At 40.3% G+C, this 72089-nt stretch overlaps 3 protein-coding genes across 3 annotated transcripts in view; all 3 read right to left on the bottom strand.

Moving 5' to 3' along the window:
• Nucleotides 1–6373, bottom strand: part of LOC139649681 (L-amino-acid oxidase-like) — an 11497-nt gene extending 5124 nt beyond the window's left edge. The window contains exons 1-6 of the mRNA XM_071526157.1: nt 6289–6373; nt 5608–5685; nt 4033–4220; nt 2373–2485; nt 1961–2162; nt 1810–1878 (exon numbers count right to left, since the gene is read on the bottom strand). Coding sequence (XP_071382258.1) covers nt 1810–1878; nt 1961–2162; nt 2373–2485; nt 4033–4220; nt 5608–5638 — 603 coding nt within the window. The 5' untranslated portion in view covers nt 5639–5685; nt 6289–6373. The remainder of the gene's footprint in view (nt 1–1809; nt 1879–1960; nt 2163–2372; nt 2486–4032; nt 4221–5607; nt 5686–6288) is intronic.
• A 15715-nt stretch (nt 6374–22088) lies between these two features.
• On the bottom strand, nt 22089–31404 carry LOC139649679 (L-amino-acid oxidase-like). Its single transcript, XM_071526155.1, has 7 exons — nt 31297–31404; nt 28011–28198; nt 26760–26872; nt 26303–26504; nt 26152–26220; nt 24440–24576; nt 22089–23646 (listed from the first exon to the last, which is right to left on the bottom strand). Exons 1-7 carry the CDS (start codon nt 31325–31327, stop codon nt 22827–22829), a joined length of 1560 nt encoding a protein of 519 aa, XP_071382256.1. The 5' UTR covers nt 31328–31404; the 3' UTR covers nt 22089–22826.
• A 7182-nt stretch (nt 31405–38586) lies between these two features.
• LOC139649680 (L-amino-acid oxidase-like) lies at nt 38587–58458 on the bottom strand. The gene is made up of 10 exons (XM_071526156.1): nt 58417–58458; nt 55644–55721; nt 47662–47761; nt 46975–47052; nt 44389–44576; nt 43171–43283; nt 42363–42564; nt 42212–42280; nt 40852–40988; nt 38587–40155 (listed from the first exon to the last, which is right to left on the bottom strand). The coding sequence occupies exons 4-10, from the start codon at nt 47003–47005 to the stop codon at nt 39390–39392; spliced, it is 1506 nt and encodes a 501-aa protein (XP_071382257.1). The 5' UTR covers nt 47006–47052; nt 47662–47761; nt 55644–55721; nt 58417–58458; the 3' UTR covers nt 38587–39389.
• Nucleotides 58459–72089: the final 13631 nt, after the last annotated feature.

Here is a 72089-nt window from a genome sequence, read left to right as displayed (position 1 = left end):
AAGAAACTGAAATTTACTGTCATGTATAGGCTACAAATTGTTTTTATGTTATAGTGTTTTGACTTTGACCAATGTGACAACTTGCCCCGCTCTCCCCTACTCAATCTGCCAGAGCCCCACTGTGCAGACGAAAGTGAAACTTAAAATTCCACAATTTACTCGACTGTGTTAGTAACGGTATACACAGAAACCTGATAACACGTCTTCTGCTGCACTACAGACTTTAACGGTAACATTATTACCTTGTGGAATTTAAGCCTAACATTAGTGAAATTATAATTTAACCGATAATTGTGTCGCAATGCTTTAATGCAGCGCGTTGAATTGAACGCGCCATGTGCCTGTATGGAATTGGTGCTTGTTCTTAGAACTGTTTTGCAAAACTCTCTGTGATTTCTGTAGGCAAATTGTATTATCTCATTCTCTCCTCCTCAGCCACACATGGTGCTCTCTCCTCCTGTATCCTGTGTTCTCTTCCTTGGTGCAGCTCAGAGAGGGGTGAGTGAGGGTGGCAGCGTTTAATGGTCAATAAACTTTCAAACTTAAAATAACCCAAGTTATCGGTTGCAATTTGAAGGGGAAAGTTTTATATCCAATCACAGTAAAAAATAAATAAATCAGACAATGCACCGGCAGGTAATGATGTTACTGCACTTGTGGTCTCGACTGGTCTTGAAATAAAATTCCGAGTCCTCTTTGTCCGAGACCGAGTCAAGACCGAGTAAAAATGCAGTCGAGTCCGAGACGAGACCGAGACCATCACAATGTGGTCTTAAGACCGGTCTCGAGACCAAGACCGATCTCGAGTACTACAACACTACCAGCACCTATAGCAAACAACTTCAGCGCCTGATATGTGGCATTGTTTGTGAGGACTCAAGAAGCAGCTCAGATTCCTAGAGGAAATGACCACCACAACCGTCCGACCAGAAATCATCCTCTGGTCTAAAGTCACAAAGCAGGTGGTTCTTATTAAACTGACAGTGCCATGGGAAGAGAGGATAGAGAAGGCACACAAGCAGAAGTTTACAAAATATCCGTCCCTCCTCCTCGAGAGCCAACTGAAGGGATGGAGAGCCTGGAATCTACCAGTAGAACTCGGTTGCATTGGATTTGCAGGGCAATCTCTCTGAAGAGCCTTGGAGTTGCTTGGTGTTTAAGGACTAGCTCAAAAGAGGTTGGTTTTGCCATCGAGCCCTTCCGAGGTGTCATGGGTCAATTGACAAAACAGCAGTGAAGGAGGGTGCCCAACAAAGAGCGATTGTTGCCATCTGGCTCAGAAGTGATGACCCCATCGTACTGGGGGAGTAAGTCTCATGCAGAACTGTCAGTTGCATAAATATTGAGGCTGACATAAAAAGAATCAGTGATAGAAATTAACTTATTTCCAATTCTAATGAACATGTTTCAAGAACGTTCTGAATCAAAGAGCAAAATTCAAGATTTCAAGATTCTTGAGCAAGTGAAAGTGCGTTAGAAAAGAGTTTCACCAATTTGTCAATTTTTTGTATAAGTTTGCGGAGAAGTCCTGTAACTGTTACTCCTGTTACTTGGGACTAAAATCACAGAATTATGGTGCTGATAATTACCTTAAAAATCGTAACTGAAAATTACCTGAGCTCCTCAAGAAAAATAAATCCCACCCGCACAGGGCTTACAACTGGTCTAAGCCTTAGTCTGATCTATATTTCTCTTGTTTGACCAGTAAGACTGCCAGTTGCAAATGCATTAATACCTAGTTTGAGCCAGAACAAATATCCACCCCCCTGTTAAGAAGAAGAAATATAGAGGTGTGTAGTATCTCTTTACCTGTACAGAGTAATGATCATACTTCTCCATCATGGCTTGGACGCCATTGTTTTCCACCTCCTCCCTCACCTGCAAAATGACAGTGCAAGCAGTACATTATTATGCCTTTATACACTGAAAATTTATTTATTTTCGTCTCTCCTCTACAAACCTTCTTCAGAGCTTGGAATAAGAGCTTCTCAGCTGTTTTCCCCTTCTCATTTCCCGGCAGGTTGTAATTCAGGATGTCTGGGTTCTCGATTACTGAGGAAGATTTGTGCCGCACCCCATTTACCAGGTAGTATGTGTTCTTGTCCTCCTCAATGAACATATTCAGCTTCACGCCCAGTTTGAGGATAAATGCCTGGAGAATTCTGGTGATTGACACATGGCCGTAAATATTAACACTGTTTGTAACACAGATTTGTTAAATACTCAGTTCTTCGAAGGTTTGAAGATCACTACATTTACTTAGTTTCATCACATTCTTAATAACATTTCTAAAGTTCACTTCAGTGTTTTCACAATAATAAATTGATTTATGGTGGCTCTCACTGATAAAAGAGAGTATCTAAAGTACTCACTTCTGGAAGCTTGGGATCCTCATAGGCCCCAGTTCTGCATACCAGCCTTTCTTTTCATCTCTATAGGTATGCACTCGTCCTCCAATACGACCACTTGCTTCTAGTATGGTTACCTTTCATATCACATCACATCACATCACATCACATCACATCACATCACATCACATCACATCAATGCAAATGCAATTCTACCTTGGTTTTTATTTATTCAACTACAATATATAGATTTGATCCTATTTGTTGTTTTATGTTTCATTGACTTAATCTAATAGTGTGAATCAGCAGTAGACTGTAATTCAGTGATTCTCTCCCACACACTGTCATCTTGGGTCAAGCCAAATGACCCACTGACATCACCTTTGATTGGCAGAGCTGACTATAGGCTCTCTGGACTCATATGGTCACAACTGGGCTTTAAGAATGAACAATTGAGGCTGCATCCATTTTTTTAAAAGGACCATAATATATTTTGACCATAAATATACAGTATGTGTGGGTAGGGTTGGGCCAGTTTCCGGTTTAACCAGTTTGATATGGTGTACAAGCTCACACTGCTTCAATTTTCTACACACCAGCTGCACCAGCATTTGTCATTATGAGCTGGTCTGGCAACTTAAAAACTAGCCTATGCCTACATCAGTTAACTGTGTCAATGCTAAATAAATATACTTGTATTTCATGAACAAGATGATATCATAAATAAAATATGTTTGTTATAAACAGAGATAATTTGTCGGCTTGTACCCTTTCACACATAAATCACTACTGCTTTTGCTGCTAAGCAATGCAGGACACGCATTAGCGCTTGTTTACACTGTTCTGCTGTTAAAGATGGCGCCAACTATAGAAGAAGTTTAATTTACTATTTTATCTTGTTTGTTTGAGACCTCGCTGTCAGTGGAAGTAAGTGGAAGTTCTACTTTCAGCTACGATCGTAGTTTCTTAATTATCTTTGCGATATAGCATAAGTGTCATAACAAAGTAGACTGTGTAATGCAAAGCTGGCTTTTTAAAATTCTCCTTTCACACAGCACAGAAAGTTGCTCTGAACTGGCTTCATGACGGTCGGAAGGCGTAATATTGGTGTCTGAAAAATGCTGCTCTGACCCGTTCACACAGAACTCAAAGCTGCCAATAAGCCAGCATCATGGCTTTTTTTCAACTGTGTGGAAGGGGCTTATCTGCTTTTAGATTTTTTGCACCATATATTTGGAATGAATTACAGTGTACTTTGCAGCTTGACACTCTGGTTCCAATGGGTCAATTTAGAAATCTAGTCAAAACCCTGATTGATTTTAGCTGTGACTGCTTTTAACTTGTTTTAATTGACTTATTATTGTATTATATTACTTTTATGATTTTATTATTTTTATTCTTATTCTTATTGTTATTGTTATTCTTATTGTTGTTGTTATTATTATGGTATTATTGTTAATTATCTGATTGATATTGTACTTTAAATTGTTTTATACATATACTTATGTACTCAGGTCTCTCTTGAAAATGAGATCTCGATCTCAAGGTGACTTACCTGATTAAATAAAGGTTTATATATATCTCTCACGGTCTGGGCTGTGCCAGAGATTGGTTTCTACTGCTTGCCAATAGAGGCCGCTAAAAATCATTAATGAATGCTCATTTAAGTGAGTGAAATACATACCTTGTGCCCGGCATCCCCTAGTAGCATTGCAGCAGTCAGCCCAGCCATCCCAGCACCAACTATGACAACATGCTGAGGTGTGTCTGTGCGAGGGAGGCCTGTCTCTGCAATCTTAACAAGCTCCTTGTAGTCCTTGTCTTGCAGCAGGTCTGCAAGGCTTTCACCATCATAAGCATTTCCACTGACACCTAAGAAAGGCAATAGAGACACAAATGTATACATAGGAATGGATGTGGATGACAACAATATAGAACAACAAAATGATTTTCTTTAGTTTCCATACTGTACAATTTTGGATAATACATAGGCTACACCACTGAGAGAGAGAGGGAGAGAGAGAGAGAGATGAAACGACAGAGGACTAATCTCTGGTGTGTTGTTCTGTTTTAGAATTCAGTATTTACTGATGTTAAATCATGATGCACTTCGGCGACAGAACTGGAAGTGATATTGTGGCAAGCTTCATGGAACTAATGCAGTCCTCTTGGCAAAATTGCATTTTGCCAGGGAATCAGCACAGTGGCGAGTGTATTAAATGGCAAAGACAGGAGGTGCTGTTTCCCTTTTTACATTTGGATAACCATCTACATTTTGCCGCCTTTACAGCATAATATTGTCTTTGATAATGAAACGTCAAACACCCTATTAGAGTGTGCAAAACCATATAAGGTAAATGACATATCAATTATAATTTTGACACCATTATTGCATAATCACATGAAACATATATATGCAGTTCAGGAAATACATTTTAATTTTCCAATTTGCATCATCATTTGAATAAAGCTAAAAATAAAGCGTGCAAATCTCTGTTTAAATTAAATGTCAATACTAGTATAGGAAATGTCAAATGCAAATGACATTATTGAATTTGAATTTGAATTTTGAGCCAAAAACTTCAAATGTAGCATTACATGGCCATTTTACATATTATATTTCCATTTGAATTATGCATGCGATACGCACATCAGCCTCCTAGTGGTGATTATAGGTAGGGCATGTGGGATTTTTTGTTGTGATATCTCACAGTGTGTCAACACAGGTGGCAATCAATAATTGCAGCAAATCTACTGATGTTGGTAGTCCAACATAGTAAAAATGAAAATGATCTGTTAAATTCACAGTAGCACAATGACTCCTACTGTAGAAAACCACGTAAAATAAACCACGTTTGTGTTCCGAGTTCAGAGTGAATGCTTCCGAGTTGAAGCAACAAGATTACATCCTGTTCATTTCTATTCATTGTAATTGCTCTAAAACATCCCTGATTTTATTTTCTTTACCAGTATTTCACTCTGGCCACAACAATATTGTCAGGAAGCTGTGATCTCTGACCATTGACCTCCTTACTGTTGGGTGCTGGCAATGTTGGTGATGTAGTAATTGAAGCTTATGCTTGAGCTTATGTTATCTCTTTTCTATTTACTGTTGGAATGCTTTATTTATTTCATGCGGCTGTACAATCAAATGCAGCCGAAACCTACATTTTCAAATGAAATCAAACAAGCCATATTTCAATGACTGTTAAAATAGTAACAAAATTGAAGAACAGTTTTCATTTTAGAGTGTACTTACCAAATTTAGAGAGTGTTGCAATTGGAATCATGTTTTCTCTTGGAAATGGTCGCCCTTTCAATGACTGATACTAATACTCTTAAAACAGAAGTAATGATATTAATATGAATGCAAAAAAGTAGAGATTGGCAGAAACTGACTTTACATGAAATAACTAATTAATAATAATACAAAATTAATGTATTGCACATGATACAGAAACAAATGTTGTGACAATGCCAGACATAGAATCAGAAAGACTACTATTTTAAGGAACTGATAACATGCAAAAACAGGTTTTAGCTAATAAATAATTTAGTATGTCATGGCCACATTTTTTCATTTAAGCCTTACAACAAATAAAAGTAAAAGCAACTGTACTAATAAAACTGAGTTTTATTCCAAAATAATATATCAATTGACACTGACAATTCTTATAAAATGAAAGCTGGAATAAAGTAAATGATATATTAAAGTTATGAGACCTTTGCTTCACAAAAGCAAAAAAGCAAACAGAATCATCTGTGGTTTTGAATTATTGACATGACACTTAAGTCCAATCTAATAAATCCAATTTTAAGATGCTTTGTTCAAGTTATACAGAATATTCTCAATTATAATTTGGAATACATACATTGGATATAATGCATAAAAAGGTTGAAGGTTGGCAGGAGGAAAGATAGTAAAGCCTTGAAATCTTACCCAAGTGTTGAGAGTGACCGGTAGAGATGACTAACCAGCTTGATACTGCATCTCTTCCTTCCCGGTGAGATTGCTTTATATAGGACACACAGATACTACACTGCAAAAAATGTTGACAAATAAGTAATTTAACAATTATTTTCATCTCATATATGAGATATCATATTTTTTAAATAACTGAACAAATCGCCTATGGAGTTGAGATAATTTCACTTGTTACAATGCAACTTGTTTCAGTTCAACATTAGTTTTATATTAGTGATGTGATCTGCTGTAATAGAAAAAATTGCCACTTGTTTCAAGAAAATTCTGTAATCTGATTTATTTATTTTTTTCCCAATATTTTTTCATCTGTTTTAACAAAAGGAATATGAAAGGACTTAATGTTAGATGAAATACTGGTTAACATGGACATTTCTTACAGTGTATGTTGTTACCCTGGCCTGATGCCAATAAAAAATAATGTTTGATGATTTAAATGGACTTGCAAACCAGGAATGTCACTTACGTTTGTTTCCTCATAGCCCAGCCAAGCTTGTACAAACATTGATATTTAACCTTAAATGATCCCATGGAGGTTGGCTGTGCACCTTGCTCTTTTACAGCAACATCCTGTTTCACAGTTCTCACACTGGGAGCTCTACTGGAGCATTTGGGGGTTAAGTGTCTTGCTCAAGGGCAAGCTCAGTGGTAGTTGTTGATGAATGCAAAGAGCATTTTTCTTTCAGTGACAGGCTTTTCAATATTGGACCCTAGCCCCCCACTGTAAAATAGAATAATATTCTGTTGTAGATTTGGATCAAGGAAATCACTCAGGGTTATCAATAAACTGAGTTCCAGATTCTTGTAGATGACTAGATTTATTCATGCACGAGAGAGAACAGAGATACAAGCTGGTGGCAGCTTCTTTGCTCTCTGAATAGAGAAGCAGAGAAAAAATATATAAGTATGATTTTCAGTACAGATACAAGGAGTGTGTAAGGGATGGCTGAAAGTGTGACAACTGGGGTATGTGTGAGTTTCACATGTCCTTGACTTCCTAATCGACAGGAACAGAACACAATGTGGGAGAAAAACCTTCAATTGGGCCAGATAGTCTTCAGGTCTTCTGCCACACTTTGAATTTCCCAGTAATTTAAATAATCAAACAGATTCAGTAGAGTTCAATATGAGATAGGTTTACTGCAAAATCAAACAGAGTACACGTAAACCGAGCTGATCCATCTTTTATGCCACTCTGTTGCAACGTCCCATTGTGGGCCTACTTAGAAGGTCCCACCTTCTGAACTTACCCTAACCTTCCCATCTTTGTCAATACACCATTGTTTTCCTTCCTTGGGGCCTTTCTATCATTTATCGAAAATAAGGATCTCTAGTCCCTCACAGTTCCTGCATTGGGCAAGCCGCCCTACTCCCTCACCTCGCTATCCTTACAGTTCCTGCATTGGGCAAGCCGCCCATTCTTTTCATGGGAGACACTCTTATTTTCTGCAGTGCTAGTATGCTGATAAAATAACGACTTTAATAAATTAATATATTGTTCATTCATTTGACAAGTGCAGGTGGGTGAATAAAAATTTCCTCCCTTTGGGACTTATTAGTCACACATCAAACCACTTCTTATCTACCTGTGATAGTGGAGTGAGTCACACCAATGAGCAACAAGACTCAAGCAACAAGTGGTTGGATGACCATGCAAGTCATGGCTCTCATCCAGAGTGAGGTCCACCGTCAGAGTTGCACAGCCTGGAAAACCTCTCCTCCCTGTTTGGCGGGGAGCGAGTAAAAGCCAAGGTGTGCCTAACTCCCTCGACTGAAGCCTGAGAGCAAACCTCTGGATGTAATGAGGGAAATCTTTCAAGCCCCAGAAATACATCTAGTGATCTTAAAACATCAAAAATAATTGCCAAATGCTGTTTTTGGTGCTAACACAAATGTCAAGCAAGCTAATACATAATGACGGGAGTAACAATTATCACTATGAATGATTCAATAACACTCATCATAGTGTAGAATAGGCTGTTTTTTTACCTTCTGACCTATGTTATGGCAAGCACAAAATAATTGCAGGATAGTTCAAAAGTTACATCAAATCAACACTTCACACATTATATAATGGATCCAGCTTCGGTGCAACATAATGGATTACATAGGTTACATGGTGTCATGATTACAATATATCAGTAACACCCAAGAGTGTCCAAGATGTCCATGAATATGCCAGTCTCTAATTTGTCTTCTGCCCTGTGGTATATGATTATACCCCCGTGCCATCTACTGGTCCTAAAAACACCAGGTTCTTGGGGTACACACAACCGTTGTTTTGTCAACAAGCCACGTTTCTGTAAATATTCACCAAGGGTGCTGTATGCGTGCTACTGGTAATGCTAAATAGTCATCCTTTTCCCATTTACCGAATTCATCGTTTAAGAGGATTGCTTCTGGCAGATCAGTCATACTCTAAGGGTCATTACTCTGTCTTTGTCTATTACTATTTCCATCTGCAACCGTCATAACTGCATGTTGTCCTGCTATGGTACTGTTACGCCCAGCCTAGGGGAAACACCGGGCATAGCATAAAAGTGACTCCCCTCCTTCCCAACTCCCAAGGATGACCAGTGCCACAGCAGGTGCAGTCCAGACAAAAGTGATTTATTTATCACGGCAGCAACAGCGTCAGGGGGAGCACAGCCAAAATAACAAACACAACAACCTAAAATTATAACTACTAACTTACCTAACCAGCAAAAGAAAACAAAGAAAAATACAAGCAGCTTATCTGCCTCCCTAACATAAACAGGAGAAAAGAAAACAAAGAAAAAGGCTTCCCACCCCTACAGCTACCAGGACTGCTCTTTTAGAAGTTATTTACATTATGTACAACAGAGAATCAATCTACAGCACTAGGTCAATACGGCGTTCACTTGGTTCACTACAGCACTGCACGGTCTGGTTGGGAGCCAGGAAGAAGAAGGAGTGAGCCGGCATCGGACAGATGCCCCTTTTAAAGTAGGCGCCGTTAGTCTCTCGTCCAATCACCAGCCGCCACCTGCAACTCAACAGACTGGGGAAAACACACAAACAGGGTGAACACCGCCACCCGCAGGCAGGGAGGGAGAACAGGAGAAATACAAATACACTCAAATAGAAATTATGACCCAGGGTCATAACACCCCCCCACCTAAGATCAAACATTTCTTCCCCCAAGAAATGTCATCCACGTACGCCTCACAGTTTTTGACGCCAGACAGAACCGTATTCATTAAGTAAGTGTAAGTGTAAGAGGCACCTGCCAGTAACCCTTCAGTAGGTCTAACTTTGTGACATACTTGGCTGACCCCACACGATCTATACAATCATCCATACGTGGCAGAGGAAACGAGTCTGGCTTGGTAACGGCATTCACTATAGTCAAAGTCATTACAAAACCGAGGAGTTTGGTCCGATTTTGGAACCAAAAGCGAGGGTGAGCTCAACGGGCTGGAACTTGGCACAGCAAAGCCATTTTCCAGGAGATACTCAACCTCCTTTTGCATTGCAGCTCTTTTTACCGGGTTGACGCGGTACGCGTGCTGCTTAATGGGCTTATGGTCACCAACATCTACATCGTGCTGCAAGACTGTAGTTTGGGTGGGCTTGTCACCAAATAACGGTGCGTGACAACGAATGAGATGACAAACATCACTTTTGGCCGGCTCTGACAAATACGACAAATGTTCCTCCAGGTTTTCCAGAATTTTGGAATTCTCCAATCGCGCACACGGAACTGAAATAGGCTGCCCACGCAACCCGTCCTCCTCGGGACTATACGACGGTGACACCATAGTCGCCACAGGAGAGACACATGGCACAGTGTTCACAGATGGCACGTCGGAGGTTTCACAAACAAAATATGGCTTCAACATATTGACGTGACACACACGGGACTTTTTCCTCCTATCCGGCGTACTAACTACATAGTCTGTGTCACTCAATTTGCGCTCAACCTGGTAAGGACCACAAAACTTTGCCTGGAGGCTGGACCCAACAATAGGTAACAGAACCAAAACACGGTCACCTGGTTGAAAATTGCAACTGAGAGTTTTCTTATCATACTGTTTTTTCATTTTAGACTGCGCAGCGGAGAGGGAACTCCGTGCCAGCTCATAAGCAGTGTGCAACCTCTCCCTGAATGAACTCACGTAGTCTAAAATGCCGTGCGCGGGGCTGGGTTTGTCTGCAAGCCACCTCTCCCGCAGCAAACGCAGCGGGCCGCACACAGTATGCCCAAAAACCAACTCAGCCGGACTAAACCCAAGAGACTCCTATATGGTTTTACGAATGGCAAACAGAAGCAGTGGCAGACCCTCATCCCACTCCCTGTTTGACCCAGCACAATACCTTCGGAGCATGGACTTTAGCGTCTGATGAAATCTCTCCAGTGTGCCCCGACTCTCCGGGTGGTACGCACTGGAGATCTGATGTTTAACAGACAACTCTGTCATCACCTGTGAAAAAACCTTGGACATAAAGTTAGACCCTTGGTCGGTTTGGATGCATTTGGGCAACCCGAAAGTGGAAAAGAACTTAACCAAGGCTTTCACCACTGCTTTAGCCCTCAACGTGCGCAACGGAACGGCCTCAGGAAAACGTGTGGCTGCGCACATGATGGTGAGCAAGTACTGATGACCAGTCTTGGTTTTTGGCAAGGGACCGACACAGTCTATTGACACAGACATGCTCAAAAGGTTCGCCAATTACCGGGATCGGATGTAACGGAGCTGGAGGAATAACCTGGTTTGGTTTTCCAGTGATTTGACAGACATGGCAAGACCGACAAAATTTGGCAACATCGGATTTTAACCCTGGCCAGAAAAAATATCGGAGCACCCGATGGTTCGTTTTCTTGATTCCCAAATGGCCGGACAGACTGTGATCGTGGGCTAAACTTAACACTTGGAGCCGGAACTCTTTTGGCACAACAACCTGGGAGACCACATCACATTCCATCCCAGCCACCGGGGACCATTTACGCAGCAGTACACCCTCATCAAACAGGTAAGACACCGGCTGTGAATCATTTTTCTGTTCTTGAGCTGCAGACAAACATGTAGCCAATGTACTATCTAATTGCTGAGCCTTGATGAGCTGATCCTTGTCTATTGCCAAACACAAGTCCATGTTATCAGACAACACATCCACAGTAACAGGCACACTTTTAGATTCAGAAGAGGGGCTGACCGAATCGAGTTCAAAAAAGAATCCGAAAGGTCCACTAAATCACCAAACTTACGAGCCTGGGCACGCTTCACGACGCGCGCCAGAAAAACGGGAGGCGAGTCGAGCGCAGCGGGAACAACAACACACATCAGCAGTGGGGGTTTCAGTGACCTCGGGAGTAGGAAACACTTTTTCACCAGCCAAATCATTCCTGAGGATGAAATCTACCCATGCAACAGGCAGCTGATCACGCACACCAACTCGCACTGTGCCAGACACCAAGGAGGAGGAGAAATTAACTGTGTGAAGCGGCACGCGTAACACACACAATTTAATTCCCCACACCAATAGGTCTGAACCACAGTATGACTGGTCGGAAAAAGGCAGAACACCACGTCGAACCACAGAATACTTTGCACTGGTATCTTGCAGAACAGTAACTCATTATCTCATTATCAGTCAGAGAAACAAACCCCTGCGTAACGAAAGGCTTAAAGTCATCGTCAATTTCTTTTGTTGGCAACTTGCCTGTCAAAAGTTCAGGTTGGCTAGCGGCTGGCCCACACTGAATCAGACCAACAGCAGAGGGACCTTTACCCTTTGTCTGTTCTCTCTTCTGTAACACAGGACAGACTGAAATGAGGTGGCCAGGTTCATGACAATAAAAACACGCACGGGTTTCACCCCCGGCAGAAAAATTGCCCCGAGAAACTCTTGGTGAACGCGTTCTTTTATTCTCACGTACTGGAGATTTGCGACGCACAGGAGATGGAAAAACACTCTTGTGGGTTAAAGCAAACTTATCAGCCAGGACAGCAGCTTCGGCGAGAGACACAACTTTTTGTTCGTTCAAATACACAACAATGCGCTCTGGCAAACACTTTTTAAACTCCTCCAGAAGCACCAGCTCTCGCAGCTGCGCAAAGTTCTCAGCTTTACTGGCGTGACACCACTTATCAAAAAGCACTCCCTGTTCACGCGCAAACTCAACATAAGTCTGATTGACATTCTTTTCACACTTTCTGAATTTTTGTCTTTATGCTGCAGGCACCAATTCATAGGCACGTAAGACAGTAGCCTTAACAATCTCATAATCCAAGCTCTGTTCAACTGTGAGGGTGGCACACACCTCCTGAACTTTCCCTACCAATTTACACTGAAGCAGTAATGACCAAACCTCCTTTGGCCAGCTCAAAGTGGCTGCAATGCGCTCAAATGCGTTGAAATACGAGTCCACTTCAGACTCCCTGAACGGTGGAACCGGTGCAATATGCCTGCTCACATCAAAGCCTCCATGGGGAGAGTGCGGGATTTTCTGTATGACAGGTGAATGGGGAGCAACACTAGGCTGACGTTCCAGCTCTAACGCCTTCACCCTAAGGTGCATAGCCTCCACCTCTAACTCCCGATTTCTCACCTCCATTTCCTTAATGCGGAGAGTCAGCCGGAGCTCCTCAACCGACATCCCCAACGTAATAGTAGGATCTGTGGGAGCGGTGGGAGTGACGGGCGGCACTAGATCTCGGAGCTCCACGTCACTTTTCCCTTCTCCCTCTGCAATGGATGAACCCTCAAGCAAACCCCCCTCCTTCAGCTTCTCAACCACGAGCTCTCTCAGCTCCTCTTTCCTTGCATTTACTGGCACTTGCACATTAAACAAATTCGCAATGAGCATCAAGTCCACTTTTATACATTTATTTACTTGCCCCAAACTAGGATTTCTTGCAAAACTGTCCAAATTGAAATCCATAGTGCCACTCAAAAAAATGTCAACCAGAATTATACAAGAAAAATAGGTCAAAATACCTACCGAACCTACCCGACGAAACATGAGGAAAAGAACGGACGAGCCCCCAATTTATGTTACGCCCGGCCTAGGGGAAACACCGGGCATAGCATAAAACTGACTCCCCTCCCCCAATTTATGTTACACCCGGCCTAGGGGAAACACCGGGCATAGCATAAGACTGACTCCCCTCCTTCCCCACTCCCAAGGATGACCAGTGCCACAGCAGGTGCAGTCCAAACAAAAGTGATTTATTTATCCCGGCAGCAACAGCGTCAGGGGGAGCACAGCCAAAATAATAAACACAACAACCTAAAATTATAACCACTAACTTACCTAACCAGCAAAAGAAAACAAAGAAAAATACAAGCAGCTTACCTGCCTCCCTAACATAAACAGGAGAAAAGAAAACAAAGAAAAAGGCTTCCCACCCCTGCAGCTACCAGGACTGCTCTTTTAGAAGTTATTTACATTATGTACAACAGAGAATCAATCTACAGCACTAGGTCAATACGGCGTTCACTTGGTTCACTACAGCACTGCACGGTCTGGTTGGGAGCCAGGAAGAAGAAGGAGTGAGCCGGCATCGGACAGACGGCCCTTTTAAAGTAGGCGCCATTAGTCTCTTGTCCAATCACCAGCCGCCACCTGCAACTCAACAGACTGGGGAAAACACGCAAACAGGGTGAACACCGCCACCCGCAGGCAGGGAGGGAGAACAGCAGAAATACAAATACACTAAAATACAAATTATGACCCAGGGTCATAACAGGTACCTATCATTCAGCTGACCATTTATCGGAGCAAAGGTTTTATACAACAAGTAGTAAACATCACCAGTAATAGCACAAATCCCAGGATTGTCCTTATCCTAATCAATGCGACTTTCCACGACAGAGAAAACAGCCAGTCCCACCATGATGTTTTTGTGTCTCCCTTTTCTGTCCGGATCCCAAGTAGACATATCCCATTTTGTTAACTATTTTCTTTAAATTCAGTCTTACGATGAATATCTTGTGGATATTTTACATTTAAAATTTAATGTTCTTCTCTCCAATTAGGATCTCTTTGACTTATCAGGTCTGGGCGAACAATGTAGGGGTCTGATCCCCCCACGGCTAACCAGCCTACACGAACCCTTTCCGTATGGGCAACAAATAGTTTTTGTTCTGTAATTATTACCTTTGGGCAGTAACTGAGCTCTGCGAGCCCTGGAAATGTATCTGGTCCTGCAACAGCCAAATATTTGGTTGTTTCCAAGACTGTGTCAAATATCACTTATAAGAATAATATTGGTGTTAGTTGTAACATAAAATTTTAGTTTGTATTAATTCATGGCAACATTTAATCTCTCCTAAGTCTGTCACAATCACTTCAAGGGACTTTAATCCTTTCTCAGTGTTGGCCAGCCCTAGTATCCCTTTAAATACCTAGGCTTTAAAATATCCAGGCACTCCCTAACCAGCGTTCTACTGAGGAATGGTATCATGCTTGGTACATGATGAATAGAATGGCCAGGTTCCGGAGATAAAAGGTTTCTAGTGCAAACAAGGACCAATTCAACTAGCCACTGTCTTATCTGTCTCAGGTCAGGTCAAAGGCATGAGAGATGTGCTGAACAGCAGTTTGTAAATTTCCACACAGAGATGAGCTTTCATAATAGGATAAAGAGAGTACAGTACAGATTAGAGGTCTTCACGGGTCCAAAATGATGGACCCGAACCCTAATGGACCCGGGAAATTCGTTCCGAGATCCGATTGGACCCGATAATTTTTAAAAATATATATTTACCGACCCGTTTTTGCCCGAGATATTACAGACCCGACCCAGTGCATGACCGAGAGGAGAGAGACCCGAGACCCGTCCGTTTTATGGACCCGACAAACCCGGTAATTAAAATTGCTGCTAAAAATTCCGTTCTACTGCTAAAAACATCTATCATGCCGGATACAACATATGGTAGCCTAATAAAAGGAGATCAAAATAACAGCCAAGTTTCCAACTTGCCAAGTTGTCCAGTAGATGACAGTGAGACTCCATAATGGAATCTAGCAGCTACTTGGCTACGTAGCTACAACAGGCTAAGTGACAAGGAAATTAAATTGCATGTTAAATGGATGATTAAAACAATAGTTTTTAGCTTATTTTTCACCTCAGTGAAGAAGGTATCCATCTTGCGCCTTTCCTCCGCTCCAACTCGCTGGTGCTGCTCAACGTTTTTTTCACCTTAGTTTCACTCTTGTAATCTGATCCTAGGTCAGCCTGATCATCACACAAGTTACACAGCGATTCCATGCGTTTCTCGTCTCGTCACGTGATCGGCGCTGATCACGGGTCTTCTCGGATCCACTCGGGTATTACACATAATGATAAACAGACCCGGGACCCGCGGTAATAGAATGGGACCCAACCCGGACCCGATTGACATAATAAAACGTGGACCCGAACCCGTACGGGTCCCAGGTCGGGTCTCGGATCCTAGGGTCCGGGTAGACCCGTGAAGACCTCTAGTACAGATATTAAAGACATAGAATAGTATACTAGTGAAATTTCCTCCACAATAGTGTTTAACACAAGTACAAACAAACCTGTCAAATGAAAAGTAGTGTTTAACCACAACATATCGTACTTCAAACCAATACTCCAACATAATGCATTTCACTGACATAATGCTAAACAGCTAGGACATGCAGGTCTGCTGGCTTGTACCACCATGTTGCAGATTTCTTACTCCTGGGGAGCTGTGTGGTATGGGGTGCCACGGGCGTGGCCTCGGTGTTGGTTGCATCTCAAACGTCCCTCGGAGGCTCTCAGTAGTTTTTTAAACCTCAGGGAGAGCTGGCTTTAGTCACACCCACACCGTCTGGTCCCGGAGCTTTCTTGCAGTGGCTGGCGTGGACCCACGTGGCTCTCTCTGCGACCTCTACTGCTCAGGCGGTGGTTAGGAGCATCTGGAACGGTCCGGTCCACCTAGGTGCCTTCCAGCCTTTTCTCTTGGAGTCTTTCACCACGATCCACTCTCTGGGGTTCAGGTTGTGCAGCTTTCCCTCAACCTCTCAGGGCAGGGCGTCTTTCACCTGTCTGTGGATGTCAGTCAACAGCTCTTACCAGAGCTTTAGCCACAGTAACAGCGTCTTGCTTTGATGTGGGGAAAGCTTCAACCCATTTAGAGAACATGTCAACTATCACTAGACAGTATTTCTTACCTTCACTCAGTGACAGTTGAATGAAATCCATTTGTAGGTGTTAAAATGGTTCTGATGGTGACACTGGGTGTCCTCTGCTGACCTCTCCCAGAGTTGTGTTTTGCACAATCTAAGCATCGTTTACAAAAATTTTTGAGCAATTTGAGAAACCAATGTCTAAGTGTCTGTTTACTTCTGTATTCCCCCTTTGACACATGATCCACTCCATGTGTCAATTTTGCATAGAAAGGAAACAGACATCCAGGTAAACACGGTTTACCATCAGGGCCATACCAAACCCCATCATCAACAGTTGAACCTTGCTTTTATTCCATAGAGTTTTCTCTGTTTGTGTTGCTCTGCTTTGCAGATCTCTCAGGTCTGCGTCTGGTTTCACTTCCTGTGAAATACTGGCAAGCTGTGGGGATAACATTGTAACATTCAACAGCAATTTATTTTTGGAGTAGTACCGCTTCCAGTAGACCAGCTACCAGGGTGTGGTGTTTGATACCAGTCCCTGTAGATGTTAGAAATTTCCTACGTCTCTAGATTGCACCAAAATGTACTACACCAAATGCATATCTACTATCTGTGTAGATATTGACTGTTTTGTCCTTAGCATATTTGCATGCTTCTGTGAGTGCCTTTAATTCTGCTTGATTTTTGTGTGTCAGCTGGTTTTGGAAAGCGGAACCATCCACAAAAGGCTCTAGCGCTGGGTTGGTTGGTCGAACTTCTTTCAGGTCAGGCCTAGGGGAGCAAACTTCGGCAGCCACGCAGTCATGTGGTTCTCCCTCATCTGGTGTGGGGAGAAGAGTTGCAGGATTTAGAACAGTGCATCTTTTTACAGTGTCGGCATGTCTAGTAAAACAGTGTGATATCTCAGCCATCTTGCTGCTGACAGATGAGCTGTCTTTTGTTAAACAATATGATTGAGACTGCATGTGGCACCAACAGTGTTAAATCCTGATAGCCTACTAGGTCCCTAGAGGCTAAGACTGCCTTTTCTGCTGCAGCTATTGCTCACCTGGGCAGACCCGCTGCCACTGAGTCCAATTTAGTAGAGAAGAATGCTACAGGCCTCATTTTCCCACCATGTTCCTGCAACAATACAGATGTCATATCGCCATTTTTCTCATCCACTGACTGAGTGAATGGTTTGTTCATATTTGGCAAGCCTAATGTTGGTGTGGATTGTAATGCCTTTTTCAACTCCATGAATGCCTTTTCAGCGTCGGCAGTCCAAGTCACCTTTTGATAAGCAGTCAGTCTTTTACCATGTACTATTGCTGACAGTGGGGCTTCAATTTCAACATAGTTTGGAATCCACTGTCTGCAATATGACGTCATTCCTAAAAAGGACATTACCTGTTTCTTTGTTAGTGGTTTTGGAATATTTTGGATGGCTGTTACTCCTTTGGGAGAGAGGGATTTGCCCTCTGCAGTGATCACATGTCCCAAGAAGGTCACTTCTCACTTAACCCATTGCAATTTGCTTAAACTAGCCTTGTGGCCGTTGTTAGCCAAATGTTGCAACAGTTTCTTTGTATGTAACTCACATGCACTCACAAGTTTTCCTTGAAAACAGCTGCAAATATGGCTGGCGATTCTGTGTAACCCTGAGCCAATCGGGTCCACGTATGTGTTTTACCTTTGAATTAAAATTTGAACCAGTACTGGGAGTCTTTGTGCACAGGAATACTGAAGCATGCATTTGCAAGGTCGACCACAGAAAACCATTTACCTACACTTTGTGGGAGATTTTGACTCACCTGAAGAACTGCATGAATGTATAATTAGTATGATACCCAGTATATGAGGATGTTAGTGTTCATAGTGAAACTTATATTGACTCATTGAAATGACTGTGTGCGTATCCCCAATTAGTAAAGCATATATATTGACTCATTGAAATGACTGTGTGCGTATCCCCAATTAAAACTTTTTTATCAGCGTCCAAGGATGTGTTGACACCATTAATTATGGAAAAAGGGGAAGTAGTGGACAGGTGAAAACAATGGTTTATTGAGATGAAGGAAAAGTTTAGGAGAAGGATGATAGGAGGTAACCTGCCGCTAAGACCCACAAAAGGTGGAGCATGTAAAAGAGTATAAAAATGATGCATTGAAGAAACCAAGTCAGTTGCACCATGGTCCAGCTCGGCTTACTTGTATCTGCTTTGATTTTTCAAGTAAACCTTTGTCATATTGAACTCTACTGCACTTGTTTGAATTATTTGATAAACGGTATTTGAAACGTGTGGCTGAGGACCTGAAGACACCTGGCCCACCTGAAGGTTTTTCACCCACAACTTGTAACAAAATAGTATGGGGGTTAGACAGTTTTAAGGAGCTCGAGCAACACTACTTTATTTACTGTCTGCAGGTCTTGAACAAATCATGTTATCTCCACTGGGGCCACTCCCTTCATTAGCCCTACAACATATTTGCTGCTCGCCCACAAAGTAGGTGGGACTTGTGTGACAGCTCAGGAGATTCTGCTGTTAACCCTATTTGTACCATAGTTTAACAATGCATGGGTGAATTATTCTCTGGTGCCAATTCAACACTTCTTTTTGCATAGAACGTTAGTGCCCATTGTTTTTTTTATAGGCCTTTAGTACTTTGTTGTAATACACTAGTGGTGTTTCAGATTCTTGCCAATACTCATTTTCTACACAGCATGTAACCCACAGGCCCAAATCCTCCCATCTCCATTTTTGTGTTTTTGCCATTGAGATGTGTGGTTTTCTGTCCATCTATACATAAACCTTTTTCTGACATCTGGTTTCAGCTGCACTCCTGCTGTACATTTTATCCTTACACCACCTTACTCTCAACATGTCACTTCCTCGACCTTCTTTGAACCATTTCTTTTCAAAGTCCTTATCTGGTCCTAAACGAACATGTGCTGTGTGTGTGTGTGTGTGTGTGTGTGTGTGTGTGTGTGTGTGTGTGTGTGCGCGCGCTCCTGTCCGGAATGAACTATCATTTCAGTAGCTGTCTTTGGTCAGCAGTCTGAGTGTTTCTCTCTCCCTCCTCTATCTGACACAGAGACACTGGTGTGTGTGCATTCTAGCAGGTGGCTATTTATAGCACTGGGTCTGTGTGATTCTGCTGCCATTCACATACAGCGGTGTGTGTGTGGATCAAATTTCACCATTTGTGAGGTTGACTGTTCCGCTTTATTCTGTGCCTGCCTCACCATGTTACTTGTTGGGCTGAGACTTGTGATGTGTGTCTTGGCATTTCCTTACTGCTGAACTAACTGCAACTCTGAGATAATTGTATCTAAGTCTGAATCTTCACATGTTTGAGTTTGTGTTTATTGGGTGTTCTTACAGTTACTTTGTACATCTTAGACCCCGCCTGTTTCCAGCCCCCCTGCACTCCTGCATCTTCTTCTGGTTGCTGAAGGTGGCGCGGGGGAGCCGAAATCCAGGTCTGGGTTGTACCTAGACTTAACACACTGCACATTTGCGTTAGAGGACTCACCCTGCCTATTCCTTCTGTCCCTACGTTGGGCTTCTTCTAACCACTCACTATATGCTTTCCAGTCTGCTTTAAAACCCCCTTTTTTTTCAACTTTTTCTTTTTTCCAACTTCCCCTTTAATGCCTGTAGTTGTCTCATACTAAAACGTCCCTTTGGAGGAAATCCACATTCTGTAATAAACTTATCAAAGTGGCCACAACTATTTTCTAATTTGTCATCATAAACAGCACATTTGGGGAGGTTTTATTCAGGAGGATTTGGTTGCCCGGAGCCTCTGCTTACCATTGATAAATTCAAAATGAATTTCTTTAAATAAATTACTATTAATTTAAATTTATACTTTTATATTTTATATTATTTATGCTTTTAAAAAATGAATAAATTCATGTCTTTAAATCGATTTGAAATTAATTATTTTCAGAACTAGCTCCACCTGGAGCTCTTGGGGGTTCAGTGCCTTGCTTAAGGGCATCTCAGCGGTTGTTGAGCATTACCCATTCAACAATCCCACCCAGATTATCCCAGTTGATCCGGGAAGTCAAACCTGCAGACAAGCCTGCTTCTCTAATCCTCTACGCTTCTGCCATCAAGTAAGAGTCGATATCTACACAATAAAGGGACAGTCATATATTCCAGTTCAGATGAATTTTAAATTTGTGAGTAAGAGTTCGGTGATCTAAATTATCTTCTTGAAAGAAAATAATATTTCTACTAAATACTTACATAACTTCCATTGCATCACATATAGGGCCATTTCGATTAGAAAACATGTCTTATCTTCTTCACTGGTGGAATGAATGGGAGGAACAGGAACAGAAACATACACAAGACAAATTTGAGGATGCAAATGATCAGCTGTTTCCTTCATTCCTGGAAAGTAACTGTATGTGTCTGACAGAAACCTCTCTGTCATTTTACTGTGATTGACATTGCATTTACATTTACATTGTAGACATTTAGCTACATTTTAAGCATTTAGCTGTCTCTTATCCAGAGTGACATAGAATGAGTGCAGCAGCAGAAGCTTAACACTCTGGACACTGCACTCTTTTTATACACAGAGAGAAATTTATAACATTACTTCTCCTGTCCTTGTGATGTGTGTATGATGTGTCTTGTTTCGGTCACTGGCTTTCTTTCTCATGACCCTCAACTGTGAAACGAACCATGTTTGTAAAGCACTTTTTGTTACATTGTTGTATGAAATGTGCTACATAAATAAAATTTGATTTGATTTTGAAGGGTCAGAACCACAGCACCCTAACAATAGATAATATATATTCCTGTGAGAAGGACATAATGTCATTGACCTGTGCCAGGCTGGAAGCAACTATGTTAAAATCTATATTCGCTATTGATTTGCATTATGGAAGTGTTTGTGTGAATTTCTGCCCCCTAAAAAATACAATATCTGTCTCCCATAGGTAGAAAGTGTTGCATTAATCTGGGACCAAACCAAACCATTGCTAATGCATTACAAAATGTCCCAAATAAATAAATAAAAATACCTTCACTGGGAATATCAGACACGGTTTAGAAAATGTTTTGGAAACATGTGTTTTTAGGCCCATAATAACAAAATGCAACTTTAAAGGATAAGTTTGGCGATGTTGGACCTATATATAATTTGTCTCTTAAATACCTGGAGTACTTGGACCCGCAGAGAATACTGGCTCCAGAGTCAGCTGTCAGTTGAAACAGCGAACTGCTAAATGAGTCCAATCACGGTTTTGTCAAAATATCTCCAAAAAAGCCATTTGTAGGCTCCACAGGAGAGTTAAGTGTAAACAGAAAAATTGTGAAATACATAAATTAAAATTAGCTCCTATTTCATGACACAATTCCACCACCAAATCACAGAACTATTTTTCTCTGCCACAGCACAGACTGCTGTGGGGTGAAAGGTCGTTATGGCGGAGTGATCTAGTTTTGGACGGTCAGTTCAGAAGATGATCCACTGAGTGGAAATGGTGCCGCTGCTTTCCGGCCTGTGAATATAGCCAAGGCACCAGGCACTCAACTTGAAGTGGAAAAATTTAAAATGCCTTTATTGCATTAACAAGTTCTATATACATAACATGATTGAAAAACTAACTCTGATGCTTTTTGGAGTTTTTGAATTTTCATGTCCTGTAAATGGTCAGTAAATGTTCTGTATATAGAACTTGCCAATGCAATAAAGGCATTTTATTTTTTTTCACTTCAAGTTGAGTGCCTTGGCTTCTCTCATCAGTGGCTCCAGTCCCATCGTCTTCAATTCTTATTTGAATGGCTTTCCAGATGCATGACTCTCTCCTCATGTGCACACACACATACATACATACATACAAACACTCCCGTAGTAATAAGTGCATTTCACTAGTCAGCAGTGAGACAATCTTTATTTTAGACTTTCCTCACAATGTGAATCATAGGACTGTGAAAAAAACAACCTTTATACACTGATTGTAAAAGAGACATTTACTCTTTTCATGAAGCACACTGATGACATGAATCCAGGTAAAAGCCATAATCCCTCATTGATTTCCCTTATTAAATCTATACCAATCACAAGGGAGGAGATACAGATGCAAAGAGAAAGAGACGAGTTAGAGAAAAGAACAGAATTAAGCCTTAGTGCTTATCATCAAAATCAAAATGAATACTCTGCTGTCTTAATTGTTAAAATGTAGAGACTCTCTATGTGTAGGAGATCCTGAAAAGAGCAAATATTTTATTACTGGTAGGTTTTGCAGATTATGTAAGAAGTTTCCAAAATGATCAAAAATAGAGCAAAAATAAACAATGATCACACAATCAGCAAATCAAACACCAAATGCCAAACTCTGATTCGGTATTCTTTCCATAACACCCTGTACTGTCTCCTGTTCTCTGCTACTCACACGCTTTCTTCTCATTCACTTCCTTCTCCAAATACTTCTTTATTTCTTCAACTTCGGTTGCACAGCCGTTGATGTTCTTGGCCGCCCTGATTGCAGATTTCATGGCGGTCTCAATCCAGGCGTGAGGCAAGGCTGTATGCTCCCCGGCAAAATGCACCTTGCCCTCATTTGCAAACAGTTCTTTGGCAAACTCTACATGCTGGTATGGTGTGAAGATAGCGAAAGCACCCAGGCTGTAAGGATCCATGCTCCACTTCTTCACCACAACTCCTGTGCAGAGAGACCTGATGTCCTCGCCGTGGATCTTCACCAAATCATTTAGAGCCATTTCTTTCAGCTCTTTGTCGCTCATCCCCAGGAAGAGGAGGGAGTCGTCAGACCAGGTGTAGGAGGCCAGGAGGACGCCGATCTCTTTGTTCTTGAAACTGTGGCTGGGGTAGTAGATGAAACGAGAGGGCCGGTCGGTGATGCTCCTTCCACCTCTGATGCCGTCATCCTCCCAGAACTTCTCGCTGAAGGTGAGGATGATTTTGGTGGAGCTGTCATAGTGGACCGACCTCAGGGCATATGTCTTCTTGAGGGACAGAGGAGGCTGGAAATCGATGAAGAGGGTGGCTTTGGCTGTGGCAGTCACCAGGACGAAGTCAGCCTTCAGAGTGGTCAAAGAGGACGAGCAATCATTATATGACACGGTAACGCCGTCAGTTGAGTGTTGGATGCGCTTGACTGGAGAGTTAAAGTGAATGGTAGCATCCAGGGCTTCATGAAAGGCCTTGGGGAGATTGTCAAACCCTCCTGTCACTTCATAGTAGCTGGTAAAAAACAAAACACATGATATATTGTCCAATTAGAGGTCTGCCTTAGCCATCTGAAATACTCACTCAAGTCACTTAATCTTGTATTGAATCTTGAAATCTTTTTTTTTTTCTTTAAAACAGTAAAAAAAAATGGGATAAGATCATTTTAATTTTTTGCTAGTGATATTTCACTTCAAGTTTGCTGCCGCAAGTAACAGTGTCTTGAAATAAGGGAAATCCCTTCCCCTATCAAGGTGCTAGTTATTGGTAAAGGTTTAGGATGATGGCAGCACATCAGAAGCGTTTTCACACCCATTATTTCCTATGGTTTACACTGCAGATTAATACACTGCTGTGCAAATTGCAGGTGCAAAGTGCAGGTGCAGTGTTGCATCCAGCTCGGTGACTGGCTGGACTTTTGTGCTCTGCTTTGTGATGAAATGCTTGCATGTCAAGTAGAAAGGATAAAGGAAGTAGCTAGACAAAAGGGAAAGAAAATGTGGGAAAAATGTACTTTAGCAGTATAGGAATTTCCCAACTTCCAACACAAATCTGTATAGTGCCCAGGGTAGAAAAGCTTTCTCCTGGAGGCATGTTTGTAACCAACCATTTTCTACATCTACAATTTTCTACATCAACTGCTTTCCCCACTTCTTGAAAACTCCACAAGAGTTGCGCTGTAAGAAGCGGCGAGTGCTGAGCAAACCATGTCCTACGTGAAAGATCCAATAGGCTTCTCCAATAAACCTAGAAATTTTATTATGACTACAAATCTGAAACTAGTTGTAGTTGTTGTCGTTGTATATACCTGGTGTCATCACTGATATATGCCTGCTCATATATCATGTCTGTCAGTGCTGTGTAAAACAGAGCGCTCTCGTCTAGGATGTCTCCAATCATCTTCAAAGCTCCTGGACTCAGGTCCCCCTCTTGCACTAGATAGTCCTGTTAAAAATCATCACATCACTTCAGATTAGAGGCTCACTTAGGCAAGGCAAGACATGGCAAGTTTATTTATATAGGACATTTCATACACGACGGCAATTCAAAGTGCTGTACATAAATAAAATAAAAATAAAGGCATAGATAAAAAGACAGTGCACGTTTTTATTTTCACACATCTTCACACTGCAAAAATGTCCATCTTGACAAGCCATTTAATGTACTATCTGTGTACTATCTTTACAGTGTGTGACTGGGAGATTTGGACAGGACTCAAGAAGCATCTTGACAAGTCATGTAATGTACTATCTACTAGTCTGCAGATGTGGGAATTCAGATCTGCAAAAATCAAGAGGGGTCAACCCTTAATGGTTTTCTCAACCAATTGGTAGATCACATGCTCACTTCCAATTACTCACTGAATGAAGAAGCATGCAACCTAACTGAACCTGATTTAGACAGCTCTACCACTCGGTTGAAATATGCTATACCCAAAAAAATCCACCAGAGGGCATGTGGTGCAACTGAGCACACCTCTTTAATCTAGCAAACCAGCACCTATAGCAAACAACTTCAGAAGTGCGCCTGATATCTGGCAGTGTTTGTGAGGACTCAAGAAGCAGCTCAGATTCCCAGAGGAAATGACCACCACAACCCTCCGACCAGAAATCATCCTCTTGTCTAAAGTCACAAAGCAGGTGGTTCTTATTAAACTGACAGTGCCATGGGGAGAGAGGATAGAGAAGGCACACAAGCAGAGGTTTACAAAATATCCGTCCCTCCTCCTCGAGAGCCAACTGAAGGGATGGAGAGCCTGGAATCTGCTAGTAGAACTTGGTTGCTTTGGATTTGCAGGGCAATCTCTCTGAAGAGCCTTGAGGTTGCTTGGTGTTTAAGGACTAGCTCAAAAGAGATTTTTGCCATCGAGCCCTTCCAAGGTGTTATGGATCAATTGACAAAACAGCAGTGAAGGAGGGTGCCCAACAAAGAGTGATTGTTGCCATCTGGCTCAGAAGTGATGACCCCATCATATTGTGAATATGTACAACTGAGTCTTATTTTTCTTAAAACAAGCCTCATGCAGAACTGTCAGTTGCATAAATATTGAGGCTGACATAAAAAGAATCAGTGATAGAAATTCACTTATTTCCAATTCTAATGAACTTGTTTCAAGAACATTCTGAATCAAAGAGCAAAATTCAAGATTTCAAGATTCTTGATTCTTGAGCAAGTGAAAGTGCGTTAGAAAAGAGTTTCACCCATTTGTCAATTGTTTGTAAAAGTTTGCTGAGAAGTCCTGTAACTGTTACTCCTGTTACTTGGGACTAAAATCACAGAATTATGCTGCTGATAATTACCTTAAAAATCGTAACTGAAAATTACCTGAGCTCCTCAAGAAAAATAAATCCCACCCGCACAGGGCTTACAACTGGTCTAAGCCTTAGTCTGATCTATATTTCTCTTGTTTGACCAGTAAGACTGCCAGTTGCAAATGCATTAATACCTAATTTGAGCCAGAACAAATAGCCACTCCCCTGTTAAAAAGAAGAAATATAGAGATGTGTAGTATGTCTTTACCTGTACAGAGTAATGATCATACTTCTCCATCATGGCTTGGACACCATTGTTTTCCACCTCCTCCCTCACCTGCAAAATGACAATGCAAGCAGTACATTATTATGACTTTGTACACTGAAAATGTATTTATTTTCATCTCTCCTCTACAAACCTTCTTCAGAGCTTGGAATAAGAGCTTCTCAGCTGTTTTCCCCATCTCATTTTCCGGCAGGTTGTAATTCAGGATGTCTGGGTCCTCAATTACTGAGGAAGATTTGTGCCGCATCCCATTTACCAGGTAGTATGTGTTCTTGTCCTCCTCAATGAACATATTCAGCTTCACGCCCAGTTTGAGGATAAATGCCTGGATAATTCTGGTGATTGACACATGGCCGTAAACATTAACACTGTTTATTACACAGATTTGTTAAATACTCAGTTCTTGGAAGGTTTGAAGATCACAATAATCTTATTACATTAATTCTAAATTACATTGAACAGTAGAGGTTACCAAACTACATTTACTTAGTTTCATCACATTCTTAATAACATTTCTAAAGTTCACTTCACAATAATAAATGGATTTATGGTGGCTCTCACTGATAAAAGAGAGTATCTAAAGTACTCACTTCTGGAAGCTTGGGATCCTCATAGGCCCCAGTTCTGCATACCAGCCATTCTTTTCATCTCTGTAGGTATGCACGCGTCCTCCAATACGACCACTTGCTTCTAGTATGGTTACCTTTCACATCACATCACATCACATCACATCACATCACATCACATCAATGCAAATGCAATTCTACCTTGATTTTTATTTATTCAACTACAATATACAGATTTGATCCTATTTGTGGTTTTACGTTTCATTTACTTAATCTAACGGTGTAAATCAGCAGTAGACTGTAATTCAGTGATTCTCTCCCACACACTGTCATCTTGGGTCAAGCCAACTGACCCACTGACATCACCTTTGATTGGCAGAGCTGACTACAGGCTCTCTGGACTCATATGGTCACGACTGGGCTTTAAGAATGAACAGCAGAGGCTGCATCCATTTTTTTTAATATGACCATAATATATTTTGACCATAAATATACAGTATGTGTGGGTAGGGTTGGGCCAGTTTCCAGTTTAACCAGTTTGATAAGGTGTACAAGCTCACACTGCTTTAATTTTCTACACACCAGCTGCACCAGCATTTGTCATTATGAGCTGGTCTGGCAACTTAAAAACTAGCCTATGCCTACATCAGTTAACTGTGTCAATGCTAAATAAATATACTTGTATTTAATGAACAAGATGACATAAATAAAATATGTTTGTTATACACAGAGATAATTTGTCGGCTTGTGCCCTTTCACACAGAAATCACTACTGCTTGTGCTGCTAAGCAACGCAGGACATGCACAGGCGCTTCTGCTGTTAAAGATGGCGCCAACTATAGAAGAAGTTTAATTTACTTTTTTATCTTCTTTGTTTGAGACCTCGCTAAGTCAGTGGAAGTTATACTTTCAGCTACGATCGTAGTTTCTTAATTATCTTCGCGATATAGCATAAGCGTCATAAGAAAGTAGACTGCGTAATGCAAAGCTGGCTTTTTAAAATTCTCCTTTCACACAGCAAAGAAAGTTGCTCTGAACTGGTTTCATGATGGTCAGAAGGCGGAATTTTGGTGTCAGAAAAATGCTGCTCTGACCCGTTCACACAGAACTCAAAGTTGCCAATAAGACGGCTTCATGGCTTTTTTTCAACTGTGTGGAAGGAGCTTATCTCTCGCGGTCTGGGCTGTGCCAGAGAGTGGTTGCTACTGGTTGCCAATAGAGGTCGCTAAAAATCATTAATGACTTAATGCTGCTTTAAGTGAGTGAAATACATACCTTGTGCCCGGCATCCCCTAGTAGCATTGCAGCAGTCAGCCCAGCCATCCCAGCACCAACTATAACAACATGCTGAGGTGTGTCTGTGCGAGGGAGGCCTGTCTCTGCAATCTTAACAAGCTCCTTGTAGTCCTTGTCTTGCAGCAGGTCTGCAAGGCTTTCCCCATCACAAGCATTTCCACTGACACCTAAGAAAGGCAATATTATACATAGGCATGGATGTGGATGACTCAGATAGGCATTTGAATTTACATTTTTGCATTAACATCTGCCTATATTTTTTCTTTTTAAAGCATTTAACTGTCACTTTTATACAGGGCGACTTATGAGGTCAACAGTACAATAAACGTGAATTCCCCCAAAATTAGAAACAACCAATAGTAAGGAGGTCAAGGGTCAAAGCAACAGTTCCCTGGCAGTAAATGCAACAAATACAGGGATTTATTCCAAAATATAAAAAAATATCAATGTAAAAATACACTTACTCTAAAGGCCTTTGCACACCAAGTCCATATTTTTCGTCCGAAACTGTCGCACATTTAAAAATAAATACGACCTCATGTTGTGTCAATCATGTTTACACACCAACTCCGAAACTTTCGTCCGTCATTAAAGTTTTCGGAACAGGTTCGATTTTCTGCGTTTTTTCGCATGCGTCAAAAGCCTTCAGAGAGTTGTTTGACCACTCAGAGCCACCATACTGTTGTTATTAGCCATTACGCACGACTGGATCTACTGGGATCTCAGGCACAGCCTCGAAACACTGATACTATCAGCTCTGGCAGAAAAGTGTGATAAACAGACTGATCACAGGACAACTATTGACCATGATCTTATGTTGCAGCGTTTTGAGGCTGTGCCCTGAATATCTGCGGATCCAGTCGAAAGGCTGATCACCTATGCGCACTTTTCCGATGGCACAATTTGGATAGCCAAGTCATGAAGTGTGTGTGTGCGTGTGTGTGTGTGCGTGTGTGTGTGTGTGTGTGTGTGTGTCCCTCCTTAGACATACTGCCAGCCGCTGTTCAAGATCAATTGGATCGCGGAAATTGGTGGTCTTCTTTTTAATGACGACTCCATTTTCTCTCGTATTGCGAATTTTCGCAACGAATGGAATAATAAAACGTATCGGATTCAGTGTGCAAGGTTTCTGTGCGTAACTATTTTTATCGGATGATGGATACGAAAAATATGGACTTGGTGTGCAAAGACCTTAATACTATTTTGTAGCTAAGCTAAGCACGTTGAGATAGCTGTTGACTTCAAGTATGTTCCATACTATGTTTTAGTGTTATAGTACTCGAGATCGGTCTTGGTCTCGAGACCGGTCTTAAGACCACATTGTGATGGTCTCGGTCTCGTCTCGGACTCGACTGCATTTTTACTCGGTCTTGCCTCGGTCTCAGACAAAGAGGACTCTGAATTTTATTTCAAGACCAGTCGAGACCACAAGTGCAGTAACATCATTACCTGCCGGTGCATTGTCTGATTTATTTATTTTTTACTGTGATTGGATATAAAACTTTCCCCTTCAAATTGCAACCGATAACTTGGCTTATTTTAAGTTTGAAAGTTTATTAACCATTAAACGCTGCCACCCTCACTCACCCCCCTCTGAGCTGCGCCAGGAAAGAGAACGCAGGATACAGGAGGAGAGAGCACCATGTGTGGCTGAGGAGGAGAGAATGATATAATACAATTTGCCTACAGAAATCACAGAGAGTTTTGCAAAACAGTTCTAAGAACAAACACCGATTCCATACAGGCACATGGCGCGTTCAGTTCAATGCGGTGCATTAAAGCATTCCGACACAGTTATCGGTTAAATTATAATTTCACTAATGTTAGGCTTAAATTCCACAAGGTAATAACGTTACCGTTAAAGTCTGTAGTGCAGCAGAAGACGTGTTATCAGGTTACTGTTTATACCGTTACTAACACAGGTGACTATAACCTGATAATAATTTTGAATGTTTTAGTGAAGCTATGTGCTCTGGGTGTTTTAACACTGTCTTGAGCCTTTCCAAAGGTCAGTGAAATCGAATTGCAATGTTTCAAAGGATTGCCTTCTGTCACTGAGTACTGTACATCCATTTGTATGTTACATAAATTCCTAAATAATGCTTTCTTTCTTTTTGAATTTTAGCAGAGAAATGGTGTAAATGTTGAGCCATCACTCTGATTACATGGTCTTGAAAATGGACTCGCATTGGTCTGGTCTCGGTCTTGACTCGGTCTCGCCCCCCTTCGGTCTTGGTCTTGACTCGGTCTCGCCCCCTCAAAGTCTTGGTCTTGACTCGGACTTGATACGCTCTGGTCTTGGTCTTGACTCGGTCTCGGTTTAGGTGGTCTCGACTACAACACTACTATGTTTTATTTTCAAGATGGCAGTAATTTTGTCAGAGAAAGTCTTATTTTTTCAAAATAAAATAAAATAAGGAGGTTACCTTATTTTCACTGTAATCCAATTCAGAATGAATTGTCAAGTAGGGGAGATTTGGTTTGCAGTTAGGATTTACAATAAAACCCCAATAAAACACACCATAAAAGTACAATAGAACACGTAACAACTTGCCACAACATACTGTATACCAGACATACAACATAATGGAAAGGCCACATAAAGAAAGTACTTTAATTTGGAAGTAAGAAGATCACATTTACAAAGGCATGTTTAGTTGAATGCTAATTTGCAGTATGATTCAATTTAAAAAAAAAAAAAAAAAGTGGAGGAGTAGGACAAGTCACTCCACATATTTCATCAGAGGCTGAAAACTAGTCTGTTATCACCTCCCCATTGAATTGTAAAGCCACAGTCACCTCATGTCATGTACTGTAAACACAAGCTGCCGACTGGAACAAAAAGTGTTCACATCAGCCTCCTAGTGGTGATTACAGGTAGGACATATGGGATTTTTTGTTAACTGTGTCAACACAGGTGGCAATAATTGCAGAAAATCTACTGATGTTGGTAGTGCAACATAATCAAAATTAAAATGATCTGTTAAATTCACAGTAGCACAATATTGTCATTAAGCTGTGATTTCTGACCCCTGACCTCCTGACTGTTGGGTGCTGGCGATGTTGGTGATAACTGAAGCTCATGTTTGAGCTTAAGTTATCTGTTGTCTATTTACTGTCAAAATGCTTTATTGCTGTCATGCGGCTGTACAATCAAATGCAGCCGAAACCTACATTTTCAAATTAAATCACACAAGCCATATTTCACTGACTGTTAAAAAAGTAACAAAATTGAAGAACAGTTTTCATTTTAGAGTGTACTTACCAAATTTAGAGAGTGTTGCAATTGGAATCATGTTTTCTCTTGGAAATGGTCGCCCTTTCAATGACTGATACTAATACTCTTAAAAACAGAAGTAATGGTATTAATATGAATGCAAAAAAAGTAGAGATTGGCAGAGACTGACTGTATAACATGAATTAATGTATTGCACATGATACAGAAACAAATTTAGCAAAAAATATCAGAGAGAGAATCAGAAATACTGTTATTTTAAGGAACTGACAACATCCAAAAACAGGTGTTGGCTAATCAATAATTTAGCATGTCATGGCCACATTTTTCATTTAAGCCTTAAACTAAGTAAAAGCAGTTGAATATTCCAAAATAAGATATCAACTAACACCAGAATTCTTATGAATTGAATGCTGGAATGAAGCAAACTATTAACTTTATGAGACATTTGCTTTACAAAAGCAAAATATATGGAATCATCTGTGGTTTTGAATTGTTGACATTTAAGTCAAATAAGAGAAATGAAGATGCTTTGTTATACTAAATATTCTCAGTTTTAATTTGAAATACATACATTGGATATAATTCAGAAAAAATGAAGGTTAGCAGGAGGAAAGTAAGTAAAGCCTTGAAATCTTACCAAAGTGTTGCATGTGAACTGACCAACCAGCTTGATACTGCATTTCTTCCTTCCCAGTGAGATTGTTATATAGGACACAGAGATGCTACACTGCAAAAAGAATTTGACAAATTAGCAACCAATTACATCTCATATCTCATTAGATTTTTTTTTTTAAATGGCTGAACAAATCGGCTATTGAGTTGAGGTAATTAGGTATTGTTTCTGCCTGGATTCTTATTATTTCACTTGTTTCAATGCAACTTGTTTTAGTTCAACTTGAAACAACAGACATTGATTTTATTTTAGTGACGTGATCTGCTGTAATAGAAAATATTGCCACTTGTTTCAAGAAAATCCCTTAAACAAGCTGATATGTATTGAAACAAGTAAATTAATCTTGCCATTTGGCTTTTTTTTAAAATATTTTTTCAGCTATTTTAAGAAAAGGAAGATTTTAAGATTTAATATTAGAATAATTACTGGTTAACGTGGACATTTCTTACAGTGTATGTTGTTACTCTACAGTAATGGCAAATAAAAATGTGTTGAATGATTTACACTGACTTGCAATCCAGGAATGTCGCCTTTGTTGTTGCATTTATTTCCTCATAGTATAGCCAGCCAAGCTTGTACAAACATTGACATACTGTTTCATGCTTACACAGTTCTACACTTTCACATTGGGAGCTGCCTAATCTCCATCTTAACAATTCATTTAGTTTATTGTTGAGTCATTGTTGAGTAAAACAAGTGAAAAGAATCTGCCAGTGGGATTTGATATTTCACTTGTTTCCAATGCAATTCAACTTGTTTCAAGAATTTTGGAGAATCAAGTGTAATTTTCTTGATAGTATTGATGTAGTGATCTGATCTGATTCTAATTTCGAGAAAATTCCTGAAACAAGTGAAACTGCATTGGAAACTATGAACTATAAAGACAAAGAAAATTAAAAACTTTTTTTTTTCTTTATATTGCATTGGCGTTTATATTCATTAATGGTTTTGGAGCTTTGCCTCCAATAAATAGACACATTCTTACAAGCTTTGGAAATTTGGATATAGGCCGAAAAAAAATCAAGTCAACATCAAGTAGTGTCCGAGAACAAGACAAGTCCAAGTCAAAATAGGAATCTGGCCGAGACAAGTCAAAGACATCAGAAAAATGACCTTTAGAAAGGACTTGAGTAGCTCTGCCTCAAAAAGTGCAAACAATGATAGTCTATCTGAGGAGGCAAAATGTTAATGGAATGTCAGTGAAGCCTCATCAAAGGGTTGCCTAGTGGTTAAAGATAACAACCTATAATGGGAAGGTCCTTAAGCAAGGCATTGATGCCTCTACCTGCTCACTCACTGTTGATAATTCAAATAATTTGTTTGTTAATAATTACTTTTTCTCCTCTGTAAATGTTGAGAGGGAAACCTACATAAAATTCTTTATACTTTCGGTGTTCTCTGCCAAGAAATAACCCTGCATTTCCAAAGAAGTTTGTACCACCGCATAATTGCCATCAGTTCCTCATAGCTACAGAAAAGCCTGAGGGGTGTCACACCCTTGACTGTTGTAGAAACCAGAGCCATTGAGAGAAAGAGTTGCGTCAACAGAGGGTCAAAAATGCTACACGGTCACATGACGGTCACGTGGTTCATGTAGCTCCCGATAGTTCCAAGCGGTCCATTTGAATCTATTGTCCAACAGTACTAACAACTGCGACTTTGGGTATAATAAACAATATGACAACTGATTTAGAGTATTGTAAACTGACAGGTTAGATGTCTGTAATATTTACTATTTAATATTATGATTAAAAATTATCTCAAAATAGAAGATTAGAGTGATTAAGGCTTGGCACCTTTACTAGTAGTCGATGTGTTGCTTTGGCTGCTACCTGTTCACTGTGTATATCCTAATGTAGCCTAATTTTATTATTCTTATTATTTACTTTTTTGGACTTTAAGATAACGTCACCAGAAGGTAGGGATTGAATATCAATCCATCAAGATGGTCTCTTGTGCTGTGAATCCACCAACAACTGACAGCAGTAAGGGGCAGTGAATGATGTTAAGACAAAGAGTGAACAGGACTAGAATAAGTAATTTACAAGTCTGGTTAGATTATAAATGCAATTAAGTATGCTTTATTAACCTGACCCATCCACCAGATCCAGAATCAATATTAATACTACCAAAATATCAATATATATAGCCTATCCATTAAGCTTAGCAATGTAGTGGTGAGTCAGGCGATGGGTTTTGGTGTAGGCTACGTTATAAGAGATGCAATCATATTAATCTCTATTGGTATTAGTGAGCCACGTTTTTAATTAGCCTAGTCCTACCTTCTTTAACACACACATTTTCAGAACAGTAGCAGGAACACCCGAAATCTTTAATGGTTAAGAAGCACCTTTACGACAAAATACATGTAAAGACTTTTATTTGGGAAACAAAAAGTGACAGAATGTTCTATCCCGTTAACATACAATTAACATAAGAAGGACAATATGGTACCGTTACATCTTCACATATACTGGCATAAACAGCCAACATCATAGTAATTTATCTTACCAATCAGAAATCAACCATCGTAAACAATAATATAGCCTAAATAGGCCTACATAATATGGTTAGCTTAGTTAACTAATGAATACATTTTCCCACCCATAAACACGTTTACAGGCTTTTGTCTCCAATTTAAAACGCATGAAATTAGAGAATTTAAGAGAACGTAACTTAACCTAAAACCAAATTGATTGCTAACGTGAACTAGTTTGACGTTGTTTTGCTCTATTAATCTGTTTCCGTACATAACAGTCAGATTAAATATATAAATTTGGTTAAGTGGAATTAAACTGAAATGCTCTAAAACATATTGGTAACTTGATTAACATGTGATAAAAAGATAAGTAGCAAAAGTAATACTGATTTTAAAGTTATTACCACTAAAAGCAGCGGTTGAAACACTGCTTCCCTATGGCGATGTAGTTGCTAGCTCCGGCTGTTTGGAACTATTGAGGGTCTCCATGATCCGATGATTTTGTTAGTTGTATTTATTGTTAGCATTTCAATTCAGTTCAACATGCTTTATTGACATGAAATTATAAGAACAATATTGCCTAAGCATTTAGATAGAGATTACACTTTGTAGGCTATCTGTGTGTGTGTGTGTGTCTGTGTATCTGTTGGTCACGCACTGTTCCTCAGTTTGTGGCAAGTTAACACATGTTGTCCAGATCTGCTGTGTTTCTTTCTCCTAGGACAATTCCTAGTTTGGATTCTGGGTGGTTTGATTATTTCCGAGTATTTCTCTTTGCATGATTATTGAGCAATCATAAATGTTATCAGGCCACGGTGGCTCTGACCCTTTTGCTCCTTGCTATTGGTTGTTTGTAATCTTGGTGATCTAGCATCTGAAGCTTATTCTGCTGTTGAAATAAACCGATGAGGGATGAGTGTGTTCCCAAAATGCTGGGCATGTTGTCACAAACAAGACGTGCAAGGGGCCATTCAGAAAAAGAGGGATGGGATGTACTCTATTGGATTTTCAGTAACACTTTATTTGGGTAGTCCAATGTTGATACTCAACTATCAGGTGACAAAACAGTAGATGTTCGACAAGGTGTCAGGTGTCTATTTAGTGCATCTCCACAGACTATGTAACCCTGACCCTGACCATAGCCTAACCCTAACCCTGACAGTTAGGGCTTGCGTGTTCATGGTAGTCATAGAACTCCTGCTTCAACACAGTCTCATAAAATTTTGTGAAATGAGCACACACTCTCACAATTTACGTGTCGTGGACACAAAATGTGTGAAGTTTACATTCCTCCACCATGAATTGGATTATGAGACAATAGCAGGAATTGGACACACCATTTTCACCTGTTTGTCCTGTAAAAAGGTTAGCTAACAGTTAAGTTTAAGCAACTAAAACAACTTTTGTTAAGGTTAGGATTAGGAAATTTCAGTGTTAGTTGAAGGAAGGAATAGGGGCAGGGCTTCCTTGCATGTAAAAAGTCACTTTAATAGCAGTAATTGTTTCCACATATCAAAAAATGATTAGAGGAGGCACATCTTCCAAAAATCAAGAACCCCATGCCCTTGGCTCATATCCCAATTTGTGGATCATCATATACAACCATTTTTTAGCAAACTTCCCTCCTATGAGATTCCTCAAAACTCATACTCAAACTGGACAGCCTTAACCTGAATGTAGCTAACTGCATACTAGTTACGATGGACATTGAATCTCTGTATGTAGGCCTAATGGAGGGGAGAGGGATAAATGGATTGGAGGGTTCTTTTTGATCGGGGAAGGAGCAATGCTGAGGCAACCATGGAGCCAAGACCCGGGAGGTGGGTTAGCAAGAATTTATTACAGAAAACTAATAAATACAATCTGTTAAAAACTATAAATAGTGGTCGTTTAAATAAAAATAATTAAAAGTCTTTTCGGTTTTGGAAAAGGAGAGTCACGTCCTTGGAAACCCGAGGGGATTTCTGGCTGTAGGCCTACTTAACGGCTGCAGTGACGCTGGCCTTATCCGCACGCGGGGACTCGTTCGTCGGTCGCTTGCTCGTCCTCCCCGGGCCCCGCTGTCCTCTGGTGGCCGCGACCTCCGCTGCTCGACCACTGGTAACAAGAAACAAATGGCAGTAACCAGTCCCACCACAACCAGCCCGCCTGTGCCCAAGAGTACTTTTCTCCTCGTTACTCACACAACTGGTCTGTGTCACGCCTACTCTGGGTGATTTTCTCTGTCGTACTGACCGGCCTGCGATCCCCCGTGTCCTTCCGTCGTGTCTCTGCTCCTATCGGTCTCTGCCGTGTTGCTTTGTTTCCGTGCCCCCAGGTGTGTGGTCCCTCCTCCAGTACAACATTGGTTGCCCTCCGCTGCAACCTCGTGTCCGGTTATGAGCGATGTCTATCAATTTGAGAGCTTGACCAGGTGCAGGTATTTGTTAATCACGTGCCAGCAGCAGGAAGTTAAACAAGCATTACTTACTGAGCAACAACAGCTTTCAAACTAATAGCATGCAAATAAAACCAAGCACTGCAATAAACTATTAAAAACACAAATGTATAAAACCATGCAGTATAAAATAACCACCACAAACACTAAAACAAATATATAAAATCATACCATATAAAATAACCACAGCAAACAAATATAAGAAAACAAATGACAGCGATACTACTTCCGCCATGTGACATGTACACCCAGATTCCGCAGCAGGCTGCAGTGGAAGTTGTAGCCAACACACTAAGTCAAAGAGAGGACTCTAATCCTTCCACTATGTTTTTGATAGAGTTGACTGAATTGGCTCTGACAAACAACTTCTTCCAATTCGAAAATGAGATTTTTCTGCAAACCAAGGAGTAGCCATGGGCACCCAGCATAGCCAACCTCTATGTTGGTGGCCTTGAGGCTAACTTTGTGACCAACCCCGACAAGAATCCTTTTTACCCCATATTACTATCTGGCTACGGTTTATAGATGATGTATTCCTTGTATGGGACCACTCAGCTGAAGCTCTCAGCAACTTCCACACACTGCTCAACACCTGGAATCCCAATCTCAAATTTACCATTGAGGCCAGCCCAGAACAGGTCCACTTCCTGGATATACTCATCTACAAACAGGAAAACCGCCTATGCACATCCATCTTTCTGAAACCCACAGACCGCAATACTCTTCTGCTCGCTTCCAGCTATCACCCCTCCACTCTGAAAGATAACATTCCCACTGGGCAGTTCTAAGAGTGTGCACGGATAAACATGACTTCTTGACCAAAGCAGAGGATATGAGGCACCTGTAAAATGATTACCGATGGTTACCGAATTAGGTTATTTAACCGTGTCGCAGTGCTTCAGTGCATAGAATTTAAGATATGCGCTGTGGGTCTGTACAGGATCTGTGCTTGTGTTTTTCTGTAGTGGCTGACCAGCCAAGTCATCCTGGCTAATGATGGAGAAGGACAGTACAGAGTTTTAGGCAAAAAGTTATTATTTCAGTTAGTGCATATAAAGAAAAATGTCTTTCAAGCTTAATCTTGATGCTTTTGGTGGAAATAACTGATCTGTAGTTCACAGGAGAGAGTCTGTGTTTTCAATTAAAAATATGCCATTAAACAATAGTATTTGATTTCAAATATACTTCCTTTGTGCTTTGGTGATTTAGTGGTCATTCTACGTTTAAATATCTATGATTACAAGTTCCAGTCTTAAGAAAGATTATTCGCGCTTAATCACAGAAAATTGTGCAATTCATTTGTTTTCTTTGTTTTTTTTTATCGTTTCCCAGCCCTATATTATCATAAAGAGCTGTTGATTGTGCAAACCATGATATGAGATGTTGAGAGTGGCTTAGCTGGCCAAACCTCACAGGAACCAAACTCCATCTACTCTGTCTTGTGTTGACAAAACAATTGTTTGAATTACTGTAATTAGTGAGTGAACAACTAAACATGGGAAAAATTGACCATAGCAGTAGCAGAATTTCCCAAATTATACAACAAAAACATACTGTACCTATTGTACAACTATAAATCTAAAACTAGTTGCAGTTGTTGTACTTGTATATACCTGGTGTCATCATTGATAGATGCCTGTGGAACATCTCGGTCAGTGCTGTGTAAAAGAGAGCGCTCTCATCTAGGATGTCTAAACAAATGAGTTATCGGTCCTCTTTTGTGGTTTTTGTTCTTGACTTTTTATTGGTCCTCAATTGTCTGGTACAAATATCAAACAGTGTACATAAAAAGACAAAAGTGTATCAGTGTATCTTTGTCAACATAGAGCAATATCAACAAGAACATAGCACAGACACCACAGTGGTTGTTTGACTGCTTGTTTGATTAATTAACTGATTAACTGATTGATTGTTTGCTTAACTGACAAATCAATTGATTCATTGATTGGCATTCTCTAATATTGCAATACAAAATGAATTCATGTCCTGAAGGGTTTCATTCCAAAACACCACATTTCCATGTTCCATTTCCAAAAAAAGATCCAACGCTCATTGTTCAATATTTCAAAAATAAGTCATCTAAACGTCTTAATAAAAGGACTTACAATAAAAGTTCTTAAGAGCACTGATAACTTGAAGTAATACATGATAGTGAATTGTACTTTCGTGCCAGCAATCATTTTTGGGGTAGGTGTTCCATTATTCAAATGGTCGATATCTCCTTTGGAAATGAAACACTTCTAATACATACTGTTGCAATCACTGAAAACCGAATTAGGCCTCAAAATCAAAATGAATCCTCTGCTCTTGTTCTTGAATTGTAGTGACTCTCTACGAAGTTTGAAAAATTATCATTGTCAAAAAGGAAATGCAAAAATTAACAATGATCACACACTCAATCAATAGGTCAAACATAATGCCAAACTCTGATTCAGTATTCATTCCATAACACCCGCTACTGTCTCCTGTTCTCTTCTCTGCTACTCACCCTCTCTTTTCTAATCCACTCCCTTCTCTAATTACTTCTCTCTTCAATTTTGGCTTGCACAGCCGTTGATGTTCTTGGCCGCCCTGATTGCAGATTTCATGGCGGTCTCAATCCAGGCGTGAGGCAAGGCTGTATGCTCCCCGGCAAAGTGTACCTTGCCCTCATTTGCAAACAGTTCTTTGGCAAACTCTACATGTTGGTATGGTGTGAAGAGAGCGAACGCACCCAGGCTGTAAGGATCCATGCTCCACTTCTTAACCACAACTCCTGTGCAGAGAGACCTGATGTGCTCGCCGTGGATCTTCACCAAATCATTTAGAGCCACTTCTTTCAGCTCTTTGTCGCTCATCCCCAGGAAGAGGAGGGAGTCATCAGACCAGGTGTAGGAGGCCAGGAGGACGCCTATCTCTTTGTTCTTGAAACTGTGGCTGGGGTAGTAGATGAAACGAGAGGGCCGGTCAGTGATGCTCCTTCCGCCTTTGATGCCGTCGTCCTCCCAGAACTTCTTGCTGAAGGTGAGGATGATTTTGGTGGAGCTGTCGTAGTGGACCGACCTCAGGGCGTATGTCTTCTCGAGGGACAGAGGAGGCTGGAATTCGATGAGGAGGGTAGCTTTGGCTGTGGCAGTCACCAGGACAAAGTTAGCCTCCAGAGTGGTCAAAGAGGACGAGCAATCATTATATGACACGGTAACGCCGTCAATTGAGTGTTGGATGCGCTTGACTGGAGAGTTAAGGTGAATGGTAGCATCCAGGGCTTCAAGAAAGGCCTTGGGGAGATTGTCAAACCCTCCTGTCACTTCATAGTAGCTGGTAAAAAAACAAAACACATGATAGATTGTCCGATTACAATTTTTTCTAGTGATATTTCACTTGTTTCAAGTTTACTGAAAGAGGTGACAGTGTTTTGAAAAATGGCAAACCCCTTATTTCAAGGTGCTAGCTATCGGTAGAGGTTTAGGATGATGGCAGGTCATTATAAGCGGTTTTCACATAGGACATGATTTTTTTTTCAATTTTGGCTAAATTGTACAAAGTGCAAGTGCATTGTTGCAGCATCATGCAGCTGAATTTATGTGCTCTGCATTGTGATGAAACACGTGCACATCCAGTAGAGAGGATAAAGGAAGAAGCCAGCCCGAAAGGGAATGAAAAATTGTGAAGTTGACTCTAGCAGTATCAGACTTTAATGTATACAACCCAAATTTAAAGTTTTATAGGATCCTAGGTAGAAAAGCTCTAGTTTCTAACCAAGTGGGCAAACCAGGTGTGTTCAGATTAGAAATCTAGGATTATTGGATGTTGTAATTTCAATTGTTTTGGCATATTCCACATCTAGCAAGATAACGTGCTAGGAATAGCTGCTCTCCCCACTTTTTGAAAACCTCACCTATTTTTTTCATACTCCCCTGTATTCCCCAAATGTCTAGCCAAGAGTTGTGCTGTAACAAGTGGCGAGTGCTGAGCAAACCATGTCCTATGTGAAATTGTTGTGGTTTTATATACCTGGTGTCATCACTGATATCTGTCTGATCATATATCATCTCCGTCAGTGCTGTGTAAAACAGAGCGCTCTCATCTAGGATGTCTCCGATCATCTTCAAAGCTCCTGGACTCAGGTCCCCCTCTTGCACTAGATACTCCTGTTAAAAATCATCACATCACTTCAGATTAGAGCCTCACTTATGAAATGTTTTGTATTTTCACACATCTTCTCACTGCAAAAATGACCATCTTGACAAGTCATTTAATGTACTATCTACTAGTCTGCAGATGTGGGAATTCAGATCTGCAAAAACAAGAGGGGTCAACCCTTTACTGGCTTTCTTAACCAATTGGTAGATCACATGCTCACTTCCAATTACTCATTGAAAAATGCATGCAACCTAACCTGATTTAGACATCTCTGCCATCTCTCTTCAATCTAGCAAACCGGCACCTATAGCAAACAACTTCAGAAATGTGCCTGATATCTGGCATTGTTTGTGAGGAATTTTCGATGGTAAGCACATATTTTTGGATAAACACATCTTCAGAGATGTTACTGAACAGCATGACATAACTGCATTTACAACTATTTTTAAAATAGCTGTGTAATAATTTTTTTTAAAACTTGATCAACCAAATGGTTGAAATGTCTCTCTCAACGTTGAAATAGCACGGTGTGAGGGTGTTGTGGTCGGGGATGGTGGATTTTTTTTTTATTTAACCCTGACCAAACCATTTTCCTAACCTTAACCAAGTTGTTTTAGTTGCCTAAGCATAACCATAATCCAAGTTGTTTTATTTGCCTAAACTTTACCATAACCTTAACCCTAACCTTAACCAAACTTGTTTTACTTGCCAAAATGTAACCAAAGTGGGTTTAATTGCGTAAATGTAACCATTAACCAACCTTTGGGACATAATTCAATTTGTGGCAGAGGAACATTCTCAAATTCGTGGGGTTGAAGGACTTGTTGCCATCTCCTGCCGCTGGTAGGGGCACTAATTTTGGAAACGCTCCTGTTGGTCGTATTAGAGGGTAGGAACAAACGACCTATGTGGCGTGTGATGACGTATGGGTTGGAGGACTTGTTGATATATATGTAGGGGAGTGATGAGGATCAGGTATGTTGACTGATGAGAAGAATGGAATCAGGTGTGCAGGTGGAGATCAGGCTGGTAGTTGGAAGTCTAGTTTGGCGCCCTCTAGTGGATGGAACTGGAGTTGTGACATACAACTGGCCTTAGTCTGATCTATATTTCTCTTGTTTGACCAGTAAGACTGCCAGTTGCAAATGCATCAAAACCTAGTTTGAGCTAGAACAAATAGCCACTCCCCTGTTAAAAAGAAGAAATATAGAGATGTGTAGTATCTCTTTACCTGTACAGAGTAATGATCATACTTCTCCATCATGGCTTGGACACCATTGTTTTCCATCTCCTCCCTCACCTGCAAAATGACAATGCAAGCAGTACATTATTATGACGTTGTACACTGAAAATGTATTTATTTTCATCTCTCCTCTACAAACCTTCTTCAGAGCTTGGAATAAGAGGTCATCAGCTGTTTTCCCCTTCTCATTTCCCGGCAGGTTGTAATTCAGGATGTCTGGGTTCTTGATTACTGAGGAAGATTTGTGCCGCTCCCCATTTACCAGGTAGTATGTGTTCTTGTCCTCCTCAGTGAAGATATTCAGCTTCACGCCCAGTTTGAGGATAAATGCCTGGATAATTCTGGTGATTGACACATGGCCGTAAATATTAACACTGTTTATTACACAGATTTGTTAAATACTCAGTTCTTCAAAGGTTTGAAGATCACAATAATGTTTTTACATTCATTCTAAATTAACAGTAGAGGTTACAAAACTACATTTACCTCTAGTTTCATCACATTCTTAATAACATTTTTAAGTTCACTTCAGTGTTTTCACAATAGATCGCGTACCATACTAAAAACCAAGGGCAACTGCGCTTGGCAAATCTGTGTTTATTACACAGATTTGTTAAATACTCATTTGTTAAACACTCTCTGCCATCACATTAGATCAGCTGAGTCTGTTGACTGTTTTAAACAACATTTAAAAACCCACTTTTTTAGGATGGCCTTTCTATAACTTTCGATATCTTATGTGCGTTATGTCTGTATGTACTTCTGAATGTTTTTCCTTGTATGTGTTTTGTGATTGTGTTCTCTTTTTCTCTCTTTTCTGTGCCGATGTTGATGTAAAGCACTTTGTAACGTGTTAAAAAAGGTGCTATATAAAAAAAGTTTTACTTACTTACTTAATAAATGGATTTATGGTGGCTTTCAGTGATAAGAGTATCTAAAGTACTCACTTCTGGAAGCTTGGGATCCTCATAGCCCCCAGTTCTGCATACCATCCCTCTTTTTCATCTCTGTGGGTATGCACTCGTCCTCCAATGCGACCACTTGCTTCTAGTATGGTTACCTTTCACATCACATCACATCACATCAATGCAAATACAATTCTACCTTGGTTTTTATTTATTCAACTACAATATATAGATTTGATCCTATTTGTTGTTTTATGTTTCATTGACCTAATCTAATGGTGTAAATCAGCAGCAGACTGTAATTCAGTGATTCTCTCCCACACACTGTCATCTTGGTCAAGCCAATTGACCCACTGACATCACCTTTGATTGGCAGAGCTGACTACAGGCTCCCTGGAATATGGTCACGACTGGGCTTTAAGAATGAACAGCAGAGGCTGCATCCATTTTTTTTTAATATGACCATAATATATTTTGACCATAAATATACAGTATGTGTGGGTAGGGTTGGACCAGTTTCCGGTTTAACCAGTTTGATATGGTGTACAAGCTCACACTGCTTTAATTTTCTACACACCAGCTGCACCAGCACCAGTCTGGCAACTTAAAAACTAGCCTATGCCTACATCAGTTAATTGTGTCAATGCTAAATAAATATACTTGTATTTAATGAACAAGTATCATAAATGAAATATTTTTGTTATAAACAGCTTATAACCAATTTGTCAGCTTGTACCCTTTCACACACAAATCACTACTGCTTTTGTTGCCAAGCAACGCAGGACACGCTTTAGCGCTTGTTTACACTGTTGTGCTGTTAAAGATGGCGCCAACTATAGAAGAAATGTAATTTACTATTTTATCTTCTTTGTCTGAGACCTCGCTAAGTCAGTGGAAGTTATACTTTCAGCTACGATCGTAGTTTCTTAATTATCTTCGCGATATAGCATAACCGTCATAACAAAGTAATGCAAAGCTGGCTGTTTAAAATTCTCCTTTTACACCGCACAGAAAGCCGCTCTAAACTGGCTTTATGACAGTCAGAAGGCCGAATATTGGTGTCTGAAGAATGCTGCTCTGACCCGTTCACACAGAACTCAAAGCTGCCAATAAGCCGGCAGCATGGCTTTTTTTTCAACTGTGTGGAAGGAGCTTATCTCTCACGGTCTGGGCGGTGTCAGAGATTGGTTCCTACTGGTTGCCAATAGAGGTCGCTAAAAATCATTAATGACTTAATGCTGCTTTAAGTGAAATACATACCTTGTGCCCGGCATCCCCTAGTAGCATTGCAGCAGTCAGCCCAGCCATCCCAGCACCAACTATAACAACATGCTGAGGTGTGTCTGTGCGAGGGAGGCCTGTCTCTGCAATCTTAACAAGCTGCTTGTAGTCCTTGTCTTGCAGCAGGTCTGCAAGGCTTTCACCATCACAAGCCTTTCCACTGACACCTAAGAAAGGCAATATGTATACATAGGCATGGATGTGGATGACTCAGATAGACATTTGAATTTACATTTTTGCATTAACATCTGTCTACATCTCTTTAAAGCATTTAACTGTCACTTTTATACAGATGACTTATGAGGTCAACAGTACAATAAACGTGAATTCCCCCAAAATTAGAAACAACCAATAGTAAGGAGGTCAAGGGTCAAAGCAACAGTGCCCTGGCAGGAGATGTAACAAATAGAGAGTTTTATTCCAAAACATAAAAAATACAAATGTAAAAATACACTTACTCTAATACTGTTTTGTAGCAAAGCACGTTGAGATAGCTGTTGACTTCAATTATGTTCCATACTATGTTTTATTTTCAAGATAGCAGTCATTTTGTCAGAGAAAGTCTTATTTTTTCAAAATAAAATAAAATAAGGAGGATACCTTATGTTCACTGTAATCCAATTCAGAATGAATTATCAAGTAGGGGAGATTTGGTTTGCAGTTAGGATTTACAATAAAACCCCAATAAAACACACCATAAAAGCACAATAGAACACATAACAACTTGCCACAATATACCAGACATACAACATAATGGAAAGGCCACATAAAGAAAGCACTTTACTTTGGAAGTAAGTAGAGCACAGTTATAAAGGCAGCTGCACAGGCAAGTCAAGTTTAGTTGAATGCTAATTTGCAGTATGATTCAACTTAAAAAAAAAAAAAAAAAAGGTGCAAGAGTAGGACAAGTCACTCCACATAATTCATCAGAGGCTGAAAACTAGTCTTTTTAGGAAATAAATCATGTCATCCCCTCCACATTGTATTGTTATGCCACAGTCACGTCATGTCATGTATGGAAGCGTACCGCATGCATAATTCAAATGGAAATGCAATATATAAAATGGCCATATAATCCTACATTTGAATTTAAATTTGCCACTTGTATGTGCAGTTTTTGGCTCAAAATTCAAATTCAAATTCAATAATGTCATTTGCATTTGACATTTCCTATACTAGTATTGACATTTCATTGAAACAGAGATTTGGATGGAGTAGGTCGCAGATGTACACAGGTGCCTGACCATGCAGGGCTCTATATGTGATTACAAGAACCTTAAATTGAATCCTAAACTTGATGGGAAGCCAATGTAAGGAAGCTAAGATGGGTGTGATGTGAGATCAACAGCCTTGCAGCAGCGTTCTGAACCATTTGTAGACAGTCCAGGGATGACCTGCTGAGGCATGTGAAAATTCAATTCAATTCAATTCAATTCAATTCAAACCTTTATTTAAACTCGAATAACCATTGAGGTTGCCCTCATTTACAATGATGTCGAGTTACAAACAAGTTCAAAGTATTAAATAAATAGGACAAGACATAGATGAGGATAAAGAAAATCAATTAAAACAGTTACACATTGAGGCAGGGAGGTTTGTGATCATGGTTTTAAATTGTCCATAGGTTAGTAGAGTATCGGTTTTTAGTGTGTGTTGAAGATCATTCCAGGAATTAGGAGCACTAAAATAAAAGGCTGATTGTCCAAATTTAGACCGTGCTTGGGGGACCTTAAGCATAAGCAAGTCATTTGAGCGAGTTTGATAGGGTCCAAGGTTCCAGTCCAACAACATTGAAATGTAGGGTGGTAGCTTTCCAACGAAAAGGGAATTACAGTAGTAGTAGATGATATAAAGGCATGAATAATCATAATCGTCTCCAACTCAGCTTGTGACTCAACAGACTTGAGTTTGGCAATGTTTCCAAGATGGAAAAAACATGTATGGGACAGTGACTTAATATGTTGATCAAAGTACATAGCCTGATCAAAAATAACACCAAGATTTCTAAGGTTAGACCATACAGTTGAGGAAAGGGACCCAGTACACTGAGCAAACTTGGAAATTTGTTGGTAGTCCAACATAGTAAAAAATAAAATGATCTGTTAAATTCACAGTAGCACAATCAGTTCTACTGTAGAAAACAAAAGTAATAAACCACGTTTGTGTTCCGAGTTCAGAGTGAATGCTTCCAAGTAGAAGCAACAAGATTACATCCTGTTCATTTTCTATTCATTCTAATTCCTCTAAAAAATCCCTGATTTTATTTTCTTTCCCAGTATTTCTCTCTGGCCACAACAATATTGTCAGGAAGCTGTGATCTCTGACCGTTGACCTCCTTACTGTTGGGTGCTGGCAATGTTGGTGATGTAGTAATTGAAGCTTATGCTTGAGCTTATGTTATCTCTTTTCTATTTACTGTTGAAATGCTTTATTTATTTCATGCGGCTGTACAATCAAATGCAGCCGAAACCTACATTTTCAAATGAAATCAAACAAGCCATATTTCAATGACTGTTAAAAAAGTAACAAAATTGAAGAACAGTTTTCATTTTAGAGTGTACTTACCAAATTTAGAGAGTGTTGCAATTGGAATCATGTTTTCTCTTGGAAATGGTCGCCCTTTCAATGACTGATACTAATACTCTTAAAACAGAAGTAATGATATTAATATGAATGCAAAAAAGTAGAGATTGGCAGAGACTGACTGTATATGAAATAACTAATCAATAATAATAATAAAAAAAAAACATAATCTATTGCACATGATACAGAAACAAATTTTGTGACAATGCCAGAGAGAGAATCAGAAAGACTACTATTTTAAGGAACTGATAACATGCAAAAACAGGTTTTGGCTAATAAATAATTTAGTATGTCATGGCCACATTTTTCATTTAAGCCTTACAACTAATCAAAGTAAAAGCAACTGCACGAATAAAGTAGAGTTTTATTCTAAATTAATATATCATTTGTCATCAGAATTCTTATAAAATGAAAGCTGGAAAAAAGTAAATGATATATTAAAGTTATGAGACCTTTGCTTCACAAAAGCAAAAAAGCAAACAGAATCATCTGTGGTTTTGATTTATTGAGATGACACTTAAGTCCAATCTAATAAATACAATTTTAAGATGCTTTGTTCAAGTTATACAGAATATTCTCAATTATAATTTGGAATACATACATTGGATATAATGCACAAAAAGGTTGAAGGTTGGCAGGAGGAAAGATAGTAAAGCCTTGAAATCTTACCCAAGTGTTGAAAGTGACCGGTAGAGATGACTAACCAGCTTGATACTGCATCTCTTCCTTCCCGGTGAGATTGCTTTATATAGGACACACAGATACTACACTGCAAAAAATGTCGACAAATAAGTAATTTAACAATTGTTTTCATCTCATATATGAGATATCATATTTTTTAAATAACTGAACAAATTGCCTATGGAGTTGAGATAATTTCACTTGTTACAATGCAACTTGTTTCAGTTCAACATTAGTTTTATATTAGTGACGTAATCTGCTGTAATAGAAAATATTGCCACTTGTTTTAAGAAAATTCCTTAAACTGAATTGTATTAAAAAAAGTACAATAATTTGTTTTTGTTTTTTTTCCCCCATATTTTTTCAGCTATTTTAACAAAAGGAAGATGAAAGGACTTAATATTAGATGAAATACTGGTTAACATGGACATGTCTTTGTAGCGTGTTGAGTCGAAAATATCGAACTTATAATTTGGTAAAGGCATATAAATATTAATATTCTGATCAAGAGATCAGATTACACTCGTTGGGGCACCACCTTCGTAAATGAAGGACCTTTACTCATACTTATCAGTCATCAATCTGAAGATCACGAGATCTTTCCAGTTCAGGGATTACTTTTCTCTGCAGGTAAGGAAACACATGACAACTTCTCTGCAATAGATGGGAATATTTATTTAACGATCCAAGTACAACCATATCCAATGAAATAAGCAATATAAGTCACTGATATTGATCACCAGCATGAAATACGGAAACTATAGACCAAAATAGACATGGAATGTAATGAAACAGAATAAGGATGAAAGGAAAATGATAATGAAATGTGGGAATAAGAATTGGCAGCAGTAAACGGAGAGATGTATGGATCAATTAAGCAGAGGAACGAGGCGGAAAGCTACGGGACACCTAAACTATAAAGCCTAACTTTCTTTATCTATTTAATTTGAATCTAAGCTTTTGCATCAACTCTCAGCAGTAAAGACGTGGATAGTCAGAGTCTACTTGTTCAGTTGGGAGGTCTTGCCGGTCGGGTTGTCTGGTCCCGCTGAGCTCGGAGAGACGGACTCGGCGAGGCCGGTTACCTGGCAACGGCAGACGCTGGATGGAACAGCTGGTCTCTGGTACTATCGTCACGTCGGGGCAAGCAGCGCTACCGGCTCGTCAAAGCTGTAGTCGTCTGGCCCGTGGATGTAGAACACTGTGGCGATGTTGCACCAGTGTTGGCTGCTGGATGGAGTTGAAGGTTCGAGCTCTTCTAACTGTTGTAAAGTCTAAATAATCTCGTTCCTAAATAGCTTCAAAAGCAATCTTCGCTTGGCCGGGCGTTGATAACTTCTTGACTATTAGACGCGAGGTTCAAACTTCTTGCAAGCGATTCTTAAGTTTATCTGGAGAAGACGTCTCTAACTCCAGGCTCAAACTCTAAGTTTCGCTAAAGGCGAGTTGCAGCTAAAATTGTTGATCTTGGTTTCGGCAGGTTTCTTGGTGAGGGCGGAATCTTGAACGAACGTTGAACACGAACGTTGGACTGAACGTTGAACTCTGAACGTTGAACCGCGAACAAGGCCAGATCAGAGAGTTTTATAGATCTTTGAATTTCCAGGCGTGGTTCGCCATGCAAATCACGCTTCGCGCTCTTTTTCTGTTACGCCTTGTTTACTAATTAATTTCTTTGTTTGAGATGGTTCCACCCCGAATAGGGAGAGGGGGGGGAAATGGATGTAAGAGGAATTTTTCCTCTAGTCTATTTTATTTTGAGATCCCTTACAAAAGTGATCTTAATTAAGATTTCTTCCTAAAGTTATACGCAGGTATTTTACATCTCCACCAATTACTGTTGTCAATTGATCAAAATAATAAGAACCTGGGAACTTACATTCTAAATTATATGGCTAGCATATCAATATAAGGACCTCAAATAAATCTTCATGGCCTAATCTATAACTAGACAATCTTTACCAAGTTAACTCATATATGTAACTTGTGTTTCTAACTATGTGACTAATGTGAAAAACAATTTAACTATTTAATACCATTAAACTTGGTCAACATTATACTGACCTGTCCTAGTTATAAATGACCACAAGGTGGCAGTGTGGTATCATGCAAAAAAGAAAGGGAGAGTAAAATAATTGTAATCATTTCCTTACAACAGCTAACATTGTGGGTGCATGCAATCCACCACAAATTAAACGGCTTTAACATATATAGTTGGCACATTTAGCCTATACTTCAAGATACATGATACACTTATAGAAAAACATTTGAAGAAGTATAGGGTTGAGAGTAAGTTCAGAAGAGAGAGCAGAGAGAGGGAAAAGATTTATGACAGTCCTGTTCCAGAGAGGGGTAGTGATGAGACTCTGATAAGTGTCAACAGCAGTCTGATTGATCAGACCGTCTGGTCCTCCAACAAAGATAAGGGAGGATGATCCCCTATCTTCGTAGGTGTGGAAGGTATGAATGTGTGAATGTATTGTTCATTAGGGCTCCTGAGTCCTTGGGTCCTTCTTCTCCCGATGGCTGGAAGATAAAGGTCATTAACTCTGGAATGTGTGAGAAAGTTGCAAACCTCCTCGCAGTATCCTGTCGTTAATTCCCCAAAAGCTTTTAGGATGACATCTCCTGCTGGCAGATGCCACTTTTGAAGTTGTGGTTTGTATCAACCAGACACCTTTATGGCCATTTGTTGTGATAGGCCATGTTGTGTTGATTTTGAGAAAGCAACAGAGAGGTTGGGGCTTCCTCCAAAGGTCTCACTGGTATCGCTACATCTTACAGTGTATGTTGTTACCCTGGCCTGATGCCAATAAAAAAAAATGTTTGATGATTAAAACTGACTTGCAAACCAGGAATGTCACTTGCGTTTGTTTCCTCATAGCGCAGCCAAGCTTGTATAACATTGGTATTTAACCTTAAATGATCCCATGGAGGTTGGCTGTGCACCTTGCTCTTTTACAGCAACATCCTGTTTCACAGTTCTCACACTGGGAGCTCTACTGGAGCATTTGGGGGTTAAGTGTCTTGCTCAAGGGCAAGCTCAGTGGTAGTTGTTGATGAATGGAAAGAGCATTTTTCTTTCACTGACAGGCTTTTCAGTATTGGACCCTAGCCCTGATACAGGACTGTAAAATAGAATAATATTCTGTTGTAGATTTGGATCAAGGAAATCACTCAGGGTTATCAATAAACTGAATTCCAGATTCTTGTAGATTACTAGATTTATTCATGCACGAGAGAGAACAGAGATACAAGCTGGTGGCAGCTTCTTTGCTCTCTGAATAGAGAAGCAGAAAGCTGAAAAAATATATGAGTATGATTTTCAGTACAGATACAAGGAGTGTGTAAGGGACGGTTGAAAGTGTAACAATTGGGGTATGTGTGAGTTTCACATGTCCTTGACTTTCTAATAAAGACAGCAACGGAACACAAAGATCTGGTAAACAATTTGGATGAAGGATTCAGTACTTTTCAGTACTGTAGTCAATGCTGTGTTTTTTGTATAGATGTGTATGTGTATGCGATTTGTGTGTTTGTTTGTTTTTTATGGCGCAGGGAAAAGGTCAAAATTAAGACTACTGAGAAGCCGGCGGAGACTATATCCCTGCCGAAGCCAGCTACTGATCTGGCCAATGATAAGCCGGCGCTGGTAACTGAGAGGCCAGCGGTGGGAAATGAGAAGCCGACTACTCATTCGACCAAGGTGTAGCTCCATGCGTCTTACCTAGCAACCCACTGGATCGGCTACTGGCTTGGCTGGTCATTAGCTTCCGAGGCTGGTAACTAGCACGCCGGGGCTAGCAACCCGCTGGATCGGCTACTGGCTTGGCTGGTCATTAGCTTCCGAGGCTGGTAACTAGCATGCCGAGGCTAGCAACCCGCTGGATCGGCTGGTCATTAGCTTCCGAGGCTGGCTACTAGCACGCCGAGGCTAGCAACCGGCTGGATCAGCTACTGGCTTGGCTGGTCATTAGCTTCCGAGGCTGGCTACTAGCACGCCGAGGCTAGCAACCGGCTGGATCAGCTACTGGCTTGGCTGGTCATTAGCTTCCGAGGCTGGCTACTAGCACGCCGAGGCTAGCAACCCACTGGATCAGCTACTGGCTTGGCTGGTCATCAGCTTCCGAGGCTAGCAACCGGCTGGATCAGCTACTGGCTTGGCTGGTCATTAGCTTCCGAGGCTGGCTACTAGCATGCCGAGGCTAGCTAGATTAGCTACAGATTTGGCCGGTCACTTTGTTCTTTTGTATTTTATTGGCGGATTGGAGCCAAATGCGGCGCGTTACCGCCACCAACTGTAGACAAATGGGATTTATCTAGATTCTTTCAATTGGTCTGTTTTTTGTTAATTAAAAAAAGTATTCTTTCTCCTCCGTTTCCGGCAGCGTAGTCACCGACTTTCCTTTGCTGACAGTTTATGTGCGGCATATATTTGTGTATATGTGTACTCCTGTTTCTTATTTTTATGTAATTGTGTTTTAAAGTTTTCCCTCTATGTTCCTCATATACATTTGTGTCCTTAAATTTGATATAACGTGCTGCGATTGTTTACCTGAATGTTTGTATATTATCCTTTTGCTAATAAAAAATAAAAAAAATAAATGTGCGGCATTGCTGCTTAGAACGTGCATGTGCACAAAAATATCTTGACTTCAAAATATGTTGAATTGTAGGCTACTCTACATTTCAGACCATACAACTGACAAGAAAATGTTATGTTTAATAGTTAATAAAGACCATTGGCCATTACATTTAAACCTACCATTACAGTAATCACCCATTATATTTAAACCTACACTAGTTAGTTTACCCAGTGAAGCCCCCTCGTACTTGAGTAGGACATTCTACTAGTCTTTCCACCACTGTTAATAAATTACGTTTTGTCTGAGATGCCCCAGCAGCTGTGCCGGTTGTTGACCGGCTCGATAGACTTACAGTGTTTATGGTGACATCTATTGTCAGTTAAACGAAACTGCAGCTTACATGTAGTCCAATGCAGATCTAATAGCCTGTCTACATGAATCTATTACACTGTCCATCTAGGCGAACCCTGCTGTACCAGATCATTCTCAGACATAATCAGTTGGACTATACATTCATATTCATAACCCACAGAAAAGGCAACTTGACAGCTGGGCTTCACTGGGTAAACTAACTAGTGTAGGTTTAAATATAATGGGTGATTACTGTAATGGTAGGTTTAAATGTAATGGCCAATGGTCTTTATTAACTATTAAACATAACATTTTCTTGTCAGTTGTATGGTCTGAAATGTAGAGTAGCCTACAATTCAACATATTTTGAAGTCAAGATATTTTTGTGCACATGCACGTTCTAAGCAGCAATGCCGCACATTTATTTTTTTTATTTTTTTATTAGCAAAAGGATAATATACAAACATTCAGGTAAACAATCGCAGCACGTTATATCAAATTTAAGGACACAAATGTATATGAGGAACATAGAGGGAAAACTTTAAAACACAATTACATAAAAATAAGAAACAGGAGTACACATATACACAAATATATGCCGCACATAAACTGTCAGCAAAGGAAAGTCGGTGACTACGCTGCCGGAAACGGAGGAGAAAGAATACTTTTTTTAATTAACAAAAAACAGACCAATTGAAAGAATCTAGATAAATCCCATTTGTCTACAGTTGGTGGCGCTAACGCGCCGCATTTGGCTCCAATCCGCCAATAAAATACAAAAGAACAAAGTGACCGGCCAAATCTGTAGCTAATCTAGCTAGCCTCGGCATGCTAGTAGCCAGCCTCGGAAGCTAATGACCAGCCAAGCCAGTAGCCGATCCAGTGGGTTGCTAGCCTCGGCGTGCTAGTAGCCAGCCTCGGAAGCTAATGACCAGCCAAGCCAGTAGCCGATCCAGCCGGTTGCTAGCCTCGGCGTGCTAGTAGCCAGCCTCGGAAGCTAATGACCAGCCAAGCCAGTAGCCGATCCAGCGGGTTGCTAGCCTCGGCGTGCTAGTTCCCAGCCTCGGAAGCTAATGACCAGCCAAGCCAGTAGCCGATCCAATGGGTTGCTAGGTAAGACGCATGGAGCTACACCTTGGTCGAATGAGTAGTCGGCTTCTCATTTCCCACCGCTGGCCTCTCAGTTACCAGCGCCGGCTTATCATTGGCCAGATCAGTAGCTGGCTTCGGCAGGGATATAGCCTCCGCCGGCTTCTCAGTAGTCTTAATTTTGACCCTTTCCCTGCGCCAGAGTTTTTTGATACCTGGCTGCACAATAAAGTTATTGATTGATTGATTGATTGATTGATTGATCACTAACTGTTGTGATCGTCGACTAAAAACAACAAAAACTGTCACTTATCTTATTCAGGACCACGGACAGCGGCGATTGTAACATTCACTTAATTCTCATTCATATTTTTCTCACCCATTCAAACCAGTGGCCCTCTTGACACAGGCTCACTTCTCTACCATTTATCGGGCCAGATTACACCAGATTTGCCCATCCTGACAATCATCGAGTGAAGAGTTTACAGCTTCAATCTGAGCCACCAACTTGCCACCCTGACAATATGTTTGATATTTACAAAGAGGGATATTCATGAACCATGAACCGTGTTTGGTTCTAGAAATGCACTCACATTTCCAGTTTCAAGGGGAAAACCAGTCACAGAAAAAGCCACCCACGGATTTCCTTGATCACATTCCTCATCTTTATCTCTTTATCTTCACTGCGGTTTACTCATGTAGTTCAAGATATGCAACAGTGCTAACCAGCAGAAATATTTGCTTTCTCTTCAACCTCACATGGTTACGTGAAGACGTATTCATAAATTTGAACTTGGATTCTTGTCTGCTTTGACTTAACATAAATCATGATATGATGACATGGACAGCGAGTGATGTGGGTCCAAACCTATGAATGCAACCCTGCAGGGAAATAGTCACGTATGTGTCAGTTTCACAGCATTTTGTGCCGAGAGAAAAAGTCTTTAAGCAAGGCATTGATGCATCTACCTGCTCACTCACTGTTACTAATTCAAATAATTAATTTGTTAATACTTTTACTGTACTCTGTAAATGTTGAGATGGAAACCTAGATAAAGTTCTTTACACTTTTGGTGCCCTGTGCACCAAAAGAGACAACCCTGCATTTCCAGTTTGCACAACCGGATAATTGCCAGTTTGTCATAGCTACAGAAAGACCTGAGTGGTGTCACACCTTTGACTGCATTCTGTATGTTCCCCTCTCACATTTCTTCCTCCTCTACCCACTCCAGTATGCTCCTATCTTGCTCTTATCTTCAGTTTTTTGTATTTATTTTGTTAGCATTTCAAAAAGCTCATAAAGTTTGGAGATGAAGACAACGTACATATGTAATGGCAGAACCTCTCCAGTGGGATTTTACTGAAGCTATCCTATAAAAGAGCTAAAACGAAAAAGTTTGTAATTTGGAATCTAAACTTTTAAAACGTGAATCATTTTGGATTTATCAATTCAATTCAGTTTCGCCAAATGGCTCTAATGCGGAACTACAATTTTCATTTTTCCCTCAGAATATTTGGCCACCCTTGAGGTTCTGCCATTACACATTATGTGAATTGTCTTCATCTCCAAACTTTATGAGCCACCTGCCAGTCTGATGTTTTTTGGGGGATTAAGCATCTTTTCTGATTCTTTTTCTTGTTTATAGTCTTCCTCATTTGGCTGTCATTGGAACCCTTGTCAATAATGACGATCTGCTAACTGACTGCTAGCCTCCTTACTGTTGGGTGCTGGCAATGTTGGTGATGTAGTAATTGAAGCTTATGCTTGAGCTTATGTTATCTCTTTTCTATTTACTGTTGGAATGCTTTATTTATTTCATGCGGCTGTACAATCAAATGCAGCCGAAACCTACATTTTCAAATGAAATCAAACAAGCCATATTTCAATGACTGTTAAAAAAGTAACAAAATTGAAGAACAGTTTTCATTTTAGAGTGTACTTACCAAATTTAGAGAGTGTTGCAATTGGAATCATGTTTTCTCTTGGAAATGGTCGCCCTTTCAATGACTGATACTAATACTCTTAAAAACAGAAGTAATGATATTAATATGAATGCAAAAAAGTAGAGATTGGCAGAGACTGACTGTATATGAAATGACTAATTTATAATAAAAAAAAACCATAATCTATTGCACATGATACAGAAACAAATTTTGTGACAATGCCAGAGAGAGGATCAGAAAGACTACTATTTTAAGGAACTGATAACATGCAAAAACAGGTTTTGGCTAATAAATAATTTAGCATGTCATGGCCACATTTGCCCATCCTGACAATCATCGAGTGAAGAGTTTACAGCTTCAATCTGAGCCACCAACTTGCCACCCTGACAATATGTTTGATATTTACAAAGAGGGATATTCATGAACCATGAACCGTGTTTGGTTCTAGAAATGCACTCACATTTCCAGTTTCAAGGGGAAAACCAGACACAGAAAAAGCCACCCACGGATTTCCTTGATCACATTCCTCATCTTTATCTCTTTATCTTCACTGCGGTTTACTCATGTAGTTCAAGGTATGCAACAGTGCTAACCAGCAGAAATATTTGCTTTCTCTTCAACCTCACATGGTTACGTGAAGATGTGTTCATAAATTTGAACTTGGATTCTTGTCTGCTTTGACTTAACATAAATCATGATATGATGACATGGACAGTGAGTGATGTGGGTCCCAGCGAGTGATGTGGCATTGTATGTTTCTGCAAACCACGGATACGTTGAATCTCAACGTTTCTGAATCAAAAATACGTTTCATATCAACATTTCTAGATACGTGTATATCAACGTTATAGTGTTTTAACCGCTCGTGGTGCTTTTGAGGCACTTTTGGCGTTTTGAGGCAATAGAATAAGGGTAGGCTATAATAACCATTTTCTGGTTATGAAATAACATAAATTATATATTTTATTACACACCACGTATTTCGAGCATGTGGAACAATGAGATACATTTTTGTTCGGAATCCCCCAGCCCCCCAGTTCTCGTATATACGCTTGTTTACGGCCTATGGCCATAATTTAATTTTCTGTGACATGCACACATATTTCCTCTACGAAATATGAACACAATATTCTTAACAAGAGAACAAAGAGACATGTTTTCGGCCGACTGTCTTCTTCTTCTTCTTCTTCCTCTACTTCTGAAGGCAAGAAAAAGCTCATAAAATTTGGAGATGAAGACAACGTACATATGTAATGGCAGAACCTCTCCAGTGGGATTTTACTGAAGCTATCCTATAAAAGAGCTAAAACGAAAAAGTTTGTAATTTGGAATCTAAACTTTTAAAACGTGAATCATTTTGGATTTATCAATTCAATTCAGTTTCGCCAAATGGCTCTAATGCGGAACTACAATTTTCATTTTTCCCTCAGAATATTTGGCCACCCTTGAGGTTCTGCCATTACACATTATGTGAATTGTCTTCATCTCCAAACTTTATGAGCCACCTGCCAGTCTGATGTTTTTTGGGGGATTAAGCATCTTTTCTGATTCTTTTTCTTGTTTATAGTCTTTCTCATTTGGCTGTCATTGGAACCCTTGTCAATAATGACGATCTGCTAACTGACACACTGAAGTTCTCCTGTGTGTGACCTACCTAGACTATCTTCTTCACCAATTGTGCAAAAGATCTGCACCACAGCAAAGCATGTGGTTTGATTTGTTTCTGTGAGTTCACACAGGAAATGAAACACTAGACTTTAAAAACATTTGGGGAGGAGATGTGATCTGTGCCACTATAGGCCTACTGCTGTGGTTGCAGGTTTTTCTATGCAACTTTTCTCTGATCACATTATAGGGGCCCATTAGGGATTTGATTTTTCTCTATTTATATACATATTTGATCAAAGATGTTTCATGCAGACATTGTTAAAGTTTGATTTTGTTGGAGGGGTTCAATTTCCATTTTCAAACCTCCATCCTTTTTCCCAGGCAGTTTCAGAGTAACTCCAGGAAACACATCACAGCTGCACTTTTGCAGTAATTGAACTGGAAAGTCCAGTATTGTGACAACTTAGGCTTCACATTCATTCAGTTTAACTCATTCAATTCAACTTTTTACTAGATTTACTTTTAACTACTTTACTTTTAATAACCTCCCCAATCTTTCCTGTCTCTCTCTATGTGTCTCACTACATCTTATGAAGTAAAAAATGGCCCAAAAAACAATCTTTGTTGATTGTTTGATTCCATGTGGTTTTTCCCAGTTTAGACAGTCAAAAGACGTACACAGGGTTAAAAAATCCGATCTTTTTTGCCTGTGCATTTCAACGGAGAGGGAGAAAAAGGGAGTGCAAGACAAGAATAATAATAATAATAATAATAATAATAATAAAACAGGAGACAACTAATCTGCACTGAGGAAACGGAAAGAGGATTTGAAAGAGAATGGCCCAAAAAATGGCCCAAGAAGTGATTTTTCACTACTGTCACGATATTACAACATTGTAATTTGGGTAAATCAAAGAAAACAATGAGAGAGAGAGAGAGCTTCACACAGTATATTTCTCTATTTCAGTAGCCAATTTGATATTTATAATAGAACCTGCAACTTAAGATCAAATTAGATAAGATAAAACAGCACTTTATTGATCCCCTTGGGGAAATTCAGGTGCAGTGTAATAATGACAAGAGGAGGGAAGAGGGTGAGAGCGGGGATGAAGAGAGAGCTTGAGGCAAAATTGGTAAAAAAAAAAAAAAAAGCCGAGTTTCTCACCGAGTATGAGGCAGAACGAAGAGACCTCCATCTTCTCTCGGTGCTGAAGTCTGTTTTGACCAACAGCAATTCTGATAAAAACCTCTCACCCTCACCCACATCCTGATTTCAGACAGGAAATCATGACAGCTACTCAGTAGGCTGAACAGTCATCACTGATGGTATATGACTGCCCAGCGAGGCTTTGTTTCTAAAAGTAGCTCTCTCTATATGTTTGGAGGAAAAAAACTCATTACCTCAAGCTCGCATGCCCACTAACTGGGAAGGCGTAGATTCACCCTATTGGTCCAAATTAAATTCTGGTGTCAGTTTAATCACTGGTGGGAAATCTCCTCCTGACCGATCCAAACTGAAGAGTGAAATCCAAAGAGTCTTCTAAACAGCAGTGAGCACATTCTAGAAGATACCCATCTTTGTAGTACTGATATGTAAAAATCTTAGTTTTCTTTAAAGGAATAGTTCATCCAAAAATGAAAATGCTGTCATCATCTACTCACCCTCATGCCAGCTGAACCACAGGTGAAGTTTGTTAGTCCATAAAACAATCCTGGAGCTACATTTAAAGTTATTCCATTTTCAAAACTCCAGGAAACTCATCACAGCTGCACTTTTGCAGCAATTGAACTGGAAAGCGTCCACTCAGCAGGTTTACCTCATTTGAATTAAGTCGATCAGAGTCCAGTATTGTTACAACTTCACTTCACTTTCATTCAGTTTAACTCATTCAATTCAACTTTTAACTACATTTATCTGCAGAACATCACAAAGAACATTATTCTGATCCTGAGCTGGAGAAGATTTGAAAACAAAATCATGAAGACTGAGTAATATATGGGGCCATTTAGCGACAGATCTGATCGTTGCTGTCAGATCTCCAAAACCAGATGCGGAAGTGGTCAGTTTCACATTGTGTGACCTGAATTCTGCGTATAGTCTGAACACAATGCAGCCACAAAGTGCATTCAAGCAAGGCAAAGAGAGAGCAGGGAAAAGGTAAAAGGTTTAAATAAAAATAAGTGTGAATATACAGTGATGTAATCCGCAAAAATCCACTCAAATCATATCTCAGAAATCACAGAAATAAGTGGGGGCATCCTGTCCTGGTGGCTCAGTTGGCTTAGGCACGTACCATGAAACTAACTAAACTACCTAACTACCAGGCCCTAGGTTTTAATCCGGCCTCGGACAACTTGTTTCAAGAGAGCGGTGCTTGTTTCTAGAAAATTCCTAAATAACAAATTAAACTACATTGAAAACAAGTGTGATAGGGTGACATAATATGAACCCACTTGTTTTAAAAGAATCAGATTTTAAGGCTCAGTATGAGACTAAATGACAGCGCAAACGCTCCGTCCAGAGAAAGCTGGACTCACCAACGTTTCATGTTTTCCTCTCTCGTCTCTTTTCTTTCCTTTGGTATGAAGCATCACAGACCAGTCGGTAAACATGAGCGAGCTGTGTGACGTTTACTGACCTCACCTCACAGGATTTCTGGGTATTGTAGTTCAAACAGTTTCCTCTCTTTGGAGCTGGCAAAATGTGAAGTTTCTAATGCAGCTTTAACAAAATGGAAATGGTTTATGCCCTGTGAAGGATTGGTGACCGGTCCTGGGTGTCTCCATGCTTTCTGCCCAATTTATACTGGGACAGACTTCAGTTCCCTGTGACCCTGAATAGGAATACACAAATAAGCAGGTAAAGACACAGAATGAATGAATGAATAAATTAAAATTGCATGCTGGTGGCTGATTTTCAATATATTAATAATGTCTAGTTTGGGACAACAAACATGATTTGTGTTAGCCTACTTTTCAACACACTATATCACTGTTGTGTGAAAAGCCTCGTAACTCCAACAGGGAAAAATGGAAGATATTTCTTCCCATCAGCAGATTCCTTTTTTATTTGAGAAAAACATTTCATGACCCCATACTAGATTAAGTGCCTTTGATATCTATATCTATATCTACTATATCAGTGGTTCTCAACGTGGGGTCCGGGGACCACCAGGGGTCCTTGAGGGGGTTCCAGGGGGTCCCCAGCGAACTGATGAATTGTTAAAATTGACAAGAAGTTAACACAATTAGAGAATGTAGAAGAATGACTGTTCTGATTGCCCTGGGGTCCAGGGCCCTAATGTGGACTAAATTAGGGGTCCTGTACTATATCATCCATGTCAGGCTGTAGGTGACTTTCCTGCATCCCAGCCTTGGTGATTGACGCCACCATCTGCTAGTAGGGCTGCGTGTGGTGGGGGTGTGTGCGGCAGTGTAGGCTCGACGTCATCAGCGAGCTGGTAGCTCCCAGCATATGGAATGCCATTTTAGTCAATATTAAATAAACAAATAAATACATAAATAAATAAATATGCCTATGAAATAGATAAATATGCCTATGAAAGAAATCCTGAAATAAATAAATGAGGCAATAAATATATAAATATATAAATAAATGTAAATATAAATATATAAATGAGTCAATATAGTTCAATAAATAAATAAATAGGTTTTTGTTTCAAAATGACGTTTTTCCATAGTACTACTTTTATTTATTTCAGGGGACTTTTATTTCATAATTCCACATTTATTTATTTCAAGGGACTTTTATTTCCTAATGCCACATTTATTTCACAGCTCTTTTTATTTCCATCTGTTATATTCAAATGAATGGGGCGTGGTTATCTCAAAGATTGAGACCAAAGCAACAGCACCAGAACAGCACTGAATCTATATGCAAGCTGTTGGGAGAAGGACCTAGCTGCAGACAAAATGGCGGACGATATGGAAGACATCGGTGGGCTCCGAGATACTATGCTATCCTTAGCAGATCAAATTGATCAACATGGTCTATCGGCGGATACTATTTTGGCCAGTATTGAAGACCTTTTAGAAATACTCGGGCGGATAAGTGCTCTTCAAGATATAGACGGGGATGTCGAAGTTTTAAATTGTTTGAGACTGATTGAGCACCGTGTTCGTGTGGAAGATGTCCAACAAGTTACTTCAGGTGCGGGACGCCCGCCTCTGGATATTCCAGGCGATATGCTCGCTACCTTTGTGTTGTCTGGTCTATCAACCCGTGAAATCGCGGATCTGTTTGGTGTGTCACCCAGCACGTTTCAGAGGAGATTGGCCGAAGAAGGCCTAAGGTAAGTTACTTGAGCTAACAAAATCAATTATTGCGCTATCGAGCTGACCTCACACAAATGACGAGACTGGTGGGCAAAAACATTTATCAGCCACTCGGGGGCAAAGCTAAGCTAGCTAGCAGGCAGCCCGTGTATGCTAACGTTATATAGGATTCAACTGCTCTCCTGATTTTACTAGCTATAAGTTATAAACCAATCTCCTAAAAAGTGCCATGTCTTTTTCAGCTAATGTCATTTTAGTTGTATGCATCTAGGGATTTGTGAATTGTTAATGTGTTAATCAAGTAACAGAACATGTTATTCAACTCTAACATTACATCAAGCCAAACTGTAGGATCATTTATCCATCTATTTTACTAACGATATAGATCGGGTAAAATGCGGTGCCATGCCATTGTTCCAACAGCCCACATTGTTCCAACGGCCCATTATTCCGAAACCCCAATAGTCCGAGCAAATGTCCCATTGGGCCCATTTGTCCGACAGCCCGTTATCCCGAAAAAAACGCCCATTGCCCTTTTCTCACATTTCTCAAACAGAAGCACATGGCTAATTATTATGCAGAATGACGTCCGATGACGTCACGCTGCATAACAATTAGCCATGTGCTTCTGCAACGGAGGAAGCTGGCTGTCGGACCTCACGGTCGGATATTTACTCTAAACAATCCTTCTTCCCTGGTTGGAATTCTGCAGCGTTCCATGCAGCAGTGATATTATGATGGTAGTGAGGGCTTAATCCCCTAAGAAGAACAAGCTGCTCACGTTTTCTTCATGGACGCACATGGTCTGATTTTTGGAGCAGCCGAGTGGTGTAGTTGGTAAGTTACCGGACGTCAGTTCCCACAGCCATATATATACACAGATGCTCCCAATCAACCGGAGGAAAGAGGGTATGAAACCTTACGAGGCAGGGCCGACTGATTGCAGGCCATGAATCTTTCTAACTGCAGGGAGAGTGTGTATCTTCGGAGCAATGGGCCTTCGGAGCAATGGGCGTTTGTTTTCGGGATAACGGGCTCTTGGACAAATGGGCTTTCGGTCCAATGGGACATTTTTCGGACTATTGGGGTTTCGGAATAATGGGCCGTCGGAACAATGGTCAGTCCCCCCTAAGGTGCTATGTCTAACTTACTGTCATAAGGCAATTTAATCTAACTAACTTACCTATAACGAAATCTTGCAACCCTCCTCAGTTTTAATGCTTAATCACTAAATTATACGTCTAGTAGATTGATATCCCCTTTGTTGTTTTGTTGATCAATACTTTCACCTTTATTTGGGAACAGTCAAGCATGACAGCCATGACCATGCAAAAAATTTATAAAACTACTGTAATAAACTTTCACCAAAAGCTGTGATTCCTTTTGCCCACCAGCGCTGTGTGCACTGCGAGTTCAAACCTTAGTTACTATGAGATGTTACACGTTTATTTTTTCCCCCTGCAAGTTAGCTAACATACTGTATTTGTAATTGTTTTCTAATGTAGAAAATCAGACCTATACTCTACTATTAACGATGACGACTTGGATGCCTTGGTGATGGAGATTCAACGCACTCATCCAAATGCTGGCTACCAAATGATGCTGGGACATGTACGATCCAGGGGCATACGCATTCAAAGTAAGAATTAACAGTGTTTGTTTAACCTCAAGAAGACCAAACCCAATTCCAAATGACATGGGTTTAGCCTGTAGCCAATTTGAGTGTGCATATTTCTCTCACTTGTACTACTGGCTGCTTGTTGAAGAATTTAAAGAGCCACATCCTCCCTAGTCTTTACACTTAAACTTTATCAGTCCACAATACATAGTATATACTACTCCCGTAATAACATCCATCTAATTACGTTTTCTTCAGTTATTTCATAATGTATGTGAATCTCCTTTTTCAATCAGGGCATCGATTAAGGGCGTCAATGCGGCGAGTTGATCCAGGAGCAATCTTGATGCGAAGGTTAACCATCCAGACTGCAAGGCGTCGTCAGTACAATGTTCCTGCACCAAACAGTCTATGGCATATAGACGGTAATCACAAGCTGATCAGGTCTGTTTTTCCCTCTGCTTTTTGTACTGTCCATCATAATCTAGTAGGCCAGTGCTCTCGAACTCCTGTCCTCAAGGGCTGCAGTCCTGCAGTTCTTTGTTACAAGCCTGCACCACACCACCCGAAATCAGTAAATAGTTACCTCATGTGAGAAAACATAGGTGACGGTGTGATTTCTGAAATAAGTAGGCCTATCCACAGACACTGCGCCCCTTGAGGTATTGAGTTTGAGACCAATGTTGAAGGCTGATCAAGGGCCCCCCCATGCACCTTTTGAAAAAAGTAACATTAAAAGACATATGGCCAGGTCATTAATACCTAAAGATGCCTTCATCCTTTTTTAATACAAAATATAACAATGTGAAGGGTTCTGTATGATAGTTAGTTGAGGATATTAATTGAATTTCTTGTCTACTCAGTAGACAATAATTGAGTTTGAATTTCACACTAAAACAAAACTAGATGCTACTGAAGGTAGAGTCCTTGCATGTGGGCAAGCCCTCTACCACATACATCCTACCTCATACATCATATCATATTTAAAAATAAGCTCTATGCTCTGATAGTACCATAATGTCAGTGGTGTCCAATCTTATCTGCAAAGGGCTGGTGTGGGTGCCGGCTTGTGTTCCAACCAAGCAGTGACCCATGACCTCACAACTAATAGGCACACTGGAATCAGGTGTGTCTCTGCTTGTTTGAAATGCACCCACACTGGCCCTTTGTGGATTAGTTTGGACATCCCTGATGTATGTAAACAAATTTGGGTAAGCTTTGACATACAAAATTATTTATAAGCATTTTCAAAGGTATGAACATGATCCAGAATATGTCTCAATTCCAACCAGGACCATCAAATTGCCAGCCAGCAGAATTGAAGTTTAAAATCACATTTTTCCTCTTCATATTCACTGTGTTAGGGCACTATATTAGCACCTGAGGTGGTTTAATCTTCAGTGTTAGCCTACCAGCAATCTCAGGACCCATTGGAAAAGTCTGCTTATGGAGATTAGCCTACCGGAAACCACCATCTTAGCATCTTGTGTGATTCCATCTTTAGTAGAGATGAGAGGTTAGTTGTTGGAAAAAAGTAATTTAAAACTTAATTTTAATATGCATTTTAAGTTTATTCCGTAACACCAGGCAGGTCCCAGGACAAGGCGAGGTCAAGGACAGCTTTCTCTTCCTGTGTTGTCAACTCAGCGTTGCCCTCCAGCTAGATGACAACATGTGGCCAACTTTAAGTGCAATATCTCTTATTCAAACAAAATTATTTTTGGCCACAATATAAAGGACTCATGATGTCACAAAATTGCATGCATCAGTTCAATCATCACCTGATATTAGGGTTACGTAATTACAGCACTTTCTTTGATATATATAAAAAATAGGAAACAAACTACTCTTAATTTGAACAAATAACACCACCAAAACTCTTACCAACTGGATAGTGGTACGGATGTCAATATCAGGGCAATCCTCAATTTGGATTGTTGGTGATCCCCCAAACAGGACATCAACAACATCAACAATTGCAGGACTTAGGCCAGACAAACAGGGTCCACTGTGTAGGAATGAATGGCCCATCATCCGTCCTAAATTGCCAATAAAAAAAAGAAAAAACAATATTCATTTCATGCTTTTAATGGTCAAATAAAACATCCAAATAGCTAAGAACTGATTAAGGGCATGTGTCCACTGAGTGCTTTTTTCCTGAACACCAGCGTACTTTTTTCAGTTGTTACCAATGAGAACGGAGTGTATATGGCCGCCTTCAGAAAAAGTGCCGCGCCCGACGTCTTTCTCCAGAGCGCTCCTGCCTTTTTTGTGCGGCCGCTCGGAGCGCTTCAGGTTAAAAGTTGAACTTTTCAGAAAGGCTCTCCTGTCGTCATCGCCGCTTTTTCCCAACCAGCCAATGTGGTAAGGGAGGCGGGAGCAATTACGCATAAACACATAATGGCCTATTTTGGGTCAGCTAAATAATTCAGAGTCAAAAAGGGGACTGAAGGCAACATATCTCCTGCCTGCTGAAGGATATCTTTAAGTAAGCAAAAACGCTTAAGTGGTGATACTAGGTGATTTTCCCACAAGATCGAAGATATGTTTCAGTATTGTTGTCATAAAAACAAAACACCATGCGCATTTTCTTTTTCCTCCGCTGCACAGGCGCGTCATCCCGGCGCTTTTCTGTCAGAAAAAAAGGGCTCAGTGGACACAGGCCCTTAAAACAGCAATTCGTATTTTTAGTTCAGACCCCACAGTAGGCACCCCTCCTACCTGCCACTAGGAACATGTCACTCTCAAGAAGGAATTGAGCGGTTGATGGAGTTAGGTGGTCTTGCTCTCCTTCAAACAGTCGTGTGATGTTGGTGTTCCCTGTACAGAATGCAGTGGGGTTTCAAATTTAAAAACAAGTGGAGAGCAACCTCTTTAAACAAGTTCCCATTGCTTACCACAAACCAAATACATGTTCAGCCGCAACATACCAAAATGTATGTGAAATCCAAACTGGAGGAGGCTCATTGCTTTTGAGAGGAAGAACCGGTTGACCCCCTCTCCGACAGCTGCATCCCCTATGGAAAGAAGTTACGTCTTTTGAGTAAATTGTACAGGAAACAAATTTTAATATTTTTCAACACTGACACACCAGCAGTACCTTCCAATTTACAACTGAGAGGGCTAGCCCACTCCGTCTTCGGAGCCTTGTAGAAGCAGATTAAAGATCTCTCCTGGTCTTCTGGCGTATCTCGCAAGTCCATTCTAAGCCAGAGCGCCTTTTTCTTTTCGTTTTGAGAGAGTAAATTGGACTTGTACAGCTGTGCAGCTTTATCCACATCTGGTTCAGACTTCCAATCTAGAGTAAAGATACAAAGTTGCATTATTAGACAAATTGGATTAAAATGCTGAGAGGCAAAGAGAAGTTCACGGTTTTGGTTATGTCTACTGTTGGTTTTCCCGAGCTGTGAATTTCCTCCACCTGAATAAGATGACTCCTCTCTCCTGCCTTCACTGAAGCTACAGGATGGCTCCTCTGCCCTGCTTGAGGTATTTAGTGCTTGCCTACTCTGAGTGTCAACAGAAGGAGCTGCAGCAACACTGGGCAAGCTGAAAGAGGGGTTTACGGAGATTGACACATTATCTTAAAGCAACATGGATGTTTGTTAGAACATTTGACTGAATATGACTTTGGCATCAATTTAAGTCCCTATAGGAGCACTCATGCTCATCTGTAGTTCCTAGGCAACTGAAGAGCATCAGGTTTGACGAGTTCCCGCCCACCAATTAGTTGCCATTGCTTCCGTGCTCTGTTTCAAAAACATACTTCAGAAAAAAAAGTAGTTGAAACCCCGTCATTCAATTATGTTAGAACAGGAATCGTCTGTCGTACTTTTGAGATATGCGTCATCGCAAATCGGTATCTCATGAGCATATAAACTAGCTATATGGGGGAAGAAAGAAAGTACCCTTATCGATAATGTTACCATTAGTATACCTACTTTAAAGTACGACAGACGATTCCCTTTCTAACACAAATCAATGACAGGGCTTCAACAACTTGATAAGTACGTTTTTGAAACGGAGCACGAAAGCAATGGAAACTAATGGAGAGGGGGGAGGAATTGTCAAACCTGATGCTCTCCACAGTTGCCCAGGAACTACAGATGAGTGTGAGTGCTTGTATATGGACTTATATTGACACCAAAGTCATATTCAGTCAAAAGTTCTAACAAACTACCATGTTGCTGTGATACAAATGTTTCACTATGTTGCACTGATTAAACTTGTATGGTTTACAAGAGTAAGACAAAATGTTTCACAAGAATTAGTACACATAGCCAAACATACCTTGGGCACTTAGCAATGTGATTTCTCATCCGATTCAAGGGGAAATCATTGTCGCAGGTGAAGCATCTCGTCAGTGGTCCTTGATGTTGCTGGGATGTTGGGGTCTACATAAAAAAAAAAAAAATGAAATCAAAGCTTTAACTGTTGAATTACATAAGTATTTTACTGCAAGTAGAAATGGCTCACACTTGAATTTTCTGGTGAAATGTGAACAATCTAATGACATACCAAAACAATACTCCTCTGCAATGGCCTGATATAAATCATGGCTTGTCCAATGCCGGTCCCTGGGTTGGAAAGATACCTCACAGTGTAGCCTTCATCTGGATTTGGGATTAGGGTTACATCCCGGCTGCGTGTAGTCCCTGAAATCCGAAGTAGTTTGAACCCCCCCGTCTCTTTTAACTGGGGAAAGGCATCCTCAATTTTGGCCTTGAAATTTGTAGGATCATCGTCTCTTACTACATACCACACACACATAAGAGAAACAGGGGAAAAGAAGAAGAAAAAAATATTATTCTAACATTTTATTCATTATGCATTAATTCTCAAACAGAAGTTGCCTTGGAACAAATGTAAACTAACTACTTACAATGGTGTGAAAGTAAGTACACTGTATGGGGCGAATAGTCTCGCCACTTCAGCTTTAAAATGTGAAAACAGAAAACATAAGATTAGACAGACAGTCTGGGCGACATGTTAGGCACACAGACAAAGCTTGTTGATGTCGCTTTGTAAGCACAGAAATATGGCTCCCTTCTGTTTGCTTGCATTTGGGTAAAAAGTACCGTTAATTCCAGTGTTGGAAATTAACTTTTTCTTAGAAAATTACAAATGGACCCAATCATTGCGGGGGCAAAACAAACATCTTTTTCTGACACTTGAAGTTGTATGTTTTGATAAAACTGTTGCTTCATCAGAAAGAACAGCAGGAAAGAAATAACCGACCAGGTCCATCATTTAAAAACATAAACCCATGTTAGAGTGCTGGATTCGGTGTTTTGCGCATGTCAGAAACGTTTATTCTGATTACATACTGTGGAGCATGTAAACGCACATCTCAATGCGATCGTTATATTTAGTGTTCATGTAAACACTTGCATGACAATCTTCCTTCAAAATGATTTCATTCAGAATGAAAAAAAAAATGTCTCATGTAACCGCAGCTACTGTCTCGCTCTCCGTGTGCTGCCAACAGCGGGAGCAAAACACTAGTCTCATCGAAAACTAGTCACGTAACTCCCCACTGTCGGCTCTTCTCCACTTCCCATTCAAAATCGCTTTTTAACTTTTGGTTCGTGAGTTGTTGTCTCCTCTTGCCTAGGTGTACTTACATCAGCCGCTCTCTTTACACCCGCAATGTAACGCCACATTGTTGTTTAAATAACGTTAGTCCGTCAGATTTATTTCTTCTTCTGATGCAATTTGCGGCAGACTAGACGCAGCTTTGAATTTGAATTTCACGTCCAATCAAATTGGCGGTCAGTGGCCCGGCATTTGGCCGGTGGCCAGTGCTAATTTCCAACCCTGATTCCGTGTAGTTTATCTTTGGTGTGTCGGTCGTGAGTTTGGCGGTTGCAGGCTATCACGCAGCACTAACTTCTGATCCTGGTGTTAATAATTATGATTTCAAATGATTTGAAACCTACTTGATTCAAACAGGCCGAGGAAGTTAGCTATGCAGCAACAGAGCTCACTGAAAGTCTCTGGGGTCCTGTCAAAATGGCGCTAGTTGAAGTTATGCTACCACAATGATTCAGTGCTAAGGACATGTTCCCATTCTCTTATAACAGAACTGGATCACGTTGTCACAGATTTTTTCATCAAAATTTGTTAACCACACCAACAATGTAGTGCCATCTATACTGAATAATCACGAAGGTTAAACTAATTGTGTTTTCGGGCAGGCAGCTTGCTAGCTACGTTTACCTGGAGAACACCGACTTTATCGGTACCTAGCTAACGTTACCTACCTTGGACAGGGGTTCTTGGGCTCGGAGTGCCCACTTCGGCAGCTATAGGTGGTGGCTGCCGTGTCACCATCCCATCGAGGCAGTTGGCAGCCTCTCTCAATAATGTTGAGATGTTTTTCTCAAATTCAGACATCGCCGCAGATGAACAATGAACAAGGACTTCTGGCGGGAAATGTTGAATATCCGTTTGTCAAATATGAAAAGACCGCAAAAATTTCCAAGGACATTCAGTGATTCAGTGCTGTTCTGGTGCTGTTGCTTTGGTCTCAATCTTTGAGATAACCACGCCCCATTCATTTGAATATAACAGATGGAAATAAAAAGAGCTGTGAAATAAATGTGGCATTAGGAAATAAAAGTCCCTTGAAATAAATAAATGTGGAATTATGAAATAAAAGTCCCCTGAAATAAATAAAAGTAGTACTATGGAAAAACGTCATTTTGAAACAATAACCTATTTATTTATTTATTGAACTATATTGACTCATTTATATATTTATATTTACATTTATTTATATATTTATTGCCTCATTTATTTATTTCAGGATTTCTTTCATAGGCATATTTATCTATTTCATAGGCATATTTATTTATTTATGTATTTATTTATTTATTTAATATTGACTAAAATGGCATTCCATACCAGCATACCCAGCTCCCGAAAGCTGCGTCTTTGGGAAAACAAAAACACTTTGCTGCAACTTTGATGGTACCCGGGCTACAGGATACTAAGGTCTGGGAGGAAAGGTGGAAGTTTGAGCGACTACGGAGCAGCCGTTTGGAGACCGGACACAGAATGAAGAAGGGATGGGGAAGTCGATTACTGTGCGAGCCAATCATATGATTGCTGATCCTGTAGGCTATTTCGTGTTCCAGTTGAAACCGAAAGCGCGCAGGTAGAAGATGCTGTATGAAATATGATACATGTCGAGGAGCCGAACCGGTTGAGGCTTAGCAGATACTAACCTGGGTAAACGAAACTGCGTATGAGGAAGGACATACGTGTTAGTGATGGGAATTCCGGCTCTTTTTAGTGAGCCAGATCATTTGGCTCAGCTCAGCAATAAGAGCCGGCTCTTTCGGCTCCCAAACGGCTCTTCATTTAGTACCACTTCTGGCTTTTATAATTTAGCCAAATTTAGCAATGTTTTAACCTATGATTGGTATATGTGCACATTTATCACTTAAATTATTCAATGTAATTATACTAAATCTTATAATTTCCAGAATACCATAATTTTACATTATGTTTGGTATAAAAACCTTAAATAATGTAAAAACATCAAACACTACATTCTGCCTTTAGGTCGTCTATGTTATTGAAATGCATCCAAATGCTACTTCGTATGCGACTGTCACTCATCTTGTTTTCTGCTGTTCTGTCTGTCATCACACGTGATTGGTCGCACACACATACACATCAACACAACATTCAGTCAGTGCATGGAGTGTGCGTGGCCGAGCAGCGTGGCGAAAAGATCATCATATTATTCTGTCCTGTATTAATTTACAAAATAAAAGAAAGAAAAAAAGAAATCGGCTCTCAGACGGGAGCCGGCTCTCATCGTTCACTTAGAGGAGCCGGCTCATAGAGCCGACTCGTTCACGACCGACACATCACTAATACGTGTTCTCATCGAGGCAGGACAGCATGGACGGTTCTGTTTAGTTTTTCGCACGGATAACATGACAACCTAGTACACCTAGCCATCTCAGGTCTTTTTTTTTTTTTTTTTCTAAATCATTTTAAAAAGCATATTACCGCCTATGCAACAGGTTAGCAGAAAGATAATTTCTTCAGTGTCCGGATTTGATAATGAACCTCAAAGTGGGACCGGTCCTTTTGCTGCTCACTGTCATGGGCTACTCAGGTAGGCCTACACATTCAATCACTTTATATTAAACTTAGTGTCACGAAGGGCTTGCTTCTACATTGACATGACTGAAATCCATTTGTTTACTGTGTTATTTTATGCCTCGCAGGCGTATAATGGAGTTTCTTGATTGAACTTTCTAGAATGGTTTGAGGAAGTTTGAGGACGTGTTTCTGTTCGGTGGAACATGTGGTTTTAGTGAGATGCACACCTATATAGCAGTGGAAAATGGCGAATAGCCCATAGCCTATGTCTAATAGATTAGAAGACAGGTGATTTTAATTTGATCCAAGTGAGCCGTCACGTTTTACCATATAATTAGTCGTAATTACTCCAGAAATATTCTTTCGGATTAGTCTGATTTGACCATATTATATTAACATTTTGGCATTTATGCAAAGACACAGAAAGATAAGAAGCTTAAAAGCCATAAGGTAAAACTCATTGCGTGTCTTAACACCAGACAGGCCAGTGGGTTTTGTGGCTCTATAAGAGAAGGCCAACAAGTTGTCAGTTGGTGGGGTAAATATAATTAAAACTTGTTATCTACTTCCTCTGCTGATTTTGAAAGTCCAACAACACTGATTTAAAAACCGTCAAAACAGGAGTTAATTTATGGTGTCTGGCTTTTCTACAACATGTGGAAAGTATACAATAGTGCTGTTATAGTAGGCCTAATTAATATTTCCCAACCACAAAGGCAGACCAACATTATGTAACTAGGCCACAGACGTAATAGTTTGTAGGCCTAGTCACATTGTGCTGTTACACCCTGGTGTGTAAGTTA

Source organism: Centroberyx affinis, unplaced genomic scaffold (genome assembly GCF_046629955.1).
Source record: "Centroberyx affinis isolate AG114_WGS23_722 - 3 ecotype Tasmania unplaced genomic scaffold, CSIRO-AGI_Caff_v1 ptg001387l_1, whole genome shotgun sequence".
Classification (NCBI taxonomy): Eukaryota; Metazoa; Chordata; class Actinopteri; order Beryciformes; family Berycidae; genus Centroberyx; species Centroberyx affinis.
Note: the sequence above shows the minus strand (reverse complement) of the source record. Positions and strands in the feature narration are given on the sequence as shown.

Excerpts from the sequence above, each read along its gene's own strand:
- LOC139649680 (XM_071526156.1), bottom strand. The coding sequence starts at position 47,005 with ATGATTCCAATTGCAACACTCTCTAAATTTG. Across the intron at positions 42,565-43,170 it reads AGGATCCCAAGCTTCCAGAA|AATTATCCAGGCATTTATCC; the intron begins GTGAGTACTTTA and ends GTCAATCACCAG. Across the intron at positions 40,989-42,211 it reads ATGATCATTACTCTGTACAG|GAGTATCTAGTGCAAGAGGG; the intron begins GTAAAGAGATAC and ends GATTTTTAACAG.
- LOC139649679 (XM_071526155.1), bottom strand. The coding sequence starts at position 31,327 with ATGATTCCAATTGCAACACTCTCTAAATTTG. Across the intron at positions 26,505-26,759 it reads AGGATCCCAAGCTTCCAGAA|AATTATCCAGGCATTTATCC; the intron begins GTGAGTACTTTA and ends GTCAATCACCAG. Across the intron at positions 26,221-26,302 it reads TATTCCAAGCTCTGAAGAAG|GTGAGGGAGGAGGTGGAAAA; the intron begins GTTTGTAGAGGA and ends GTCATTTTGCAG.